Consider the following 54,756-nt stretch of genomic DNA (forward strand, 5'->3'; position numbering starts at 1 on the left):
ATCTTCTTATCCCTTTGTGGATTATATTTTAAGGGTTTCCACGAACATCAAACAGTGTTTTGGCTCTACCTAATCTCAAAGGCAACTTTAACCTTTTTTTTTTTTGGAACAAATATATTTGTATATTTGACCCAAATAGACTCTCAGTGTTATCTCTTATAACTCAACTTCTTTCTTTTTTTTTTTTTTTTGGTTGGGGTGTAGGCTAGCTCTAGCCCGACAAGGACACATTTCATATTACTGGCACAAAATCGTGGACGTGTCGGGGAGAAGTGGTCAAGTTTTCAAATAGTAAAAATGGTATTGTTCTAAATGAGGTTTGGTTACGAGTAAATATATAATTAATCGTGTTCGAATCAGTGTAATATTAAATTAAAGTTTAATTTAAAATTTAATTTAAATTTGATCAAATTTTATTTTTTATTTAAATTTTACTTAAAATAAAAATAAAATTATTTAAATTAATTTGATTAATATGTAAAAATAAATTTAATTTTTATATTTGATAAAAATTTAATTATTTATGTTTAAATTCGAATTCAAATTTAAAATATTTTATTAATTAAAATATTAAAATATAAAATTTTAATTAAATTTATAAACTATTCATGTTGAATATAAAATACTTAAATTCGATTCAATTAATAAATCAAATTAATTAAATTTGAATTCAATTTGAGTTTTATTAAATCGAACTCAATTAATTTAAGAGTATTAGTCGATCGAGGATCAATGTCACCTGTTTCAATATTGCAACCATCTAGAAGAAAAACAGTTTCAACCAAAGCTAACAGGAAGCGACCATCTATATAAGCTCACAAGGAAATAATGTCAGAAAAATTTGGATCCTAAATGCATTGTCTCCAACATTAAACTTCATTCGTAGTTTCAACTTCTGCGAGATACATTGACAAACAAAAATCAAACATGAAATGCATCAAGATATAATTATTAAGGGAAACGCAATTCCACTTCTACAAAGAGGAAAGAGCAACCACCGAATGACTGCTCAAGTACTTGCTTTCATCCATATTAATGCGAATTCGCTGTCCAATCATGATTAACCTGAGCATAATCGTTACTATTTCCCGTACAGTTATACGGATGAGCTATAAAAGAATACTAAACAGCTTTGCGAGCATCTTATTCTGCTCTGGATTGGCCAGCTCGAGAAGACAAGATGATGCCGACGATAAGGCCATAAAGAGCCAAAGCTTCAGCAAATATAAGGATAAGGATCATTCCAACAAAAAGTTTTGGCTGCTGTGCATTAGCTCTGCAAAACAAAATCACTCAAACATTAATTGACCCAAATTAATTGAGAGAACATGTTTGATTTCATGAAGAAACATTAAAAAATTTTCCCACGATAGCAGTAGATAAACAAGATATACGACAGATGGAGAAATCTGAAGGGCATATCAAACTAAGTAAATGAATTGCTATTATCAGTAATTTTCTTATGATTAAGACACTCAGTCTCACAAACTATAGCTTTGATTAGATTTCAAAGTCGAGGAAATTTCCTGACACCATTATTTACCTAAAACAATACTAAAATACCTTAATTCCTAAAACCCGTGACTGCATCATTTAAGAGGCTAAGAGCGCTGTCTAGAGATGCAGACAACATAGATTTTAAAAACCAACTCAAACCATATATGGAGAGGGAATAAAGCAACCATGAAAAGCATAAATCAAAATCTTCACACCAACAACATTTGATGTTAAATTAAGTTAATCAACAACATGGGGATAAAAGCACTACACCTGACACCAGCATCACCGACAATTCCGATTGCCATTCCAGCAGAAAGCCCAGCAAGGCCACAAGCAAGACCGGATGAAAGATGGGCATAACCATCGAAAAGGTAATACGATTTGGCCTTAGGATTGATCCCAGTGCTAATAATAACAGCAATAATCAATCCATAAATACCCAAAACACCAGCCATAACAACTGGAACAATAGATTTCATCACCAACTCAGGCCTCATCACACCCATCGACGCCACACCCACACCGCTCTTTGCTGTCCCATATGCAGCTCCCATACCTATATTCCCAAATTTTATATAAATATAGATATTTCAATTTTAAACCATTCCGAGTTTGATTTGAATGCAAAATTCTTATCAGATCCACGTCTAATTCCGTCATTTAATTCTAATAAAAACAAAACTTTTAAGCTATAATATTTACTGAGCTGAATAAAGGTAATAACTTATTTCAATCTTATTCATATCCCAAATTCAAAGATCCATATGAAATACTACTAAATTTATACAAAATTTACAATAAAAATTAAAATTTCATGATTTTTTTTTTCAATCGGTTCGCTAAATATGATAAAAGCTATTATTATTAGTGATCCAAGAATTTTGTATCAGAAAATAAAAAAAAAATTAAAACAGATCTAATATAAACTAATTAAGAGAGATCTAATGTTAAAACTAAAAAAAAAATTATGGATTCGTTACAGGAGAAGACGAGAGCAGCAGCGGCGCCGAGGAAGCCGAAGAACGGTGCCGTTTCATCTCCGCTGAAAGTAGAAGACATATGGATTTAGTGGATCTTAGAAGCGACGTCGTTTAGATCTGAGGAAAAACGAATCGACAACTGTTTTGTCTCGATAGTTTTTGATCTCTTTGTCGCTGGGTTTTTGTTGCCGCGGTGCAAGAAAGGAGGAGCGGAAGAAAATCAGCCACCAAATCTTTGTAGTCCAAAACGGGCATGGTCAATCTGTTTTTTTTTTTTTTTTTGTGTGCAGATAATGGGTTCTGTGGCCCAATTTAGCCCATTGGGCCTCTTTCGTATTTTTATTTGTAGATTCCTAATATCCAAAAATTTTTCTGGGTTCAACACTTTTGTTTTAACTGATACTCAATATGGAATTGAAAATGTACAAAAAAAAAAAAAAAAAATGCAAATTTAAAGCATATGAATCCATATATTTGTAGTTTAGGAATTCCAAAAAAAATATTTAAAATAGGTGTCAAAAGGAAAACAAGGATATAAGTCATATTTGGTACATAAAATTATAATAAAATAAAATTATAAATAATATTTGATTAAATAATATCATTTAATCTTATTATTAATGTGTGTAAGAATTAAAATAAAATAATTTATTTATTAATCAAAATTATTTTTTAAATTTTATATAATTTAAATTATTAATATAATTTTTAAGAGTATAATAAGACAATTAAATTTAATTTCATGGATTAAAATTAATTATCTTAATTTTGAAAAGATTAAATTATCTTATACTAAGAATATGATTAATTTTTTTTATAATTTTATTTTTTTAAATATAATAAAATAAAATATATAAATATTATTTTTTAAAAATATATAGATTTTAATTATGTTGTCTTTCTCTTTTATTGTACGAATGTTTGTCCTTCTTTAAAAAAAATAAATAACCGCACGTGTTAATTGAAATTGAAATTAGAATTAACACATGCATTTTGATTTTTGTAAATCAATGCTGTATATTATAGTCTATATCTAGATCTACATGATGGGATGCTTAATTATTTTTATTGATTTGGACCTACTTAATTAAATTTAAAATATTGTAGGCCATTACCTTAAAAAGGAAAATAGTGTAGTTCTAATTATATTAGTTTTAAGATGCCGTAATTATTATAAAATGAAATTTGACAAAGTGTATATAACAGAGGTAGCATAATGAATTTGAATCCGAAAATCTGTAAAAAAAAAAAAAAAATTCAAATTACAATTTGCTTGAATTTGAGTTGATAAAAATAAAGATTCAAATATGAAGAAATAGAAAATTAAAAAGATAAAATTTGATCAATTCAAAATTCATGATAACTTAAATTTAATATTAAAAAATATAAAATTCAATTACCAATTTTGTTATAATTTAAATTTGAATTTGATCCGAATTTAAAACAAATTAATAAAAAATATTTGAACTAAAAAAAGATCGTTACTTGAAAAGAACTCAAATTAATAAAAAAGAATATGAAATAATTTTAATCAAAAAAATATTTTAAAAATAAAAAATAAAAAAATTTAAATTTGAAATAATTATGCTCAAATTTGCTATTTGTCATAATTAACGTATATAATATATATACAAATTCTTATATTATGATTTTTGATCATAAAATTTTTAAATTCAATTGTATATCGTTATTGATGGTTTTTCGTAACAAATTTAATGAAAAAATAATGAAATAATGATATTTAACCTAATTCATAGTCTAAAAAAAAACCCAACTTTTGAAATAATTAATCATGGAACTTTTTTTTTTTTTAAGAAATTTTAATCCAGGAACTTAAATACATCATCATTAACTCCTGTATTTTATTTGTGGAGTAAAGCCTCCATTAATACTATGAAATAAATAATAATGTTAATAACATAATTAATAAATAATTAATTTAATTGATTGAATCGTTTTTTTTAATAAAAAGATTTTAGATTCGAATTTTATCGATAATTATTTATAAAATTATCTCGAATATACTACTTGTAATCATTTATCTTAAATTATCGAATATGACAAATCTTATCTTTTACGATAGAATGAGTAATATATTTATTTCGAATTTTTTTTTTAAAATAAAAAATTAATAACATATTTATTTCTATTAAACTAAATAAATTAAATTTTGTGGGCCAGCAACCGTCTTATATAGATTCCCAAATCAGACGGCTCTGATCATCTCAGGAAATCCACTGTAATTTGTGTGGCTAGGATTTTCGTCATCGGATCAAAACAATCAGAAAAAGCACAAATAGAACGGCCAGGAGTAGGCGGCCCATCAAAAAGAGTAAAAAGAAAAATCTCCTTGCACTTTCATTGTTTCAATCCGAAGTCCATAGCTAGTCTGCAAATCAACAAAGTAGCAGAGTTGAGTGGGAAACTGTCTTTCTTTTTTCTTTTTTTTTTGGTACATAGCAAAGAGAAAATGGCAATAACACTGAACGATGGATTCAAGATGCCAATAGTTGGTCTGGGTGTTTGGCGTATGGAAGGAAAAGACATTAGAGATCTCATCATCAACTCCATCAAGATTGGTTATCGCCATTTTGATTGTGCTGGTACTCTGGGTTTTTCTTTCTTTATATATATATATATATCCGAATCCATCTTGCGTTTTTTTTTTTTATTCTTTCTATTTTAGTTGAACTGTGGATATTATTCTTGACTGGAGTTATTTAGTTCAAGTGTTGGAACAAAAATTGGTCACAATAATTATGGAATGATAACTGTTAATAATATTTATGGGAAATAAAATGGTTTTGTGCTAAGCCGTTTCTCTGTTTGAGTTAGACTAGGAATTGGGAATTCATTCTTGATTGAAGTGCTTGCTTGAGGTTTTATGATACTATTATACAAAATTTAAACTTTATGAAAAGTATGGTGTCCACAGTACTTTAGTTACACAGATTTATTTAGGGGAAATTGGAAGACGGTTGGATATGTGAAAATTTAGTCTTTGCTACAGGACAAACATTCGTTGATGGTTTTTTCATGTATTGTTGATGGCATATATGTCTTTGTGATAATTCTATGCTGTTTTGCAGCTGACTACGGGAATGAAGCAGAAGTTGGGGAGGCACTATCAGAAGCATTCAGAATTGGGCTTGTTAAGAGAGAGGACCTCTTTATTACCACTAAGGCTAGTCCAATGGAAATTTTGACTTTTTTTTTTCTTATACTTTAGTACCATGTAGTTTGTATCTCACCCAGTTTGATTGCAGCTTTGGAATACTGATCATGGCCATGTTCTTGAGGCCTGTAAAGACAGTCTTAAGAAGCTTCAGTTGGATTATCTGGATTTGTATCTAATTCACTTCCCTGTTGCCATAAAGCACACTGGTAATTCCTGACTGCCTTCTTATTGTTTAGTATATGTTTTACTTGCATTGGGTACTTTCTTCACCATAAAATTTCAGGTTTAACTTCTTTAACCTTGAGGATTAAGAAGATGAACTTGATACAAAAGCATCATATGTTATGCTTGGATTACCATCTACTACACTTCAGTTACTTGGTGGTATAAACTGTGTCACTGAATGCATCCACCGGTTAATATTTCTGGAGAACTAGTTTGAATTAGGGGATGATGAATTCCTTTTAAAGAATCTGTTGGCTCTATTAGTCCATTCCACTATTTGGATAATAATGCAAACTACCATGCCATGGATGGTGGGATGCCTAAAATGCGACTAGTTTGAAGCAACTAGGAAGCTACTCACACTCCAATTTTGGCTGTGTTCTATATGTCTGCAGGAATCGGTGAAACTGGCAGTCCTGTGGATGAGGATGGAGTCCTGGACATAGACACATCTATATCATTGGAGACTACCTGGCATGCTATGGAAGATCTGGTTTCCAAGGGTTTAGTTCGGAGCATTGGGATCAGGTGCCAACTTTGTCTTGACTATTGAGTATCCTCCCTAAATCTTTTAAATTTGGAATTACATCTGATAGAAAAATTGCTTGCAGCAACTATGACATCTTTTTAACAAGAGATTGCCTAGCTTACTCCAAAGTGAAGCCTGCTGTGAATCAGATTGAGACCCATCCCTACTTCCAACGGGATTGTCTTGTCAAATTTTGTCAGAAACATGGAATCTGTGTTACAGCCCATACTCCCTTAGGAGGTGCTACAGCTAATACAGAATGGTTTGGTACAGTGTCATGTTTGGATGATCCAATCCTTAAAGTATGCAATTCTTCCTCATGTAGATTAATTTTCAGTTGTCATCACTACTAGACACTTCCATTAATTTTATTTTTAATGTATGCACTTTGGTCTCAGGGGCTAGCTGAGAAGTACAAGAAAACTGTGGCTCAGATTGTTCTCCGGTGGGGAATCCAGCGGAACGTGGTTGTCATCCCAAAGACATCCAAATTTGAGAGATTGCAGGAGAATTTCCAAGTTTTCGACTTTGAGCTAGCCAAAGAAGACATGGACCTAATTAAAACTGTTGACAGGAAATATCGGACCAATCAACCTGCCAGGTTTTGGGGCATAGATCTGTACGCTTAGAGCATGGCAGATATTCTGTTTGTGGGAACTTTCCTTGTGTTTCATGAAGAATAAGAATGAAAAATCCATTTGTCTACAATAATTAGTACTTGTAAACATTCAAAGATGAATGGGATAATGGCAAATCGATTTCTTGTGTAATTTTCAAATTTGCAAAGATACCATTTATGTGTTTCAGCTGCTGCAAACCTCAGATTTGCCACCTGCCACCACCAGACAGGCAGATCTCCTCCTCCACTAGCAACCACCAATCCAACATACATGACCTTCATCATTAGTTAGAAGCAGTCAAAACCTTGTAGGAGGGATAGATGGAGAAAGAGAGATGTTACAATCTCAGCCAAAGTGTGGTGATGAAACAATTTCAAACCAACCACCAGTAGGAATTACGCACTCATCAACTTGTTCAGCATGTGCCCCAAGTGAGCCCCCAAGAAGATTCAACATGTCAGCTAATGGTAAGGTAAGAGAAGCAGAGGAGCTTCACAATAACCATGGAATTATATAATGTATGAACATTATATATTATTCAAGTTAAATACAATAATTTAATTTAGGAATAATAATTTGTTAATTTGGACATTAAAAATTTTTTAGCCCACACGGCCAAAACGCATGCGTTTAGTCCCTACTCCTGAGACAAGAGAAAGCTAGAACGCCGTCGTTTCAGCCGAAAGCCAAATAATTATTTCCATTTTCAAACCCTTCACACAGTCATTTAATGTTGTCTCTGGCTAATAGCTATCGAACCCCTCTCTTGTTTTTTTCCTTTTTGAGAACGAAATTTCAGGCATCTTCGAATCATTTCTCCATTTAAAAGAAAAAAAAAGAGTAAGTTTTATTTTTTTGTTCAAGATCTCCCAATTTCTCTGTATATCGAGCATTTTTATTAGGACTATGTTTAGTTCCTTTTTTTTTCTCTATTATTATTAAAAAAAAAAAAACTTTGATTGTGGCAAAAAAAACCCTGACTTTACTGCAAATTCGAACTCAGGTGCCTGTGTTAAACCTGAGTTCGAAATAGGAATTTGCAATGTTCTTGGACGCGAATGGAATTATTCCACAAGAATTGTTTGGGATTTTTAAAAGATTTTCGGGTTGTGTGCCTGTGTTTTTATTTTATTATTTTGGAATTCAGATTTGTGCTAACAGAGATACCTCTGAAACTTGAAACGATTAGCAATTGAAAAATGTAAACTTGGGTTCATTTTCGTATTGTTGGTGTCAGGGTTTGCACTCCCCTATCCTTGACCCGTTGCCTGTTTTTGCAATCGCAACTTTCATGAAGCTCATGGGATTTTTTGATGCTTCCCTTATTTGTGAACTGACTGACATAAGTGTTAGTAAGTAGTTGAACATTGCCTGACCGCATTCATGTAGCTTCAGGCTTGCCATTTTTTGCAGCCTTGTTGTGGGTTCTTTGGCTGCCCTGCATGCATTCATTGTTTCATGATGAAGATTCTGTTGTTCTATGACTTTTTCTTTACATGTTTAATATTATTTGTAACTCTAAATATGTTTTAATGAGAGTCTCCTGGGCTTGAGTGTTTAATCATGATCTTTTCACAAATTACTATTCTGGAAAGATTATTGTTGTTGTGTTTTCGATTTATAAGTTTAAGCAGTCTTTTCCGAATATGCATGCCCTTTCCACTGATTATCAATTATACTTGTAAGGAGTTGCTCTTTTTATTGAAGACTGATGCTTTTTACAATTTAAACTTCTGCCTGAGCACCTACTCTCGCTGTGGGTTTTTGCCTTTTTTTCAAAGTATTTGGAGAAGCGGTGCTAATTTAACTACAGATATTTTTAATATTATCTAAAATTGCTTGGTATTGACTTTGATATATTGCATATAGTTATTGATCAGAAAATCTATTCTGAGTTCAATGATAAGCTTGTCCTCTTGTCAGGGAGATACCTGATTTCACTGGATATTGGTGATAAGATAGATATGACAAAAGGGTTAATATCATGAATGATCTCTAAACTATAATGAAATATTCAACGTGGTGTCTTAACTATAAATTTGTTTACTAAAGTGGTACTCACCCCTAACTTGGCTAGCTTCAAATGATGATATGTGGCAGACAAACAATCCTTGAAGTACCATGTTAGTTAAAAGATTCGTAGTTTAGATAGCACATTAGAGATTTTTAAAGATCAGGTATCACATTGAACACTTAACTATAGTTTAGGGTTCATTCATGACATTAACCCATGACAAAAAGATGAAATCTATGATTTCTTTTTCTTTTTTTGTTGTCGGGTGATTGTGACATGTTTAGCTTCTCTTTAACAGTTAAAAAACTTATATTTTCTTTGTGATTTTTGTTATTTTCTGTCTATTTGTTGCAGCTGTTTAACTTTTCTTCTTATAATTACATGCTTTCAAAATGGAAGAGTGGATTGTTTGTTTTACTCTCAATTTTCTAAAGCAATGTGGTTGCAATTTTTTTGTGATCTAGTCTTTTACTTACTAAGATTTAGAGGGGAATTCTGTTTACTTCATTGCTAGTTTCTTTGTAAAGCACTTGAAATTGAACTTTGGGTTTTTCCTTGTTTAAACAGATAGCATGTGCTACATGCCTGAAACTCATTTACTTTTGTGTTTGCATTAAAGTTCAAGGAGAGGATTGGCTTGTGAAAAGTTTTTAACTCAATTCAGTCAGAGTTGATATTAAGATGGATGGTGCTGGGCAACAAGAAAATGGGAGATATAAGCTGGATTACTACAAGGGGGCACACCCTCCGGTAAGAAGAAAGCAAACACTTCCCCACTGGACCATGTTGCTTTAGTCTTTATTTTATTGTTCGATACTTGTGAATTGTGATGATTCATCTAAGTAGGATGCAAATGATACATGCAGTGGAGCATGATGCCACAACATCACATGAAGGAACAAAATAACGCCTTGGTCATGAATAAGAAAATCATGTCCATACTTGCTGAGCGGGATGCTGCAATTCGAGAACGGAACATTGCCGTTTCTGAAAAGAAGGAAGCCCTGGCTGCACGAGATGAGGCCCTCCAGCAGCGGGATAAGGCACTTGCTGAGCGGGATAGTGCTTTAAGGGAGAGAGATAATGCTTTGGCTGTGCTAAAGTATAGGGAAAATGCCATGAACTTCCCTATTGGTAGTGGTATTCAGCGTGGAGGAAAACGCATGCACCCCACATACCATTCAACTGATGTGGGTGAAACTCACAATGGTGAAATGCACATTACTGATGCCCTCCCAGTATCTACCATTGCTTCTGAAGAAGGCAAGTCTCATCCTGTAAAGCAGACAAAGGAGAATAAAGGCATTTCATCAAAGTCACCACGAAAGACGAAGAAAGTGGCTGAGGATTTGAATAGGCAAGCTGGTACTAAGGTAAAGAAGTGTAAATCTGAGTGGAATTGTCAGGATATTGGGTTGAACATGGTAAACTTCGATGGAACCACAATGCCTGTGCCAGTTTGCTCCTGTACAGGAGTTCCCCGACAGTGCTACAAGTGGGGAAACGGTGGGTGGCAGTCGTCTTGTTGCACCACAACCATGTCATCATACCCATTGCCTCAGATGCCAAACAAGCGCCATGCTAGAGTAGGTGGCCGGAAGATGAGTGGTAGTGTCTTCACAAAGTTGCTTAGTCGGCTGGCTGCTGAAGGCCAAGATCTTTCAATGCCACTGGATCTCAAGAGCTACTGGGCTAGACATGGGACAAACCGCTACATCACCATCAAGTAGCTTGGGAACTAACTTGGGCATGGAGTATGTTTCTGCCTTGGAGCCTCTCACTCTGGTGCAGTCTACCACAAAGATTCGATGGGACTAGGATTCAATTGCATGAAAATGGATGGAGCATTTTGATGGGCGGATGTTTCCTTTGCTCCATTGATGTAGGTTTTTTAATTCCTAAAATGTTAATTCTCCTATTTTAACGGAGTCAAAATGGCCAGAACAAAAGTGGTTCTTTTATTTTCAGTCAAACTCGTGTTCCATTGGTAATCGTTACAATCCAAATGGTCTTCAGCCATCCCAGAAAAAAGATTATGTCATGGATGCAAACAGGTGCGTCTACACCTTTGTCATAATTCTATGCAACATGGGTTGAACGAATTAACCATTGCAAAATGCTTAGATTACGAACACATCAATGAGATTGCCACGCGTTATAATAAATCAACTGTGAATTCTCGTTGGGTTGAATTGATAGCACCGGTACATGTGGAATGCTTGACATGTCAATTGAAATTAAAGTGAAATCAGGGGTTGAAAAACCAGTAAAAATTACGGTTTCGATGGTCAAGCGGCATTGAGTTCGGCTCAGAAGCATCAGATTTGACAAGTAATGACTGCAACAATATCATCGAAACTTATCATGTTTGTGCTCAAGTTTGTTGGCCCAAATATAATTCCAAGACTTATCAGAAACGAACGATAGGATTAGGAGCTTCAACAAGCTGCTCCTCAGACAAAACAATCGATGTGGCTAAACCAATATTAGCCTTTTCTTTCATCTGCCAAACTCAAGAATCTTCACCCTCTTCATCAGCAGCAGCACCGCTACCTTCTCTTTAGTCATTGCAATGATAGTTCAATGGGTCTTGTATGGCCAATGCCCCCGGCTTTCCGTTGGATGGTCTACAGTGCTTCGGCCATAACCTCGCTGCCAATCCTCAAATGAATCACCTTTATGCTCTTTTTCATATGTTTCCATACATCATTAAAAATCATAAAAATGTGAAGATTCACATATAACTTGCAAGATATTATTTGTTTTTATCCAAAATATTTATAGTTTTATTTTACAAAATACGTATCATAAATTTGAGTTTAAATCTCAATTTATATATTATAATAAATTTTCATAACTTTTCATTTAAAATTGGAGTGTTACAAATTTATCTCATTAAAATTTGATGTTTTCGTTAAATCCAACATAAAATATACAGATGCATCTAATTATATCAAATATTAGGTAAATCTAACACAAAATATATATAAATCACATAATTACATTAAATATTGAAATTATAAAAATAATTCTTACTATGTAACGTTTAACTTTCATAAAATTTTAAAAATATTCTTACAACATGACACTTAACTCTCATTCGATTGAATTATCACACAGCAAACACAGACTTATCCATTTGATGGCCTTTGCCATTGATTCCGAAAGACTTAGCAATTTGCATTCATGTTAGCATCAACAAGTGAATTATGAAAGTGGGGCAACGCCTCAACCAATTGCTCGTGCGGACATTGACAGTAGCACATGGCAGGCACATGGCAGTATAATTTTGATCCAAAATTGCTGGCAGTCTCAAAAGTCTTATGTGTTCCATCAATCGTGGGGATTTTTGGCAGATATTGGATGTGTTTTTTTTTGGGGTCACTGTCTTATTATTTTCCCTAAACACGACATTCACTTATTTAGAATATATACTTGTAATTTCCAACATGTTTAGAGAGTTTGATCAAATGCAGAATGGAGTTTGGAATGTTGGTAATGGAAGTATATATATAATCCTGTTTATTAGCAACCAAGTGCTGGAAAAAGATAAAGAGAATTTACTTAATTAGATACGCACAAATATACCACAAAGTTGCTAATCAAAGTGTTATCGGGAGATCAAAGCTGACCCACCATTTGTTAAAAAAGTGCAAATCTCCCAAAGATTTGTTCCTTCCAACACGACAAGTCTGAATTGACGGATGGTGGGGGAGTTGATAATAATAATAATAATAATAATATTTTTAATATTTGAATTTTTAAAAAATAAATGTATAATTTATATTTAAATTTTCAAATGATGTATAATTTATATATTGAAAATTTAAATTATATATTATATTAATTTAAAATTTACTTATGTTAATTGTTTTAATTTATATATATATGTAATGTTTAATTAATATTATCAAATTATATGTTTATTATATATATTATTAATATTTTTAATATAAGTTAAAAATATATATATTTTTTACTTAAATCATAAATTTTTTTTAAATGAATTAATAATTTTTTATCACATGATATTCACATGAAAATTTTTATAAAACATTTAACATTTTTATTTAATAAAAAATATATGTATAATAAAATTATATTGATTATATACCATATAAATGAATTAAATTAATAATATTATAATTTAAATTAAAATGATACATTATTATTTAAAATTTTATAATATAAATTATATATTTTATTTTTTAAAATACTAATATATACATTTACTCAAAAATTAATTGCAATAATAATAATAATAATAATAATAATAACATCATTCTTTGATATTTTCCAAATGCAAGATAAATAAGGAAACAAGTTCATTGGATTAATAGTAAGAGATTGAATTTCTATGCTTAAAATTTATTTTTTTATTTTTTAAAGAAAATGGTAAATTAAAATAAATATAAATATTAAATTTTAAATTTTAAATTTTAAATTTATTAAATATTATATAATTTATTGAATATTGAGATTTAAAAATAATTATATAATTTAATTTAATTAAATCTTAAATTTAATTTAATTTCCGAAATTTTAATTGTAACGCATTTACTTGACTACACTACCAAACGATAGGAGCATGTTAGTGAATTATTAAAAATTTCCAAAATAGTTTCAACCTTTGTGAAAAAAACGGTGCAAACTGATCACGACAGCTTCGTTTGGGCAAAAAAAAAAAAAATTCTCTAAGCTAGCGAATATTTCCAAGCTAAGACGACATCGTTTACGGCATGACGCGTGGCCTTCCAGGCCACGTGAATGACAAAACGGCCTCTCCCTATCACATTATGAATGGGGTTTGCCAAATTTTAAAGTGGGCCGTAATTTCACTTTAGTCGTTGATTATGATTCACAATTTCATTAATTGGACTAGATAGGCTTACCCACGGCATTTTCTCTTGACGCGCCTAAAACATGCCACGTGTTTGAAAGGCCATAACACGTGTCAATATCATCGTCCCCTCCATAATCCGGTCGAACATTAAGATGCCATCAACGTTATGGCTCGTGCCACGTGGAAACCTGACTCATCAACGCCGTAAATGTCACTAATTTAATATATGGTTAGTAAAATTTTATAAATAAGTTTAATGGATTTATCATTTATTTAAATTTAAATTTTTGCATTTGATATTATCAAAAATTAAATATGATTAATAAAATAAAAAATAATATTTTATAAATAAATCAGACATAATAAATTAAAATATAATTAGCACATTGATATATAAACTCTTATAAATTTGATTATGAAATATAAAAATACATAGAAATTTGATTGGACCCCAAAATTTTTGGCACATGTGAAGTTGTTTCCTATTTAATAGAAGTCATTTCAGACTTTAGTTTTGAAAATTAAATCAGGGAAAATTTTATCAAACTATAGTAGCATGGTACTTTTATAAAATTCATAGACAAAATTAAGATTTTAATAAATATATTTAATAATTCATATTTGAAGATGTCATTATCATGTTCATTTATTTTTTGGTGATACCTGCATTACCCTCAATCTAAATTATTATTAGATTTCTATAACAATGACAATAATAAAAATTATTTGATGCAACGATTTTTAATTATTAATTATTAATATATGATATCATATTTAAAAGATACAATTTATAATTTAAAATTTAATTTAGTTAATTTATGTAATTATTTTTAACAAATAATATTTAATAAATTTTAATTTTATATTCTCCAATTATGATTTTTTTATATATAAAAAAATTAGATGCCAAGACGGTTAGAAATAATTAAAGAATTGGTTAATAATGTACCAAAAGATTTTTTTTTTTTTGGTATTTCTAAAAAAATTAAAACCAAGTTCTTAAATCTATTAACTTTTGGCTAGGGACAATGTTTTACTTATAGTAGGATTTATACTATTTAGTGATTCCATTACTTTTTAGACTATACCACTTCATTTAGTAGGACAGGGAATTATATTTTTCTTTGGTTTGGTGAGAAACAGTTAAGAGAATGGTCATGATAATTAATAAGTAACAATGAGCACATTTTCAATCACAACCCTAAAAGAAAACCTAATTAAACTACTGAATAATGTTGTTAATTTTAACCCAAAATTAAGTAATTAGTAATTAGTAAATTAATTATAGAGAAAATAAATACATGAATTATTGTTAGAGTAACATAAAAAATTCTAAACCCATGTTGGTAATTCATGGGATCACATGAAAACATTGTTTGGAAATTGTCATTTTCCCTCACAAGAATCCATTTTGAAAGGGGAGATTTCTTTCCAAATCTCAGGGTTTTCCAACATTGAAAGTAGGGGTGTAATCGAGTCGAGTCGAGCTAAATAGTGAAAAATTTAAGTTCGAGCTCGACTCACAATTCGGGTTCGATACTCGGCTCGAGTTCGATCGAGTTTTATTTTTTAACTTCGAACTCGATTCGTGATCGAATTCGAGTTACTCGAGCTCGCTCGATTAAGCTCGATTAATATGTAAAAATAAACTCGATTCATATACTCGACAAGAGTTTAATTATTCATACTCGAACTTGAATTCGGACTCGAAATATTTTATTAATTAAAATAATAAAAATATATTTAAATATAACAGCTCGATTAAGCTCGCGAGTTACTCGAGTCGGATATAAAAATACTTAAATTCGATTCGATCGATAAGTCGAGCTATTCGAACTAAAACTCGACTCGATAATAATCGAACTGAATTCAAATTTTTTTCGAATCGAACCCGAATAATTTACGAGTATTAATATATTATTTGTGAAAGCAACAAAAGAAAAAGTTTTCAAGAGGAACTTCAATATGGCAAGCAAAATATTTGGTCGGTTGGTTGATTAGATTTCCTGTATTGGAAAACAAGTTCTTCGCAGCATTGAACATTGTTTTTGTGGGTTTGGTAATACGGTGACCCAACATGAAGCGATTTTGAGATTTTTTTTTTTCCTTTGATTTTCTTCTAAATTGGAAATGAGTTGTTTTGTTTGAATGGACAGAAAATTCATTTTTAATATATTGAAAGAGAAGTGTTAATTTGTTAAACCATTTGTAATTTTCAATTTTTTGACAAAAAAAAATTTATACATAGAAAAAGGATTAATTTAATAATATAAAATTAAAAAATTTTTACATATTTTTTAGCCATTAACTTTAATATATCTAAAAAATAAAATAAATAAAATATTTTTTTAATTTTTATTTATCTCTAATTCTTTAACTTTATTAAAATAATATATTTTTAATTTTACATTATATAAAATTTATCTATAAAAATATATTAAATTCAAAATTTATCGATGATTGTCGGTTAAACTCATTTTAAATATATGACTTATAATTATCTCTAAATTTATCATTAAAGAAAAAAGAAAACATGTCTGCTGGTAACTTAGAATTATGATCAATGAGATGACATATTTAAACATGGAGATGAGGATTGCTAGAAAAGGAAGATAGGGGTCCATTTTCTTCCTTCTTTATGTCATTCATTCACAAGGGCAAAGGCCAAAGGGCGAAAGAAGGTGAAAATTTGGTAGTAGCTTGTAACTTTTTCTCATATAATTTATTATCTTCTGATGGTGGGGGCTCAGCATTTAATTATTACTGATCAAATGTTGTGAGTCAACAAATGAAAAGAAAAAGGAAAAGCTTGCCCACTCAGTGGGAATTCTTCAATTATCACAAGGTAATTCACGTTCACAACATGAGATAAGAAACAAATTGACAAATTTCTATTACCCATGCGTACTAGCCTTACCAACTCTATGTACGAGAGATATAGTATTTTTATCTTTATATAAAGTTTATACTATTTTACATGTAATATTATTTTTTTATTTTATATTTAATTTTTTAATACGATTTCTCAAATATATAAAAATCACTCGTATAAATTAAATATTCAATGATAATGATGACAAATATAAAGCTTTTTTTTTGGTTGATAATAATTATTTTATTAAATCAAATTATATAATTACATTGGTAAATGTGCATACCATTGGTGAAATAAAAATACTTATCGATTTAATATTTAAATGTAAAGCATTTAAATTTAAATATTTATGATTTTTTATTGGTAGATGATTTATAAATTTAAAAAAAAATTTTAAAAAAATGATTCGTAAATTTTTTTATAGATTGTCGATTTATAATATCTTTAAAATGTGGTAATCTCCCTTCTTTAAAATTTTTTTGAAAAAAAAAAAAACTGCATTTCTTGAAGTTAAATACAATATTCAAGATACAAGAAATCTCTAGTCCATAATTAGCAAAGCAAAATGGATAAATTAATTTTCTAGTTGGTGTCAATTACAAGACAAATCAAAGAACTAATCAAGTTTATATTGGTTCAATTAATAAGCCTAATTAAGCAGGAAGATAAGCTGCCATGCCCAACATTGAAAAAGTCTCAATTACCAAGTTTGTGGAAAACAAAATTCAACACAAAATTTAATTTTATGCATGAAAATAATTCAAGAATATAGCAAATCAAAAAAGTTCATGAAAATCAATTTGCATAATGTAAAAATTTTTGTTAACGTTCAAGCCCTCACAAGAAATAAATGCAAAAAAAAAAAGAAAATGATGCTAATTTGGCAATATATTAAGATCATATTCACCATTCAATTGATTTGGTCTCATAGAAAAATCAAATAATACAAGAGATTAACAAAACATTGAAACAATGAAATTAATAAAAATTAACAATAATACACTTTTTAATAGTATTTTAAAGGTATTTGTTACGATTATCTCTTTTTTTTTATTATTGATTTAAGAGACGGTATAACCCTTACGAAAAAAAAAAAAACGAAAAGATATTAACTCGAAATCAAAATTTTTATGTCTTTGTAAACTTTCATTAACTATTAAATCAAAATATAAAAGATTTATGATTTTTTTTTAAGGCTCGAGTTTAGCTGTCAATCGTTTTTTTTTTAAATGATTTGTATATTTAATATAAGTTTTTTTTTAAAATTTATTATTTATCTTGATTTTAAAATGAAAAAACTTCTCACCCTAAACTTTTTTATGTAAAAAAAAAAACCTTTCTTATCATTGGTTAAAAATAAAAATAATTATATTTACGGTTATTAATTTTAATTTATATTTTTGTAAATGGTAGTAATATCTTAATGAATATTAATAGTGAAATTATGATTATGGTTAAATTATGTTAAAATCTCATAATAAATTTTTTAAAAAATAACTATGTGAAAATCAAAATTTATTTATAAAGTCATTTAAAAAAAATGACATTTTATAAGTTTAAGTTTAAATTTTAAGGCTTAAAAAATTTTTATTATTAAATTATGATAAAAAAATTAATAATAATGTGTATAATTAATAATTGATAAATTTGTAGAATTACAATCATCTGTACCAAAAAGAAAATTTAATAGTAGAACTATATAATTAATTATGGATAAGATTAGTAGGTAGGTTTCTAGCATCCAAAAATGTTACTATTAAATACTTTTGTTGGGAGAAATTTGATTGCTAAAATGAGCTGCGGAGACAAAGCAAAGGTGTGAAATTGTCAAATGAGGTCGGAATCAAATTGAAATGACAAAGCCAAACCCAAATTCAAATGAAATTTAATTACACGCGTAGATTACGTGCATGTCATGAAATCCGTGTCCCCTCCAACGAACCCCACCAAAGAAAGAAACCCAAGGAAAGGAGAGAGAGAAAACATCCTTTTCTTTTGTCAAAGTTTCTAGAGTGAGAAACCCAAACCAAAAACCTTTTTTTTTTTAAGTTTATATTAATTGATTTTTCCACAGAGAAACACGGAGAGAAGAGAGAGAAAGCGCCTGCCGCTATATTCGGCGGAGATTTTAGTGGTGGTGCCACCCTGCTAACTTGCACCTCGTCTGCCACTTCATTTGCTAAATTACGCGGGACGGCCATTTTTTTCCTTGCTTTGACCTTATATTTACAAGGTACTTTAGAACACTACTAATATACTTTTGGTCACTTATTCTTCTAAATAATCTTAATGGGTTGCTTTACTTCTCTTCCTTTACTATTAAGTTGTTCTAAATTCTGCTGATTCTACTTTGCTTTTTTTTTTTGTTTCTACTGTCAAATTTTGTCCATCTCTCATTTTGCAGATTCTGGTGGACTTGATTTTATTGTATTGTTGCTGTTTTTGGTTTGGAGTGAAATGGGTTAAGCTTGAATTGGCTAAAGTTTGACTCTTTTTGAGCTTTTTGGTCTCAAAGGTGTTGTTTGTAAGAAAAGAAGTAAAAAAATGGGTGATAGTGAAGAAGGTAACACTGGTGTGATGCAAAGGATTCAATCTTCATTTGGAACATCACCATCTTCAATTCCTAAGCAACCAATGAGCCATCTTGAAATACCTCAGTTGAATCCTAATCAAATCAGGGCTGCTAGACATTTCTCTCATTTTGGCCAAAGCTTTAATGGTGGTGATGCTAGTAATAAAAGAGTTGGTATCCCTCCTTCATACCCTAACCAGATCCCGCCCATTTCGCCTTATTCACAGATTCCAGTGTCCCGCTCGATGAACCAGCAAATGGGTTCTCAGAGTTTTATTCAGGGACCTGCTCATTCGCGGTCTTTGTCTCAGCCTTCTTCCTTCTTTTCACTTGATTCATTGCCACCCTTAAGCCCTTCCCCATTTCGTGATTCTTCGTCTGTGGCGGTTTCAGACCAAATTTGTACTGATGTGTCTATGGACGAAAGGGATGCAGCTTCGCATTCTTTGTTGCCACCCTCACCTTTTTCTAGGGGGAATTCTCCACGGGTTGGAGAGAGTTTGCCCCCTCGAAAATCACATAGGAGGTCGAGTAGTGATATTCCATTTGGATTTAATACAATAATGCAATCTTCGCCACCTCTTATTCCCTTAAAGGGTGCAGGTGGTTTGGAACCATCCGTGTCTGTTAAGGAAAATTCGGGTGTGCCTAAGCCAGCTCAGTTGGTGAAAAAGGAAACGAGTTGGGTGAGAGGTGCTGATGGCAATGCGGAAGGAATGGGTGAGAGGAAATCGGAGGGGGAAGCTGTGGATGATTTGTTTTCAGCTTATATGAATTTGGATAATATTGATGCTTTGAATTCTTCGGGCACTGATGATAAGAACAATGGTAACGAGAAGCATGAAGATTTGGATAGCAGAGCAAGTGGAACAAAGACCAATGGAGGTGATAGCAGCGATAATGAAGCGGAAAGCAGTGTGAATGAAAGTGGGAACAGTGCACCACAGGGTGGAATGAATTCAACTGAGAAAAGGGAAGGGATCAAAAGGAGTGCAGGAGGAGACATTGCTCTAGCCGGTAGACATTATAGAAGTGTTTCCATGGATAGTTTTATGGGGAAGTTGAACTTTGGTGATGAGTCTCCAAAATTACCACCTTCGCCTGGAACTCGCCCTGGACAACTCTCACCTAGCAATTCAATTGATGGGAATTCAGCTGCCTTTAGTTTGGAGTTTGGAAATGGTGAGTTCAGTGCGGCTGAACTGAAGAAAATTATGGCAAATGAGAAGCTTGCTGAGATTGCAATGACTGACCCAAAGCGTGCAAAGAGGTATCCTTGTGTTCAAGTCTACCATTTACTATTAATAATAACCTTTTGATCTGCTAAAGCATTCCACTTAACTTATTGGTTGGTCCTTTAAGGATATTGGCAAATCGTCAATCAGCTGCCCGTTCCAAAGAGCGGAAGATGCGGTATATTTCAGAATTGGAGCACAAGGTTCAGACTCTCCAGACTGAAGCTACCACATTGTCTGCTCAGCTAACACTTTTACAGGTGGAGGATTTAATGCACAGAATGTTGTAGCAATATTTCCTACTTTCCTGTTTCTCATTTCTCATATTCAACTTTAAATTGATGTAGAGAGATTCTGTTGGGCTTACAAATCAGAACAATGAGTTGAAGTTTTGTCTTCAAGCCATGGAGCAACAAGCACAACTACGTGATGGTATAATCTGATTTTTTCATTTTCTTAAAGTTTAGCCTTTTTCTTTTGACAGAAGAAGTGTTTAGATTTTTGAGTTGCATGGAATGTGGTTATGGATGATTGATTAGAGGTTTATGGCAATTTAGCTATTTGATTAGCATGCTTTAGACAAGGATCTTCAAATCATAGTGTTAAAAAAAATTCACTTGCATGCTCTCAGTTGTTCATGCTACAAAATTTGACTCTTGAATTAAAACCATTTCAGGGAAAGAAAAGGCCTCATGCTTCATACTTCTTACTATCACATTTACCTATTTCGGTAATACTGCAAATATGCAACTTTTACTTTTACCGAACTCTTGAGAAAGAAAGATTCATAATTTTATGTGTGCAATGTTGCGAGCCTTTTAGGTGTCAATAAATACGCATGGTTTGTACTTATAACTTGTTAGGTGTCAAGATATTCTTGTATAGGAAACAAACGGTATGTATTTTTACCGATTATAGTTACTTCATTGCTTTTCTTTTCTGGGTACAATTTAGTCCATTGCATTTCTTTGTCCTTACTATCATCCTTATATTAGGTGTCTTTGAGGAAAGAAGTTTCAAAGATGGGAAGTGAGGTGCCAAAATATTTTATACATTAATTTTAAATGGTTAATGCTTGCAAGAAATTTCAGAAGGTGCTATTCGGAAAGTTGTGGCCATTTGTAAAAGTGCAGTTCTCACCTATAAATGCTAGGATTTTCGCTTCATGTTGAAGGTGCAACGAGGATACAGTCGTTTTTTTATTTAAATTATGAATTTATAGTGTAATGGCCATAGCTGGATTGATTAGGCAAAGCATCCTGAAACAGTTATTGTATCTGTTTGCATGGCTCTAGTAAGATGGTGGAAATATCATTAATACTTCTCTAATAAAGTCACATGTCTGTGCCTGCTATTAACAAAGTCTCATACATTGTAAAAGATTAAACTTGTTGAACTTTAAGCTAGCTTGTCTCAGAAGTGGAGGTAGTGGTGGGCATATATGTCCTCCTATTTCATCCATTTTGATAACCTATTTGAATTTGTTGTATCATGTTGTGCATCCTACAACTGCATTGCGTGAAATTTAATGCTTCAATAACTTGTCCCTTAATTGTGTTGCATTTGGACAGCTCTAAACGAAGCATTAACTGCGGAGGTTCGGCGATTAAAGCTCGCTACTCAAGAGCAAGGTGGTGATTCTGACCCCTCTAAGGGCATAGTTTCCCAGCAGGTTTCTGTTAACCACCAGATGTTCCAGCTACACCAGCAGCATTCTTCCCAGGCTAACATTCCTCATCAGTTCCAGCAGCGGCCACCACCACAGCCCCAACAGCAGAATGGGAACACAACTGGAAAAACAGAGTCGAATCAGTAGCTTGTGACTTTCGCAAGAGTTGAAACATCACGATGCTATTTCACCATGATATTATTCCCTAATTTCTTCGCGTGCATTCATTCATTAGTTTTCAAATCTCCATCTTCAACGAGTTTCATGGTTGTGGTAATTACAGTTCAACCTAGCATGGGATATGCATCTCCAACTTAAACACGCTTCATGGAACCTTGCTTCGGATCTCCATCTCGGATCATGGAATGAAGTAACATACAGCTTAAATAATCATAAATCGTTTATAGTAATCTTTTATTTATTCATGGTAGACGATAATATTGGAATGTAAACATTAAGTTGACATGATTTGTTGCATTGCATTAACATTAGAAGAGTTGAACTTAACACTTCAGTCTTTTGTTTCGTTTAAAGAGTTGGGTATTTCGTTTCAACTGTTTGCCAATTGGCTTGGCTTGCACGGTTTGTTTAAAGATGTTGGGGGGATCATAAATTTGAAGCCACCTTGAAAAGTTTGTCTTAGAGACATCTATTAAATGATTCATTATGGAATCTGCTTGTATTGTGGTTAGGAAACTCCATAAATGGAACTTGCTTTTGTTTATTATTTTTTATTTTTGTGCTAAAAAGTTTAGGATCTCGAAGACCAAGGGTAAACCGCTAATCTAATTGGGATTTACAGATCTATTAGATTTTTACTTCTAAATTTTCGGACTTACAAATTGTTAGTCTCGGATATTTTGGATTTATAGATTCCCAATAGGGATTTGAGCCAGGGTGTAGGCATCACTCTGTTTGGCTGGCCGTCGTTATTTGGTTTTGTATTTTTTGTATATTGTATTTTGTTAAACTAAATAAATACGTCAGGATGGCCGAGTGGTCTAAGGCGCCAGACTCAAGTTCTGGTCCTCGGTAGAGGGCGTGGGTTCAAATCCCACTTCTGACAACTTCTTATTTTTGCGGTCTCTGTTGCAAAACGACGTCATTTACATTCTTCCTTCGCATATTGAAAGAAACGGCACTCCGTTCACGTCGTTTGGTTGCCTCCTTGAACAAAAATCCCACGTAACAAAAGCATTAAACCCTAACCAGTAACCACCATCCAGTACCCACCCCTTATTATCGGAGGGGAACAAGACTCGCTCACCCACTCGGCCACTCACTGCAGGAGACAGACAGTTTACCGAGTGAACTGGAGGGCGTGGGTTCAAATCCCACTTCTGACAATTTTTTTTTTTTGTGGTCTCTGTTGCAAAACGACGTCATTTACATTCTTTCTTCCCATATTGAAAGAAACGGCACTCCGTTCACGTCGTTTGGTTGCCTCCTTGAACAAAAATCCCACATAACAAAAGCATTAAACCCTAACCAGTAACCACCATCCAGTACCCGTCCCTTATTACTCGGAGTTGAACAAAACTCGCTCACCCACTCGGCCACTCACTGCAGGAGACAGACAGTTTACCGAGTGAACTCGCCAGCGATGGACGAGTCACCCAAAGATATCTGTGTGGTTACAAATTCGGAGAAGGAGGGGCTTCCACCTTCTCACCCACCTTCGAACACAAATGGAGCTGCTCAGCAAAAACCAGAAGACCTGGTGGCCCGAGCCATTGCCCCAGTAAAGCGAGAGTTTCTCCGGCCTCCACCGTCCTCCAGAACCACCCAAAACGACGCCGCCTCCGACACCAACGTCAAGCAATCTCAGTCCAACGTAGTCAAAGAAAAGAAATCAAAACGACAACTCAAACGAGAGCGTCGTCAGGTCCCTAATTTCTAATTGCTTGCTTGATTGATTGACCAAAGTTTTTTTTTTTTTTTGCTTTTTGTTGTTGTTGTTGCTGCATGTGTGATCGTTAGAGATCGTTTTTTTGTGCCTTTAGGAACAAAAATCTGCTCTGAATCTGTGTCCAGAGATAGCGAAGACTGGAGATGTTAATACTTGTCCTTATAAAGATAAATGTCGTTTTAGCCATGACATACAAGCCTTTATGGCTCAGGTATTTTAATACCCATTTCCTCAATTTAGAATTTTATCAAATTTGGCTAATTGGGTTTTTTTCCCTTTTGGAGATTTAATAAGTAGTTTTGTTCTGTTGAATGTAGAAACCGGCTGATTTGGAGGGTGAATGCCCATTTATAACTGCGGATGCACCTTGCCCTTATGGTTTGGCATGTAGGTTTGCTGGCACGCATAAGGATGGTGCTTCTGCTGCTACTGCTAATGTGTTGAAGAAAAGCTCTGAGGTCAATGGACTAAGCAAAGATGTTCAGAAACTTTTGTGGAAAAACAAAATGTGCTTCACTAAAGCGGACAGTGTAATCAAATCTCTTGGACTCATGGTATGATGAACCGAAAATTATTAGTGTTTTTAGTATTTCCTCATCTTTATCTGTTTCTAAATCAATGCATTTAATTGAAGATCTTTATTTCTGCCTTTTTTTTTTCATTCCATCATGTTGTATCATCATGATGATTTATTGCTATAATGAATGAAATAATTCAGGGGCCCAACTTGAAAACAAAGAAGTTGGATGATAAGGAGGAAGACGAAGTTGTTTTAAATGGTTCTCAAGCTGCTGATGAAACTGAGTGCAAAAAAGTGGCTGATGATTCAGTTGACTGTTCTGATTGTCCTCCAACATATGCAGCACCAGATAATGTTGAGGAGGCATGTGCAACCGATGAGCTTAGACCCTCAAAGAAAGCAAAATCGGTAGTTGATGAAATGTGCACTGATGAAGTGGAGAATGGTAGTCTTCTTGTGAATTTTTTTTTCTATTGTTTCCACTCATTAATGAAGTTTATGACTAAGATATGTAATTTGACAGGTGCAACTGTTTTGGAGAAGGATATTGAAAAAAATTCTACAGAAACTGAATCCGTTCATACGGTTGATGATGTATTTGCAGAACCTGATATAAGCCTCAAGATTCACCCCCGTGAAAAGAAGCTTATTGATTTTAGAGAAAAAATGTATCTTGCTCCACTAACCACTGTCGGGAATCTTCCTTTTCGTAGGGTTTGCAAAATATTGGGAGCTGATGTGACATGCGGTGAAATGGCTATGTGCACCAATCTTTTGCAGGTATGTATGCCATTGCTGCCTTGTGATTTTTGCATCAGGTGGCTAGTTTTATATTTCAATAGTTGTTGGAATAATATGCTGTGATTTGCAGGTTCAGTAAACCCGGTGAAACCAATATGCATAATATTCTTTCATTGCAAGGCATCCCAAATAAGAAATTAGTGATGTGTCTTGCATTAATTAGCTTGCTTTTAGAATATACATATTGATTGGGAACTAATATTTGATAGTTAAACTTCATTTTTGGTGGTTCTTCTGGTGGCCTTTTCTCATTTTATTTTTTATTATAATAATGTATTCTATGTGTCATATGTGAGCTTCTCTGTGACACTTCTTCTGTGGCAACAGGGTCAAGCTTCAGAATGGGCTCTGCTGAGGCGACATTCATCTGAGGATTTGTTTGGTGTCCAGATATGCGGGGCACATCCAGACACTGTAGCACGTACTGTTGAACTTATAGATAAGGAGTGTACAGTGGACTTCATTGACATCAATATGGGGTGCCCAATTGATATTGTCGTTAATAAGGGCGCTGGATCTTCCCTACTCATGAAACCATTACGTATGAAAGGCATCATTAAAGCAGCTTCTGGCACTGTAGATAAACCTATAACTGTTAAGGTACTTGGTGACATTTAGATTTTAAGTTCATTTATACGCATGCCTACCTCACTATACATGTGGGCTCGGTTGTTCCTATTTTGTTATTTGTCTCAACTTTTTTTCAACCTTTTCTTGCCAAGCTTGCTCCTCTTTCCCTCTTCTTCGCATGCACATGTTATTAATTATCAAGCATTTTCAAGATATGTAATTGTAGTTTTGTTACACCAGGTGCGAACAGGTTATTTTGAAGGGAAAAATCGCATTGATTCATTAATTGCAGATATTGGCAGTTGGGGTGCTACTGCAGTGACAATACATGGTCGATCACGTCAACAACGCTATAGTAAACTTGCAGATTGGGATTATATATACCAGTGTGGCCGGAAGGCCCCTAGTGCACTGCAAGTTTTGGGGAATGGGGATATTTTCTCATATTTAGATTGGAACAATCACATATCTGACTGCCCTGAGCTCTCTACATGTATGATTGCTCGAGGGGCACTAATAAAGGTACTTTATTTAGATTTTAACATGTTTTTTGATCCACTGGATAGGGATAGGGTATGGTGGGGTTCAACCTCCCTCCTTAGATATCTTCCTAAGCTTTCTTAGGCTCTTAGCCACTAACCCAAGAAGCTGAAGACCAATTTTAACATGTTGAATCTTGTTGACATCTAGCTGACAGCATTCCGTTTATGAAATGTGCTTTAGGGAATTTTAGCCTGTTATAACAGCTAATGTGCATTGCAGCCTTGGTTATGTACTGAAATCAACGAACAGAGGCACTGGGATATCAGTTCTGGGGAGCGGTTTAATATTCTGAAGGATTATGTGCGCTTTGGCCTAGAACATTGGGGATCTGACAAAAAAGGTACGCATATTACTTCAATAGGCATACAATATTCAGAATGATTTATATAATATAATTTGGTTTAAATTCTCTTATATTAGCTTAGTGAAGAGTTAATGACAACATTATGTTGGTAGTATGGTATGAGAAACATTTTTTTTCTATTTTCTATCTGCTGTGATTGAGTTGATAAATAGAAACATTATTCTATTTTAGCCTAAACATTAACCCTATGCGTAATTAGTGTCAAACTACCCTGTTCAAGTTTTAGCTTCTGAAAAAACATTTATGATATCTTTTCTATCAAGGTTAGAAATGCCAAATCGATTTGTAAATTACAACCATTATTAGTACTATTTATACGTGCTAGTTATGAACATATACTTTGTTTCTGAACAACCACTTAAATTTCTCTGGAATTTGACTGAATTTGCAGGAGTGGAAACAACTAGGCATTTCTTGTTGGAATGGCTTAGCTACACATGTAGGTATATACCTGTTGGTCTTTTAGATGTCATACCACAACAGCTGAACTGGCGTCCTCCCTCCTACTATGGACGTGATGACCTTGAGACACTAATGGCCTCTGATTCTGCAGCTGATTGGGTACGCCATTGCTTCTTACTATCTTGAATAACATCTCACTATAATGATGCTACATGTAATCCTTATTATTTGCTTCTTCACTTGTGCAGATCCGAATATCTGAAATGCTGCTTGGCAAGGTTCCTGATGGCTTCTCATTTGCACCAAAGCACAAATCCAATGCTTATGATCGAGCAGAAAATGGCTAATTTTATGCCGTTTCGCATTCCTGCATATTTTATGAATTCAATACTATCATGGTGCGCAAATTATGCTTTTCATTTCTGTGGCTCGTTCAATTGCAGAAGTGTAGCCATTGCCGGTTGCAGAAATTATTAAGTTGTTTGACAATTTCTTCAAGCTCACAATGAAGTTGGTAGTGTAAGTAAGCACAAACTCGCATTTCATACGTGCTTATAGCTATCTTCTATTATTTAAGGAAATTTATTCATCTTACCCTAAAATTTGTACTGGTTAACTTTTATAACTTTAAAATAATGTAATTGTAATTTTATAACTTTAAAATTTATAGCTATGCTTCAAATCAGACGTTTATGATTGATGACTTTAGTTTCTGAGTCAAAAGTTTTATCATGGGAAGATATTCTGGAACATGTGTTAATGAGAATAAAGAAACCAAAACATGATGTGGCCATTTGTGAGTGAAAGGATATCAACTCTTTCTTGTTTTCCTTGGTGATCATCTTCTCGAGGATTTCTTATTGAAAGAATGCTTGATAATTATACTTCACGTCAGCTATATACTGCCACAAATGAGCACTAGTCCAGTTCTAATGGATAGAGTGGAATCGCCCTGCCAGGTGGCTAGAGATTGCTGTTAGCACCAAACTTCCCAATCCCCTGAACCTTCCCCTTCCTGCGCCGTCATGCCAACCGATAAATATGTGTGCACCGGACGAAACCAATAGGTTCCTGAACTTTTCCCCTGCTTGGAGCTTGCGTCTTTTACCTATCATTGCCAACCCCACCCATCCACGCAACTTCATTGTTACTTTTGAAGGTCATTTTCCTCCTACTCCCCAACTCTCCCCCAGGGAACAAAAACCTTTGGTTAGCATCAAAGTCAGAGTTACCAGATGATAAGGCTGGACGCTTTTTTTTTTTTTGGGGGGGGGGGGGGGTGGGGTGGGGGTTAGGGTTGGAGGCCAGCACCTTTTTCCATGGCGTGATTCCAAACGTATATTGCTATAAGTACTAACATCGAATGTTACCTCTTACGAGTGAGTAAATGAAAGCCATTCTTTCTTTGAGCTCAATGTGTTCCGACAAATCTCAACCATAACCTATCCCTCTCTGGGCCATTAGCATTATTTTGCTGACGGAATAAGTAACTTGCCACTGAGATAAAGTATTACTCCATAACCATTTACCTGCAAATTAGTTCATCTGCAATTCTGCATGGTATACCAGAAACATATGAAGCAAATTTTACTGCAGAGTATCCAGTATGTCCACTTCACTCACATTGCAAGCTAAGATGGTCATCATAAAATTCCTTGGTATTACCCTATTCCAATTTCCAACTCAGACCAAGGTCACGGTCCTTGCAAATTGATTAGAGCACAATGACAAAACCAATGACATGACAAAGATGAAAGAGCTTATCTAAATGAGAAAAAAACTCATTAGCCATCCAATTAAATTCTCTCTTCTAAAATCAGAAACATCTACTGGGGCAGATTTTACAGTCCCCACAAACTCTGTTAAAACAAAACCATTGAAAATGAGACGAAATCATATCAGTAATTGACCAAATTAACATATACATACACATACACATACACGTCCACCCTAACTAACCTTAACAGTACAAAATCTGAATTTCTTCAATGTAGCAGAAACCTCGCAACGAGTGGACTCTTGCACCATGCCATATTAAGGATGGGATATTCATTGAGATCCCAATTAATACTGCATGTCTTCCTCTTTCAGAATAAACTACGTGATCGACACAAGGTTATCACAGCAATAGAATGAAACTTGACTCAGATAAACATTGTTATAAAGGCAAATGCAAACAGCTTCACTCTACAGTCTACAGGCCAACTCCATAACCAACAATTGAAAACAGTAATAAAGTTCTTAACAGTCTACGCTACTAAAAGCTCAGCCTGTTGATATAATTTAAGAGAAAGCAACAAGTTATTTACTTACTCTTCTTAAATCCTGTCACAAACAAGAGTACTGTATATGGTTCAGGATTCTTGAGAACAAACTAATACAATTGATTCAACCATCATTAAATTCTGTGAAAAGAAACCAGATAAGACAACCACAAATCTCTCCCATCTTTCCATTTAAAAAACAATAAATATGCTTAGGATGCATAAATTTGAGTTTGTTATCTTAAGACACAGCATGGCCAACGTTTTCAAATAAAACACCTAATCTGACCTCAGATTCTCTATAGTTTGCACAGCTGACAAATGCATAAATTCATTGAGTCTTTTGATTGATAATGCCAAGAATTAACCATTCAAAGAGGATGGGATACCAAAGAACAAATGTTATTCAGATTTCAGACTATTTGCATGGTGCATGAAGCAACAACACAGGAAACATTAATGCCCAAGGCTCCAGAAACCATAAATCTAAGTTCCTACCAAGAGCATCAGAAACAAAACCCCATAGATTGGGGCGTTAAAGGAAAATGAGAATTTTGTGACGACTATAGAATGCCACAATCAAGATTCAGAACAGTCCTCCATTCCATCAGAAATTATGGTCTGTACATCTATACTTTCAATAAAAACAGAAGCTCATTGCTCAAAGTACAATAAGAAAGAAAATTTCAGAGGATCAATCATCTTCATTAATGTCTCTAGACAACATTACACCTTTGGCGAGACTCATCTCCAATACTTGGTCAGATAATATGGATTATTATCTTGTACATGGCACTGGAGTTCAAAATGTTCACAAAGGATTATCACATGCTCGTTTAACCATATACTTGACCTTTTTTATTCATAATTAAATAGATAATTTGTAAATAATCAAAATTGCTTGTAGAAATTTCAGATTCTACTGCATATGTAAAATATAATAATCCAAACAATATACACTAAAAAAGGAAGCAGGAAAGGAAACAAACTGTCAATAAGGGAGCTCCGATACAATAAAATCACTGTATGATATAACATCAATCAAAAGTTCATCTAATTGCCCATTTGCTTTAAGCAAAGAAAACAAAACCATACATTAATGAGATTAATTTGCAGAAAAAAACTATGGGACAAAATTGTATGAGCTCTATATTGTAAAACTCTAGATTGTTCAAGGAAGAAAATATAGACTGTGTTCGGATCACTCAAGATATCTATCACTCACCACAGCTAAATCTTGCTCTGTTGATACAGGGGATCAATTTCTTTCTCACTGTTGAAATTTCTTGGACCTTTAACCCAACCTCCATCAATGGAATCAATAGGTCCATTTAACCCATCATCCAAGAAATCACCAACCCGTTTAACTTTAACTTCCCTTGGCATAACTGGGTACTTCCCAGAGAAGCAAGCAAAACAAAAATTTGGAGAATCTCCACCCAACATCTTCTTCAGGCTATCAAATGGCAGAAACGCAAGTGAATCACATCCAATAAACTCTCTAATCTCCTCCACAGTCATTCTATTAGATATCAATTCCTCAGAGCTTGGTGTGTCCACTCCATAATAACAAGAACCAATAATTGGTGGGCTGGCAATCCTCATGTGAACCTCCTTAGCCCCTGCCTCTTTAATCATCCTAACAATTTTTGAAGATGTGGTTCCTCTCACAATTGAGTCATCCACGACCACAACCCTCTTACCTTCCAATACACCGCGAACTGGCGAAAGCTTAAGCTTCACGCCAAAGTCCCTAATCTTCTGTGAAGGCTCAATGAAAGTTCTTCCAACATAGTGAGACCTGATCAGCCCTTGCTGAAATGGAACCCCTGCTTTGGCAGCATAACCAAGAGCAGCGACCACCCCGGAATCCGGCACAGCAATCACAACATCACAGTCAACAGGAGCCTCAGAAGCAAGTACTTCCCCAAAAATATATCGTGACTCATAAACAGACCTTCCAAAAACAACAGAATTAGGCAGAGAAAAATAGATATGCTCAAAAACACATTGTTTTGGTTCAGGGTGGCGCATCAAGCAAAGTGATTGAATCCCGTCCTTTTTATCCACCACCAAAACTTCACCAGGATACACCTCTCTCTCATATGTTGCCTCAATCAAATCAAGAGCACAAGTCTCAGAGGCAAACACTACAGCACCATTACTCCTCCTCCCCATTACCAAAGGCCTAAACCCGTAGGGGTCACGAACCGCAACAAGCTTATCCTCAGTCGCAAACACCATTGAATAAGCCCCTTCAAGCTTCTCACAGGCATCTACAATCCTCAAAAAGAAAGGCCTAGCCTTTGAAATAGCAATCAAATGAAGCACAACTTCAGTATCAGAACTAGTATTAAAAATTGATCCATTATCTTCAAGCATGGCTCTCAAAGTTCTATAGTTTACCAAGTTTCCATTGTGTGCAACCCCAACAGAACCAAACCTGTACCCAGCAACAAAAGGCTGCACATTTTTTAACATAGAAGAACCAGCAGTTGAGTATCTAACATGTCCAATAGCCATCTCGCCAGGCAATTGATCAAGCTTAGACTCATTAAACACATCAGAGACTAAACCAACCCCAGTAACTGATTGAAGAACATTGTTTTTCACTGCTACAATACCAGCACCTTCTTGTCCACGATGCTGAAGCGCGTGGAGGGCCAGATAGCAGAGACGTGAGGCTTCAGGGTCACCAAAGATACCCACAACACCACACTCTTCACGAGGCTTATCGTCACCATCACTAAAAGAAGAGATAAAATCGTCTTCTGGGTCACTTTTGTTTGTCGAAAAGAAGTCAGAGATGGGGTTTTTAGAGGAGATGGTAAACTGAGGCTTTTGGGTATGAAAAACATGTTTGCAAGGGAAAGAAGAGGGTTTTGGCAGGGTTTTTGGAAAGAGAGAAGATGGGTTTTTTTGAGGCGGGTTCAGAGGAAAGGAAGCGTTTTTGGAGATGGATTTTGAGAGAGTTGATGAAGAGGACAAAGGAGAGAGATTGGCGGTGGCTGCCATGGATGGTTTCTGTTCAGTTTCAAGAACTGCGCTGGACGAGAAGGGAGAAAGATATTTCACGAAGATGATTTTATATGTAGACTCTCTCTCTCTCTCTTTCTAGGTTTTTGGACTTCGAGAATCTACGGGGCTTTGATTTGTTACCAAATAGGAGCGAGGTGGCTTTGTCAGCATGAAATTCTCATTCAGCTGAGTTACTTTTGCGAATTTTGTTTGTGGCTGTTGACACTTAAATAGCCTTTGTGCTGACTCGAAACTCTGCCATTATGGGAAAAAATTTTGCATACAAATTATGGGATTTTTTTTTTTTTTATAAATTATAACTATTATTTATTATATTTTTCATAGACGGAATATTAAATTAATATATTAACATTTTCAGTTTTTTTTAAACAATCTTTTTATCTATTATTTTTTATAAAAGTCTAATTATTGAATTTTTACATTTCATCTCAAATATATAATAATATAATAATTTTAAACTCATAATTTAATTTAATTAATTTATATAATTATTGTTAAAAAATAATATTTATTAAATTGTGATTTGAAATTTAACACTTGTAACCCATTCCTTATCCCTAGATTGTGATATAAAATATATAATATAATAATTTTGATTTTTTAAAATATTTAATTAAATTTTTTTTAATAAATTTAAATTTTTAAAAAATTAAAAAAATAAATCAAACTAAAGTTAATTTTGCATATTTTGAAAAATATAGAATTTACTTCTAATAAATTTAAATATTTCTTCAAAAGTTTTGATTATCATTGAAATATGACATTGAAATATTTCTACTAATAGATTTATAGTTTCTTCAAAAAAAATTTTTAAAAATTTTAATTGGACCCCATAGTCGTTAAAATTTAAAACTTTGAATCTCATAACCATTTGAATATAAAATTTTTCTTTTAAAATTTGATTTTGGGATAAGAGATTTGAATTTAATTTTTTGAGAAAAATACAATATACATATATCTATCATTTAAGTTAAATATTCGAAGTGATTAAAATTTTATAACTTCTAACATTTAAGTATTAGATTTTTTCTTGATACAAACAAAAATTGAAGCTTAAAAGTTAGAAAAATTTATAAATATTAAAAATTAAATTTCAATCTTAGAAAAATTTGTCACATAAATAAATCATTTAAATTAAACTTAAGATTTTGTTAGGCTTTTAAGTTCGAATTTAATTTTAATTTTTTATTGAAAATTAATAATAGATTATTTTCTTGTTTAAATAAATAATAAAAAAAAACTTTGATTTTCCTTAAAAAGGAAAAAAATGTTATTATTGCAATTATTGGATTGTCCCTTTAGGCTTTGGGTTAGGTACCCTATTAGTCAACCTAAAAAGAAAGCCTGACATCTAAAGAAAACAAATCGATTCTTGTGTCTTTGAAAGCGACTGTGGGATTCCCAATGGCCGAAGACTAATGGCTAAAAAATGTACGGACTTAAGGACTAGAGCGGACATACCACATCTCCCTATATTTAATATAATTTAGGTTTTTTTATTTAATGTTTTCCTTTTTAAATTATTTGTTTTGGTAGTTATATCTTATTTTAAGATAATTGAGATTTGGATTCTCTATTTGTTTCTAAACTTCTTCATATCATAAAAAATATATTCCTTTCATTTTTTTTAATATTTCTTTTTTAAGATGTCTCAAAATTATGTTTTATTTTTTTAAAAAATCTAAAATATTTACTTTTTATATTTTTTTATACTTTTTGATATTAAAAATAATGAAAATTTAATTTTATAAAAAAATAAAAATTAATATTAAATATATTAAAATCAAAACATTTTTTTAAAACTCCATAAAAGATGATACATAACAAATATTTTAAGATGGAAAGAATAACAAAAGTGCACATTTCAATTGAAGGAGCTGATCCATAATACATTTGAATTATTTTTAGGAGGTATCACATTCGAAATCATTAAAAAGAAAAATATGAATTTGGGGAAAATTATAATTAGAGTTATATATATAAATGAATAGAATATTTTGGGTCATGATAGTATTCGATTTTTATTTATTTATGTTTATTTAAAAAATTTAATAAATGATCACGAATAATATTTTAAGATTAATTAATTAAATGAATAGATTACGTGTATAATTAAATTTATTTATATTTGATTTATTTGTTAAAACTAATAGAATTTTTTATTAATAGTTTATAAACATGTTCAGTTTTCTGTTTGTTTATATTTATTTATTAAATATATATATATATATATATGGGAAAATTATGATACGGATTGGAGGTTTAAAAAAATTGAAGATGTTAGGGCCAGAAAGCCCATGAACGAGGTCGGTTAAACATTAAAAAGGCCCATTTTCCATTTCGGGCCACGATAAGAACCTAAACGTCGCCGTTTTCGAGATAAGCTCCACAAACGTAAAAATAGGCAGTTGCGCAGTCAGTTAAACCCCAGCGAAAAAATTGATTGTCAGGGTCCAATAAATTTTCTAGGGCATAAGAAGCTTACTTTTCCTCCGCCGGCACAGACTGTTTCTTTCTGAATCTCCGTCGCCCAAATCCCCGAAACAGAAACAAAACAAAGCAAAGCGATGCCGCCGCCTCCTGGACCTTACTCTGGCACCAGCACTCTTGCCCTCGTAATTTTTTTTTTAATTTGCTTGTCAGATCAAATGCAGAAAACAAAAAAAGAAAAATAAATTAATAAATATATATATGTAGATAATAGATCTAATTTTCCATCTTCCCAGAAAATCATCTAAAATCAGCTTCTTATTTGATAAATTATTATTTATGTAATAGGTAGCTCGTGCATCTGCTTTCTCTTTTGGTCTCGTTTATGGGAGCATGAAGCTGAAGTACCTCAAGGTATTTCCATTTTTTTTTTCAATTTTTTCTGTTTTTCTTTATTATAATTTAAGAATTTATTTGGAATTCATATCATGTTATTGCAATTGGATAGAAACTGTTAATTTTGATCTGTTTTTTCATGGGGGAAAAGGGTGCTGGTCATTTTATCTGCTGCTATGAGGCATTGTTGTAATGTTTTTGTTTTTGTTTTTCAAGTTTGTTATTAGAATGATAATCTAATGTATTGCTGTGATCAGATTGTTGGGACTTGGGATCAGTTATTGGGAACAATTGGCATCTAATGCTTCTGATATAAGTGTGTTTGACCGTTTTGTTTTACATTCTAATGTATTTTCATTGATAAATAATGACATAAGTGGGTGTTTTGGCTTGTTCTACATATCCATGCAGTCATGCTGAAAAGGGTATGAGAGAAACTTGCAGGTTTTGCTAAAATCTGTAAAATTGTGGGTTAGACTTGAACTGCTAATTTGCCCACATCAAACTGTGTTTCATAATTATGGCTTTCTATTTTTTCTTTCTAAGATATTTTGAGAAGAATTTTGTGCCTTTGTTTGAAGAGATGAGTCAAAACAAACATAAATAACAAATGCTTACTTCTTTTACTTTATTATCTCTACCCTCAGGCAAAGGCAAAGTCTCAAAAGAAAGCTGAAGCCAAGGCTCACCACTGAAGCAGAGAGGTTTTGTTCATGGTTGGTTGCATGTGTGAGTTGAGTTTCTGAGTAGGAATAATGCATATAGATGGAACTGTACCAGTATTTCATTCTGACCTGCAATTGTTATGGACCATGACTACCTCTCCCTGAAATTTTTTGAGATTTATCAAGTTGGCCCTTCTAGTATTTTCTTTCAGTTGGCAATGGATGCTTTGTTTCTATTCTAGGGTTTAACACTGGGCAAGCTGTTGCATTATATGCTTCCCACTTCAAAGTAATAATTTGGCTCCCAAAATCTTGTGCTTTGTGTTATAAATTTTAGTCTTCCCGCAGCATTACTTATTTGATTAGTGCCACCAACCGGATTTGCACCCACAATTAACAAATTCCTGTTAGTCCATTGGCCTAAATCTTGTCTCTAGCTATTATTCTTGTACCATGTAAAGCTAGTTTCAAAAGAATACCTGGCTCCTGATCGAAAAGTAGGCAAAGAAGTGCTTCCGTTAACAAAACTACAACTCCAAGCCTATGATAAAGCAATTAAGCAAGGCATGAAAGAAATGATCCTTGAGCAAAAACATATTTAAATAATAAGTAAATTTGTAACTTGTCAGTTTTGTGCGCTCGACATCCAGAATTGTCCGATCTAGACTAGCATTTAGTGTTAATAAATTGATCACTACACAAGAGCTTAAATGTGAAACAAGGCAAAATTTTGGATAGATTCATGTAGAATGACTTTGGATGAATAGATGCTTCAGATTATGGCAGTGGCATCAATTGAGAAGACTTGCTGCAACACAAACAAATGTTTCAAACAAATACTGTTTCATAAACCTACGGTAAAGTAGTTATGCAAAATGGAAAATATGCCTAGGCTATGTGTTGTTGAATGGTAACTATTGTACAATCTCATTGTATATGGGGATGTTTAGAGATAAGTCTGATCATCTTATTATCTTCCCTAAGCCATCAAGAAACCTGTATAAGAAACCCAATATATTCAAGCAAGAAATCAGCCTCAAACAGCATTGAGCAAAACTAAATCCACAACAAGAAGCAAACCTATAAAGATGCAACAACAACAACTTCATCCTCTCATCAGGAAATGCTCTGAGTAAATGACAAGGCAACTACTTTACATAAATGATATCTTCATCAGGGTCATCACCCTCCCAGTCATTGTCATCTTGAGGTGAATCAGATGATTCAAATTCTTCTTCATCTTCATCTGCTGCAGTCTTTTTCTCAGCCTTTATTTTATCTAATATAGCAATTACCTGAAACAGTTTACCAAATCAGTATCAGCTGAGGGTATAAATGTGCTGATGCAATTAGCCACACTTTGCCGCAATAAACTAGTAGAATCACCATCACCAAAAACAATAGATTGCAAGCACTTACCCTGCTTGCCCTCTCCAGCGATTCATCTTCAATAAAGCGTATCTCTGGCGTAAGCCGCAACTTGATACGCTTCCCCAGCTCACTTCTAACATATTTAGCTTTTGACTTCAATCCGGCAAGTGCAACATCCTTCCCCCTCTCATCACCAAAAACAGATACATATACTTTAACAACCTACTATCATGGACAAAAGAGCATGAATTATTCAGTGACAAATTTTTTTAAATAAATTCAAACAGCAGTACATTGCAATGTTGTATATAAAATTGATGTGTCAGAAGTTGGAGATTTCTCTGTCTTCAGTTTGGACATAATGAATCCCTAGCCTTTCCTATGTCTTTCCATTATTCCAATCATAATCAGCCATACCAAATTCAAGCAAAGCATAATTACTTATAACCCAATTTTGTTATTACCATTACTTTCAACCGCAAGTCCTCTAATTCAACCATACACAAATTTAGAAAATTAAAAAGAAATACCATTCCCTAGAACAAAAACATTACGCATTACATTCTTAAAAATCTTCCCCTTCTCAAATTTAGCAACCAAAAAGGATTAATTTTCAGCACTTAACACAACCAATAAATTAAAAAAAAAAAAAACAAAATTTTTTACTTCAGCTTACATTTTCATCACAGTTTGTCAAATCACAAGCTGTTACAAGAAGAACCCATAGCAGAATTCCCAGTAAAGAAGTATTTTTTTTTTAAATACAAACAAAAGGGTACCTGTAAATCAGCTGAAACTTTAACATCACTTATGGTAGTAAGGGAAGAGAGGTAGCGGTCAGCTCCCAAGGAGGCTTCGGGCAAGACAGCGTATTGCAACACTTTGTCAGTTAAGAGCATGTCGGAAAGCTCTCTCCTTATCTGTTTCGCAACCATTTGAACTCTCCTAGGATTGGCCATGCACTTTATGGTTGCGCCTGTTGTGAGGTTGGGGCGTAGGCGAAAATGGGCCGTCGGTTTTGGGGTGGGGAAAGAACATGGTCTGAGACAGACAGCTGTGATCGGGAGGTGGTGGAGGAGGAGTACGTGGGGCATTGCTACTGGGAATTGGTTGGGGTCTTTCTTCCGGTTCTTGAGGGTGTAAGAGATTTGGGGAAGAAAAAAAAATCGAAGAGGACAAAAGGAATATCCTTTTCAATAAATTGAGGGGTATTTTGGTCAATTCGAAACAAATTATAGTTTTTATTTTCATAATGCAAGATGATAAAATAAAATGTCCTAAAATATCAAAAGTGAAATTGGTAACCTACTTTTGCATAATACATTGATATATTATTACACTAATTATGAGTTAGCTTTGGAAATAAATAAATTTTAGAATATACTAAATATATTTGTTAGTTTATGTAATTTTGACATTGATGATATAAAGAATGAATGGAGGTTGTATTTGAGAATGTGTCAAATTTTTTATGAAAGGATAATTAAGGAATGTCGGAAATAATATTTCGAAACAAATTTCAGCACTCAAATCAATTGAGTATATGAGAAAAAAAATTAAAAAAAAAATGATAAGAGAAAGCAAAAAGAATATAAAGTAGAAAATGTTGTATGTCTAAGTTGATTTTTTTTTATATGCTTCATTAATAATGATATGATTAACCAGACAATTATATATAAATTAAATGATGTGATGATCAAAATATTACTGACATAAACATTAAGTTATAAGTAGGAATGTAAGCGAACATAATTTTTAACGAATCGTTCATAAATATGTTTAATTTATGTTTATTTATATTTATTTATTAAGTTTAACAATATTGAATACTATTTGTACGTTCGTTTATTAAACAAACCAAATATAAATAACTCTTTATTCGTTTATTTATGTTCATGAATAAATCTATTTACAATTTATTTAAAATTTATTCATTTATTATTTGTTTGCTGTTTGTTTATAATAATACTAATAAAATTATATTTTTATATTTTACCATATTATATTTTAAGATTCATTTATGTTTATTTATGATTTGTTTAGTTATGATTTATTTATTGTTTATGAATGTATTCATTTATATATGTTCGTAAATATATTCGTTTAATATTCATAAATAAATTCATTTAAATTAATTAAACGAATACGAACAACCTATTATTTAAATGAATAAACATGAATAAATAAAATAATCCTTTTAACGAATACGATTAAACACAAATACATTTAAAAATAAACGAACAAACATAAATATATGTTCATTTATTTATGTTTGATTCGTTTATATTTCTAGTTATAAAATTACTCTTGATAGTAATTTTAGTAGCAATTAGCACCTTTTTAATAAAATTTAGAGGTCAATAGTTTTATCATAGAATGATAACAAATTTGAGAGAAATTGAGGGATTGTTTTTCTAATTTTTACTCTAAAATGTTATCAAATTTCCTTTCTTTGAATGCTTTAAAGGTAATAATTTTACCTGACATTTTTATAAACAAAACCATCCAACTAAACCAACAAAGGGTGCCGTTGAACAAATAAAAGTGAAGAATTTTGAAATTTCATTGAGAAAAAAAGGGAAATCCCGTGGAAACCTTGATCACGTAAACGACGGGTATTTGTTTTCTTGGATCCTGTGACTGAAATGCCCATGAATTGCAAGCGTCATTTCTCCAAAACACCCTTGCAGCTCAAAAACGTCAAAGCTTACGCCTTTTCGTAAGAGCTTCCCCTGGTAACCGAAGCTGGTGTATTGGAGATGAGTTGATCTGGTGACCCTGCAAGCCAAATCTTTATATGTAACATATAAAATACGCCATTTTCATCCAAATTCTCGATCTAAATTCAGCCATGGAGGAGCCAGAAAATACCATGGTTGAAGTAAGAGAAGAGCTCATGGTTTCTCCAAAAGGCCAAAACCAAAACCCTTGTTTAAGAACAGCCCATTTTCTCAAACCCATTTTCAGTCCCCTTGAAAACCCACTTCCCAAGCTTCCTTCCCAACGTCTTTCCTCTCTGGAACAACCTTCTTTTGAGGCCAAAAATCTACCTTTGAGTATCAGTTTTCATGGGTGGAGATGCAGGGCAAAGAATTGGTCCACATGGATTGACAAGATGGCTGATTTACATGAATCGACTTGGAAGAAAGCTGGTATCTATGAAGCCATCATGAATTCAGCTTACCAGATCAAGAGAAACAATGATTTGGTTCTTGGTTTAGCTGAGAAATGGTGTTGTGAGACCAAAAGTTTCATTTTTTCTTGGGGTGAAGCTAGTGTTACACTTGAAGATGTCATGATCCTGGGGGGCTTCTCTGTTCTGGGTTCCCCTGTTTTTACCCCTCTCGAAACTGAAGAATTGAAGGAAGTAGAAGAGAGTTTAAAGAGTGCAAGAATTCAAATTGTTAGAAGCAAAGCTAAAAAGGCTTGCCCTCGTTTGTGGATGCTAAAATTCATGGACACTGGCAGTGAATTTGAGCATGAAGCATTTCTTGCCTTTTGGCTTTCGAGGTATGTTTTTACCAATGCACATGAAACAATTAGGGAACATGTCTTCTCTATTGCAATTCATTTAGCCAGAGGGACAAGACTTGCTTTAGCACCTGCTGTACTTGCTAGTATTTATAGAGATTTGTGTTTGTTGAAAGATGAAATTACTGCTTCAACTAAATTGGAGAAAGAAGAGGTGTTTAGGCTTACCATTTGGTCACCATTTCAGTTAGTTCAGGTTTGGGCCTGGGAGAGATTTGTAGAGCTAAGGCCAGAACCAAATTTGATAGAAAAGGGTCAGCCAAGGCTGATTCAATGGCATGATGTTAGTTGCAAGGTTGAGAATGTGAGGTTTGCTCTAGAGTCAGCTGGTGGAAGTTTTGAATGGCGTCCTTATGCTATGCAGATTGAGAACTGGAAACAACCTAAGTTTTATAGAGAGAATGAAGTTTGTATATCGATCACTGCACATCTTGACAAAGAATTAGAGTCCTTTGCTCGATGCTTGAAGGCCAGTGAGCTAGCGGGACTTGATTGTGTAGAACAGTACCTTCCACATCGGGTTGCAATGCAATTTGGAATAGATCAGGATATTCCATGTTGTGTTCATCGATCAAATGAGACTCCTGAAATTGCCTGGCTCAATTACTGTGAATCACTAACTGGTGTGAAATTATACATTCCATCTCGGCTCTATAAAGCTGGTGTTACTGTCCAATACTTGAAGTGGTGGAAGCAGTCAGTGTTGGAGAGCAAAGGCACCGCTAAGGGTTTGAAGAAATCAGCAAAGAACCGAAAAGGAGAGAAACAAAGAAAAAGTTCCTCTGGTTGTCCTAGCTTTCATAAAAAAATAGAGAGCTTCCGTGGGAAGATAGAAGCTAATGATCCTTCTGTTTCTCCTAATTGCTCTATGAATAGCTCAAAGAAACAAGGAGATAGTGTCAATGGAACTAATAATGTTGGTGATTCCCTTTCTTGTTTCCCTCTTAAGAAATCAAAATGTGTATCCCAAATTTTGGAAGAAAAGCAGGTGGGCAACAATGAACCTACTTCTTTTGGTTCTTGTAGGAACTCAAAGAAATCAGCCAAGAATCTGAAAGGAAACAAGAAAGGTAAGGAAGAATCTTCTCCAAGTCTTCCTTTAGGAAGCTCAAAAGAATCAGCACAAACTTTGAAAAGAAAGGAGAAAGATGGCAATGAGTCTGCTTCTCCTTGTTTCAGTCAAAAACTTTTGAAAACATCTGCAGAGAGTTCTAAAGGAATGAAGGAAGATACTTATGTGTCTGCCGCTTCAAGATTCTCTGTTAGAAGCTCTGAAAAATCAGCAAAGTTTATGAAAGACAAGGAGGAAGGCAGCAGCGATTCTGCCTCTCAGGCTTTACCTTCAGTAAATACGAAGAAAACACCACGGTCTGTAAAAAGAAAGAAGGGAAGCAGTTCCTGTCTACCTATTGGTTTCACGCCCAACTTTGTTGGGAAGGAAGCAGAAAATTCTCCTGAGGATAATAACCTAACAATTGCAGAAATGATGAGATCTTGCAAGAAGCGTAGCAAAATTGGAACTAAAGATTGTGATGAGGATGGAAACCCATCTGGCCATTCTCAAAGTCTTTCATCAACAATTGCAGATGATGAGGTTATTAAATATTTGAAGCCATTAGCGATACTGGCAGAAAAGGTTATGCAGGATGAATCTGTGCTGAGAGGAGTGGGGGGAACTTTTGAGAGTGCCTACAAGGATCAGAGAGAAATACAGATGAGGCAGGAGGAAGTTGTGATGGGAGAATCAGAAAGATCACTGAGAGGTGCAAAGGAGGGCAACCCAGAACGTCCAATTCACAAAATGCTAAGCATCAATGGTGTTGAAGGAGAGTGTACTTGCTATGCTGTTAACATACCTGGATTAACACTTGAAGCTCGGATTAGCAGGCTTGAGAAACTGGCTGAGGAGCTAAAAGAAATGAGATCTGCTTGCAAGTAGTCAGTCTAACCATTAGCATCAATATGTACTTTAGCCAATTTTCCTCTTTCTTTTTCTTTCTTTTTTTTTTTATTTACCGTTAGAATAAATGCATAAGATTTTATTTGGTCGGTTTGATTCAGTGGAAACAAATACAGTAACAGAACTTGCTAAGCTTTGATTTAGCTGTACATTATATGTAAAAACTTATCTTTATTAATTGGGATAAATTATGACTGCTATGACATGCTGATGATCTGAACCTAGTCATAACGATGCATGTCACTTGAATTCCAGAGGTATTTTAAAACTTATTTCACTGTGACACTCTGACTCATCTTCTTTATCATGTCACTCAAAAAGGCAATTTCTCTCTGATTGAAACATTGTCAAATCTTTTTGTATATGACATGTTGCAGTACCTGATGACAAAAGCTTTTTCTAGGAGATTTGAAGATTTAGTCAGTACTTGATCTCCATCCTGTCCTTCACTGAAAATTTCTGTTCAAAAAACATTTGCCATCGTTGTTTAACCATCTTAGCAGGCTACAGATCCTTCAAGTTGGTATTACTTGCCCGTTGAATTTTGATTGGGACAAGGGATCGATTAACCAGAATTTTTTTCACTATCCAATTCTCAATACTATAACTGTATGATACCAATATAGTAGTCGTCATGTTTGGACTTCGAAGTGTATTGACCCATTATGTCAACCCATAAATCAACAAATCTTGGTCCAAAGACAAAGGTCACAAAAGATCTAGAACCTGAGAACTGCAGGACCAGGCTGCCATCCAGTAGGCCATGAGACTCGAGCATTCTGAGTTTTCTCTCGCCCCTCACTCTAGCAATCTTTGTCTCTACATATGAACTTCCGCATAAAACCCATTGAAGCTGTCTTTGCTAAGATTGTGCTTGACACAAGAACAAACCAAAAAGAAGGGAAGCTTTCAATTTTCAAAGAAGTTTACTTTCAACCAAACATAATCACTAAACTGCAGATTTTATGCCTTGCGATGACAGTTAGCATGCCTTCTTATATTTCTGTTTGTGTTGAGCTCTGAAACAAGGGCCAAAACCCTGAAATTACAAAAGGAAGGAGTGGTTAAGGGTTAAAGCAGATGGTGCTGTTGCATTTATATTCCAATGCTCAAGTAGAGATCGAAATAAAAGAAAATAAAAATAGATAAAAGTAAGAAAGTATGAGTAGAATAAGAATCGTAAGATAATCTTTGAGTGTCTCTATTTATAAGTAAAAAGTGAAAGATTTGTGAGATATAACATTGACGTGATTCAATTGATATGATATTAAACATGTAGATCAACTTGACATATCAGGTCAGTTCAAAAAATTAAAATACCTTTTATTGTTGTCGACAATCTCTGATAAAGAGAATGACTAAAATATCTTTTGGACCTAAAAATACCCGTAACAATTTCCTTCTATCAGATTATAAGCAATTAAACACTAATAAATCTTCTTATCAGTATTCAGTACTTTAAAGATCCGGGGTCCTGATTTCATAATTGTTTACGTTTTATTGAATGATCGGTCCTGAAAACTAAAGACTATTGCTTCGACGAATTGAAGTAGTTGGTATGATAATTTATATGGAACTATTTTCTCTACAAAGTAATGCCAACTCATTGCTTTAAAGAGGCATAAAGAAGGTTAAAAACAACAACTTTTACAGATAAATTAATTGAATGCTGGTTACTCTAAACAAGAGGACTCTTCCAAAAGAAATGGGGTGGGGTAATTAGTTGGTATCAATAATTTCATGAAGTTAGGCTTGTATTATTGGAGCAGCCGATATCAATAGCCATTCATTTGAGTAGGCTTTTGAGCAGCATATATATTCCCTAAATCTTTCATTATTTGTTGCTTTAATCAGGATTACTGTGTTACAGGAAAGAAACTGGGGAGACAAGAGATCATGGGAGAGTAGAAAATAAAACATGAAACAGCAAAACATGCATATGTTTATACATTGTTTGTGTCCTTTTCATCTTTAGTTTTTTTTTTTAGTTGGTTGAGCACTTATGAGAAATGATAAAAATTTAGAGGGCATTGTGCAACGTTGTTGCCTATAATTCATAATTCATGATTACAATCTTGAATTGAAAGTTAGAAAGATTTGTTCATGTTCTTAGTCCAGAAAAACCTTTTTTTTTATCCGAAAAAATTTAGGAGCAGGGGTGATTACCTCATCTTTAAGATTAAAATAAACGTCCAACTTAAAATAGAATTTACGAATTCTTTAGATATTTGTTTGCGGATTTTCAGATTTACAGATCGTTTGCCCAGGAAAGACTATGAGGGAACTTGGGCCTGGGTGCTTATGCACCAAATCTTTACTCCTTTTCACTTTTACCGACCCTATTTAGCTCTAGTCCAGAACAGCTACCTGTTAGATTATGTGATTTGAGAAGAAATGGAGAAAACCAAAACCAGAATTTAAATATAAGAAAACATATACTTTAACATAAATAAATTAATCAATTATATTTGTAATGAAAAATAATTAGCTTGCATGTACTTGCTTATTGTGCCTTGTTTGGAACTGAAATGGATTTATATATAATACTTGCTATGGACAAAGAGGAGATTGTGGAGGCAAGGCAAAGCTAGTCAAGGAGTTTTTGTAAGATTTTGAGTTGATATAGAGTTTTGCATTTCCAAGACAAACAGAATCTAATCATATCATATCAATATAATTGCAAAAAAAACAAAGAAAGAAGAATAATAAGTCAGTCGTCTAAACCAAAATTAAGAGAGTAAATAATACATTAGTATTCATAAATTATTCGGATTCGATTCGAAGAAAATTTGAATTCGGTTCGATTATTATCGAGTCGAGCTCGAGTTCGAGTAGCTCAACTTATCGATCGAGCTAAATTTGAGTATTTTTATATCCGGTTCGAATAATTGGCGAGCTTAATCGAGCTTTTATATTTAAATATATTTTTATTATTTTAATTAATAAAATATTTTGAGTCTGAATTCGAATATAAATAATTGAATTTTTGTCGAGTATACGAATTGAGTAAGCTCGAGTAGCTCGAATTCGATCACGAATTAAACTCGAGTTTGAAAAATAAAACTCGATCGAATTTAAATCGAATATTGAACTTCGAATTGTGAATCGAGCTCAAGCTCGAACGTTTTACTGTATCGACTCGACTTGATTACACCCATAACTAAAACATAATTGCCTTTCCAATCTTTCTTTTTGGTATATTTGTTGAATCAATTTTCTTTTGTGATATAGCACCCAAATTATGGTGAATAAGCAAGTCAAATAAAAATTCAATTCGAATCCGAAACTTAATTCGAATAAATATCTCATATTTTTTAATAAATTGATTTTTATAAAATTAGAATTCAATTTTTAATATTTTTATTTTTATTTTTTAAGCTTCAATCTTCATTTGTACAAAAAAAAAAAATTCAATTTTTTATTTTTTTTTTGTCAAATAAAAAGTGAAAATCTATTACGATGCATTAAATAATTATTTATTATAAATAATAAAAGATGTTCTTACCTTAACAGAGAAGTTAATTAGCTAACAACTATTATGAAGCAGTTGTTGCTTAAAACCTAATAAATTACTTACAGCAAGATGATGGTGCATGTGCCCAATTATACAGTGGATTCTTTGATTAAAGTTTAAGAACTTCTATTTTTATTTTCCTTTCCAACATTTGAAGAAGGAAAAAGGAAAGTAAAACGCCTATTTCTAAAACAAAATCTTTCAAAATGCACAGTTATCAAGAAACTAAGAAGTTAACAATAAAATTAGTTAAAAAAAAAAAAAAGAAGTTAACTATAAACTTGAAAATGGAAATTAAATGCTAAATAAAATTTTAATGAATTAAAGAATTGATTAAAGCCAATTAAAGTCTCATGACCTCACCATAGGTCGCATGGCCCAACTGAAACAGCAGACACAATCTCGTAATTATCTCTAACTCCAAGGGCAATTGCTTTAGTCATTGACCTTATAATACCTCCCTCGTGAAAAGAAATTCTCACATCACGATCAGCTCGTTCACACTGGTTCACTTTTTCTCTTTGTCGGAAAATACTCTCTTTTCCGACTAACTCTTTTTCTGTCACTTTCTTGGGAAAAAAAATGTCGCAGGGGATGGGAAAGTGCCAGAAAATTCGTCATATTGTCCGAATCCGACAAATGCTGAAGCAGTGGCGAAGGAAGGCCCGCATGACTGCCAGCAGCATGAACAACAACAATAACGGACACGGGCCGTCAGATGTTCCTGCTGGACACGTGGCGGTCTGTGTGGGCACCAGTCTCAGGAGATTTATCGTACCCGCGACGTACCTTAACCACCCGATCTTCAGAAAACTCCTCGTACAAACCGAAGAAGAGTACGGTTTCAATAACGTAGGACCGTTAGCCATCCCATGCGACGAGTCATTCTTCGAAGATATCCTCCGAGTCGTGTCCCAATCTAACTCGTCATCAAACTCGGGCCGTTTCTCTACTTACGAGGATCTTCAGCGATGCTGCCACGTCGGCATGAATAATAAACTCGGGTTTTTCAGGGAATCTCGACCGTTGCTTAATGAGTTTGCCGATAAATCTGTCTACTAACGGCTAAACCAAGCCAGCAAAAAAAGGATTAATACTCCTGGGTCGACTCAACTGAGTCACACGAGTTGAAAGGGCTAACAGCTATATTTGAGTTTGAGTTTGCTAGGTATTAATTATTATGTTAATTTGAGTGATTAGTGGGTTAATTAGGTGATGGCGAAGAGGAGTTGTTTTTACCGACTCATCCCGAGTGGTGGTGAGTGAGGAAAGTTAAAGCATAATTTATTATTATCTTTTGTAAATTCAGTGGCTTTGATTGACTGACTAATTCTAGGAATTATATATATATGGTATGTCAAATTTTGTAATTTATTGGATATTATTATTACTTAATTTGTATTCTTTTCAAAGATATGTAATTTTATATTGCAATATAATAAAGGAAGAATAAATGTTGTTAAAAATTATGAAAAATTAATTTTATAAAAAAAATTAAAATTTAATATTAAATATATTAAAATCAACTTTTTTTTTTAATGCTGTAAAAATTAGTACTAAATAGGAAGTAAAAATCGTAGTTTTGTCATGTCAGGGATTAATTTTTAATCTTATAGGTGGAACTTTATGGTACCACTTTTTAAGCGTGGGAAGGAATTTAATAGTACTACTTTTACTTTATAATCATGGCACGAATGCTTTTGCCAATATTTCATGATGTTGGTTGGCTTTATCATCCACCATGCCCCAAAAGGCTCTCCTTTTTTTTTTTTTTATGTTTTTTTAATGTAATGATGGGTCTATCTTTTTTTTTTTTTTTAAGTTGAAGAATTGTTAATCGACCAAAAGCTAAAATATTAAAATAATAAAGACTGTCAAGCATAGGGAAATAGCTTGATTTTACATGTAAAATCTGTGCATTTATTAATCTTTATTTTGATTAAGGAACTTTTATATTCTTATAAACCATAAATCATATGCATTTTTTTATCAAATAACTTATTGATTTGATTTTGTTACCAATAATCATTTTTATAAATAATTTATAGATTTATCAATTAGTGATTGATTCAATTGGTTAAGACTCGTCTTTTTGAATGAAAAATTATTAAATTCGAGTATTATCGGTAATCGTTTATTGAGATAATTTTATATACACGATATGCAATCATCTATCTTAGATTATCAAATATTATACGTTTTATCTTAATTTGAAGAATTGAGTAATCTATTTACTCTTAAATTTTTTTTTACAAAATTTTTTTTTTATAGATTTAATGTAAATTTTCATTGAAATTTATAATAGACTTTAATCTTAAAATGAGATAACCTTTTATTCATCAATCAAATTTAACTTAAAAATCGACTTAATTGAACTCATAAATTTTGGAATGCACTAAGCTTTGAAATAAAAATGAAATAAAAAGGAAAATATTCATCAATTATTCAATCAAGGTTTTTTAGTAGTATTATTTTGATTTGCTGGTGAGGCGAGAAGCAAATCATTGATGCATAAGAGCCCATATAGCTGATCGGAGTTCTTGAAATTGTGTCAAGCCCAAACTGAATTATTATTATAATAATACTAAAGCTTTTTGTTACCCAATATAAACTATGATATATTTGCTAATTCGTGTACTTAACCATAAAAAAACCGTTTGTTATTTGGGGCACATTCATGAGTTTTTGGAAAAAAAAAATTAGGATATTATTTTTGCAACTAAAAATAAATATTATGGGTATTAAATAATGTATGTTAAATTTATTAATTTAAAATATGATACGGTGATATGATATAAATATAATATAAATAAAAAATATGAATATGATATGATTTAAAATTTTAATATAATTATTTATAAATTTAATAAAATAAAAAAATATATTATATATTTTAATATAAACACGAATTATGATACGTAATTTTCGTATAAAATATATATGATACGAATATATGAATTTTAATATTTTACATGAATATTAAAATTGAGTTAATAAAACTTCTAACAATGACTTAAACGAATAACTAATTTGATCTGTTAATTAAGATTTTGGGATAGGCTATCCTATTCCAAAACTAATGGAGTTATACATGGATTATAATTAAAATTCACGAACCTGAATAAAATTTACCAGTAACTATATATTTCAACTTTCAAGCAATACAATGAGATTATCCTTTATGATATTGCCTGTATGGTAATGTCATGCATGCATGATGCCCACTTCATGAATGATCTATGTACACATACATATTGATATATACATTAAAATTTTGAAAACATATTATCTATTATTGATATAATAAATTAATTTACTATAATTTAAAATAATATAAATTTTAGACTAATGAATTATATATTTATATAATTATTTATTGCGATTAGTCGATTTGAAGATTATAATAAAAAAATTATAAAGGAAACTTATTTTACTGTTAACAATACATGGGATCCAAAACTCAAATCACGTGCATCTCATCCGCATCTTTTGTAACGCTGACATAACCAGCGGAGGACAAGGAGATAAATAACAGCCTACTTAGATTAACAGCAGACATTTTTAACTTTAGTTTTTTTTTTTTTTCATAGGTGACGGCAGGTGGTTTTATCAAATGCTCCAAGAGAAAAGCGATTTTTGTGCGACGAATGACACGTGCCACGCAGTACAGATTCGTACATAACAATGTTTTTGAATAAGACAATTTCGTCCCTACCCTTTCGGATTCACTCGTTAAAGGTCCTCTGATTTTATGTTTGCGACAATTTCTTTTTAAACAATTTTCTATTTATGTAGCAAAAATAATGAAAAATGTTAAAATATCTTTGATTCTTCTGTACGGATATATCACCATATGATAAAAAAAATATTTATTTAAAATCAAAACTTAAATTTATATTTATATAGGAAATTAATTGCTCATAAATTAAATGGAGATGGTTAAATTTGTAGAGTCAAGGTCTACGTCAATTACTCCTTTCGTCTCAATAAAAAATGTTAGATATTAATTTTTTTATTTTTAAAATTTAACCTATTATCATTTATATTTATTAAAAATAAAAATATAAAAAAATTTTTAAATTAAAAAAAGTTTTTAAATATGTGTTTTTGTAAAATTTAATTAATTAAATTATTTAAGATAATAATAGTCAAAATTAAAAAATTTTTTTAAAAAAGTTAACTTTGACAAGGAGTGTAATTCTTGAAGACCTGGCTGGGTTTGGCTGAACAGTTTTTATATGGTATAAAATGAACTTTCCTGATCCCCTTCGGCCTTGAGCTCTGCATGACTCGTAAAAAAAGAAAGGAAAAGAAAATCACATGAGCTATGAACTGTAAAATATCAGCAACCCTAATATAAATAAAATGCAGATCATATAGGGAGATAATGAAAATGACGTAACAAAAGGCAGAAACCAAGGCCAACTTGATGATAAAGAAAAAGAAGTTTATTTCTCCTTTCGTTTGGTAACATGATGTATGCATGCATTCGCAGATTTTTTTTTTTTAATTGCGGAATTGTGTGAAAAAAAGAAGAGAAAAACATGTAAAATAAAGATGTAATTGATCGAGTTTGAGTTAATATAGTATTAAATTCGATTTTGAGTTTGACTTAAAATTTGATACTCAAAACTATATTAAAACTCAATTGAGTTTTATTTTTTTAATTCAAATTAGATTTGAGATAAAAATCGAGCTGTTCGAGTTAGTTTTATTAAGCTTGATTAATAGGTAAAAATAAACTTAATTATTATATTCGACAAAAGCTCGATTATTTGTACTTGAATTCTAATTAGAGTTCGAAATATTTTATTAATTAAAGTAATTAAAATATATTAAACTATAAAAATTTGATTAAGCTCACGAGTTACTCGAATCAAATATAAAAATACTAAAACTTGACTCGATCGATAAGTTGAATTATTTAAGCTCAAACTCGACTCGATAATTATCAAATCGAATTCAAATTTTATTCAAATCGAATTCGAATAGTTCATGCAAATATATATATTTTGGTAAAAAAAATTCGAGATAAATAAATTGTTCAGTTCAATTCTTTAAGTTAAATAAAATGTGTCATATCTGATAATCAACTAAACAAATGACTGTAAGTTATACATTTGATATAATTTTAAAAAGTGACCACCAACAAAACTCGTATTAAACCCAAAATTTATTTGCGGAAGAAAATGATTTGTCAAAGAAAATGAATCTTAAGATAAGCTAATTACTTATTGATGATGCATAAATTATATTGAAAAAGAGATAACGCCCCACAATTGGTCTGACAATGCCTACTGATAGGATGTCTTCTGAGCCCAACATGCCTTCCCCCACAATCGCACTCTGAGCCAGTGGTTCTCCTTACAAGGGAAAGACAACGGCGTATAATTTGAAAACAACAACATTAACAATGACGAAAACAAAAACAAAAAGCATCAAACATTGTTGCATGGAATATTAATCTCTTTTTTAATGCATAAAAAAGGACGTCCTAACAATCTTTTTCTTTTTCTTTTCTTTCTTTTAATGACGACCCTTTTTGTTTAAGGTACGTAACAGCTATTATTCCGTTAAAGTCAGAATTTGATTCCAAACCCACAAAAGGACATACTTGCCGTGACATTGTGGATGATATCATTTTTGTATGTATCTAGAAAATTTTATTTTATAAATAAAAATTTAACTCGATTAGTTCGTATAATTGTCTTTGACATTATTCAGGATTGATTCATATATATGTCCATAAAAAATGATGAGTGGTTTCTTTGTTGGCTATGAGTATGATATAAAAGGGTGACAGATCTAAATGGGATTCGTAAATCTTAATACTCAGTTTACAGATAAAGCTAACCCGAGATCGATATCTCTTGAAGATTTGGATCCATCCTTTATCCTGAGCATCGCACATTATGTTGACAGAGGGCCATTGCATATGTATTATATGTATATATGGTCCGACTGAATTCAACATATTCTCTGCTGGGGTGGCAAATTAATCGGCTGTATAAATGCAATAGTAACAACAAGTCCCACCCATGAACATCCATCTCCAAGGACATTAATGTTAATAATGCAAGAGAGTAGATGTAAAAATGTTAGCAAATTGGAATCATAGTTAAAGAATAAGGTTCATTCACATCTTAATTACTCGGTTTCTTCAAAATATATTTGTTCAGATCTGTCAGGCTAAGTTTCTAGCTAGATGAGCTTGTTATAATTTGCAGGTGACCCGGAAGTTTAATACTAGCATGCAATGTTCATCAAATTGTGTCAAATGTTCCCAGATATATTTGTGCAAGACAAATCAACATATGTCATTCATGTTCTTCCCTTTTACTGTGGATGCTTGCTTGAAAGTGATATATGAAATATTGAGGCAACACAAAACCCGAGCTGGTACAAGTATTTGATAGTACTATGGGGCATATTTAATCATTAATAATACCAAATTTGTTTGCTGAACTACCTTCACTGTCCTTATCACTGTCTTCAATACCCCTTAATCTGTTCAGCAGAATTTGGTCGTTGGTACTTGGTATTCATGAATATACCCTGCAGGTCAAGGTCAGCATATTTGCTTTCGCCGATTATATATAAGAACATGCAATGTTGGAGTTGGAAAGAATACCTCATGTCACATGAAAATGATAGAATAAAGTATGGAGAGAATTTAATTAGTTGACCGTCGTGTGATCTGTTGATGGAAATTTTGAACTTATAATTTCAATGATTAAAATTCATCTCCTAACAAGCTCAAATATGTTGAAAAAAGCTTGGTTGGTTGAGGGTAAAGATTTAGATAAATATAATAAATGGGAGTTAAAAGAAAAGAAAAGGGAGAATTCCCAATTTTTTAGAATGTATTCGTTCATAGTTCTGAAGAGAGTTTAATGGAGGGTATTGTGTAACATTGAACTGACAAAGGCTCCTTCCATGAATATACATAGAACGTGGGGTGGGACATTGGAGACAACTGTAGAAGAAACATGCAGCCAACTGGAGACTTTGTATCTCTGCATATTTAAATTTCCAACTCATTTTGTGTAATTGATGTGAAAGACATGACCTCTTTTTCATTAATCAACCTATTGCGACATGTGAATTCTGTCCCCATCTTAATCAAAGGGGGTCTGTAGTAATTCTTTATTGTAAACTTATCAACTTAAACCAATACCATATTTTTCAATTCAATAAAGCATTTGAAAGAGGAATTTCAGAAGTAGTACTATTCTTTTTTTGGTACCTGTTCATTAGAAAATAAGGAGGGTAAAAGAGTGGTTGATCTTTAATCTACAGTTTGATGCATGGGGACCAAAGCAAAGGAGGCTAAAGCATGAAGAGACACAATAGCTTTGTTTGTTTATGTGTTGGGGTAGGCAAGTACTCTCTGCAGATCTAATCACATGGCTTGTGGACTTTAAGAATCCACAGGTACCTGAGCCGCTGAGCCAGATGTCTGTTTATTTTTTATCAAGCAAAATATACTTTCAGGTGGGTTAAGTAAGTACACTCAACTTTTGGAACTTCCATTATGTTTTTCCATTTTATAGTTCAAGTTCAACTTTGATTATTATAAAAATCAATGGAGTCAGTCAAGTTTGGGTAATTTTTTTTCTCTAAAATAATAATATAAATCTGAAACAAGAATAATTTGTAAGATTCTTTAATTTTTTTATTTGTATATTTTCAATCAGGACAAGTATGACCAATGAGAGAGAGAGAGGAGAGGGAGAGGGGCATGGCCAAGGCATGAAAAAACACCAAAGCAATAATGGTGGATGTGAAAGATATTTTTGCTGAGGAGGAAATTCTCATCAAATGGATTTTGTTTTAGCAGAAGATTATATATTCTTATGACTGAGGAATTTGCAGAAGCAGGTATATTGAAGAGCATGTGGATGTCAGGGTGGGCATTTTGTGGCTAGCAGGAAAAGAAGGAAACTGTTGCATTAAAAGAAAAGAGAGAGGACTAACTACCAGAGGCAGCCTTTTCTTCCTAACTGGTCCATGCATGGAAAAGCAGACACCATCAGGAATCACATAAAAATAAATGGCTCAATGGTTTGATCATTATGGTCCCTAGCTTATGCCACCAAACTATAATATATAGTACTCTTTTTATTCTGAGAATGGGTTTTTGCGCATGTGAGAGGTGATCTATGCAGATTACAATGCATGCATTCCCTGGTTTTCCCTTATCTCCCAAACACTGCCAAAGTGGTGGGAGAGAGAGA

At 32.8% G+C, this 54,756-nt stretch overlaps 9 protein-coding genes, 1 non-coding gene and 1 pseudogene across 18 annotated transcripts; 8 read left to right on the forward strand and 3 right to left on the reverse strand.

The window, feature by feature from the left end:
- Nucleotides 1-775: 775 nt before the first annotated feature.
- On the reverse strand, nucleotides 776-2,744 carry LOC111297328 (V-type proton ATPase 16 kDa proteolipid subunit). Its single transcript, XM_022892047.2, has 3 exons — nucleotides 2,481-2,744; nucleotides 1,771-2,056; nucleotides 776-1,276 (listed from the first exon to the last, which is right to left on the reverse strand). Exons 1-3 carry the CDS (start codon nucleotides 2,557-2,559, stop codon nucleotides 1,144-1,146), a joined length of 498 nt encoding a protein of 165 aa, XP_022747782.1. The 5' UTR covers nucleotides 2,560-2,744; the 3' UTR covers nucleotides 776-1,143.
- Nucleotides 2,745-4,832: 2,088 nt separating this feature from the next.
- Nucleotides 4,833-7,182, forward strand: LOC111297349 (NADP-dependent D-sorbitol-6-phosphate dehydrogenase-like). The gene is made up of 6 exons (XM_022892079.2): nucleotides 4,833-5,083; nucleotides 5,570-5,664; nucleotides 5,747-5,864; nucleotides 6,279-6,411; nucleotides 6,495-6,714; nucleotides 6,811-7,182. Exons 1-6 carry the CDS (start codon nucleotides 4,951-4,953, stop codon nucleotides 7,039-7,041), a joined length of 930 nt encoding a protein of 309 aa, XP_022747814.2. The 5' UTR covers nucleotides 4,833-4,950; the 3' UTR covers nucleotides 7,042-7,182.
- A 227-nt stretch (nucleotides 7,183-7,409) lies between these two features.
- On the forward strand, nucleotides 7,410-11,037 carry LOC111297337 (protein BASIC PENTACYSTEINE4-like). 4 transcript variants are annotated; one of them, XM_089745572.1, is made up of 3 exons: nucleotides 7,410-7,504; nucleotides 9,614-9,796; nucleotides 9,913-11,037. In XM_089745572.1, the coding sequence occupies exons 2-3, from the start codon at nucleotides 9,728-9,730 to the stop codon at nucleotides 10,774-10,776; spliced, it is 933 nt and encodes a 310-aa protein (XP_089601698.1). In that variant the 5' UTR covers nucleotides 7,410-7,504; nucleotides 9,614-9,727; the 3' UTR covers nucleotides 10,777-11,037. The 4 variants fall into 4 exon arrangements, with proteins under 4 accessions (XP_089601698.1, XP_022747791.2, XP_022747801.2 ...); XM_022892056.2 differs by lacking the exon at nucleotides 7,410-7,504 and adding an exon at nucleotides 7,754-7,872; XM_022892066.2 differs by lacking the exon at nucleotides 7,410-7,504 and adding an exon at nucleotides 7,770-7,872 and having other exon boundaries at nucleotides 9,666-9,796.
- Nucleotides 11,038-18,553: 7,516 nt separating this feature from the next.
- On the forward strand, nucleotides 18,554-22,974 carry LOC111297362 (bZIP transcription factor 29-like). Its single transcript, XM_022892114.2, has 5 exons — nucleotides 18,554-18,997; nucleotides 19,169-20,606; nucleotides 20,699-20,831; nucleotides 20,919-21,003; nucleotides 22,143-22,974. The coding sequence occupies exons 2-5, from the start codon at nucleotides 19,309-19,311 to the stop codon at nucleotides 22,385-22,387; spliced, it is 1,761 nt and encodes a 586-aa protein (XP_022747849.1). The 5' UTR covers nucleotides 18,554-18,997; nucleotides 19,169-19,308; the 3' UTR covers nucleotides 22,388-22,974.
- Nucleotides 22,975-23,222: 248 nt separating this feature from the next.
- On the forward strand, nucleotides 23,223-23,306 carry TRNAL-CAA (transfer RNA leucine (anticodon CAA)). Its single transcript has one exon. It is a non-coding gene; the product is annotated as a tRNA-Leu (tRNA).
- Nucleotides 23,307-23,465: 159 nt separating this feature from the next.
- Nucleotides 23,466-28,057, forward strand: LOC111297356 (tRNA-dihydrouridine(47) synthase [NAD(P)(+)]-like). 3 transcript variants are annotated; one of them, XM_022892093.2, is made up of 10 exons: nucleotides 23,466-24,125; nucleotides 24,244-24,360; nucleotides 24,467-24,703; nucleotides 24,868-25,114; nucleotides 25,193-25,449; nucleotides 25,798-26,070; nucleotides 26,281-26,562; nucleotides 26,803-26,923; nucleotides 27,339-27,508; nucleotides 27,598-28,057. In XM_022892093.2, exons 1-10 carry the CDS (start codon nucleotides 23,844-23,846, stop codon nucleotides 27,694-27,696), a joined length of 2,085 nt encoding a protein of 694 aa, XP_022747828.1. In that variant the 5' UTR covers nucleotides 23,466-23,843; the 3' UTR covers nucleotides 27,697-28,057. The 3 variants fall into 3 exon arrangements, with proteins under 3 accessions (XP_022747828.1, XP_022747839.1, XP_089601700.1); XM_089745574.1 differs by having other exon boundaries at nucleotides 23,710-24,125; nucleotides 24,868-25,449; XM_022892104.2 differs by lacking the exons at nucleotides 27,339-27,508; nucleotides 27,598-28,057 and having other exon boundaries at nucleotides 23,708-24,125; nucleotides 26,764-26,901.
- Nucleotides 28,058-30,581: 2,524 nt separating this feature from the next.
- On the reverse strand, nucleotides 30,582-32,826 carry LOC111297371 (amidophosphoribosyltransferase, chloroplastic pseudogene; annotated as a pseudogene). Its single transcript, XR_016328782.1, has one exon. The product of XR_016328782.1 is annotated as an amidophosphoribosyltransferase, chloroplastic pseudogene (transcript).
- Nucleotides 32,827-35,086: 2,260 nt separating this feature from the next.
- Nucleotides 35,087-36,453, forward strand: LOC111297408 (uncharacterized). Its single transcript, XM_022892155.2, has 3 exons — nucleotides 35,087-35,267; nucleotides 35,431-35,496; nucleotides 36,126-36,453. The coding sequence occupies exons 1-3, from the start codon at nucleotides 35,220-35,222 to the stop codon at nucleotides 36,171-36,173; spliced, it is 162 nt and encodes a 53-aa protein (XP_022747890.2). The 5' UTR covers nucleotides 35,087-35,219; the 3' UTR covers nucleotides 36,174-36,453.
- Nucleotides 36,454-36,725: 272 nt separating this feature from the next.
- LOC111297383 (ribosome-binding factor A family protein) lies at nucleotides 36,726-38,682 on the reverse strand. Of its 3 annotated transcripts, none has more exons than XR_016328784.1 (4): nucleotides 38,294-38,682; nucleotides 37,563-37,736; nucleotides 37,224-37,438; nucleotides 36,726-36,951 (listed from the first exon to the last, which is right to left on the reverse strand). XR_016328784.1 is itself a non-coding variant. In XM_022892153.2 (3 exons), exons 1-3 carry the CDS (start codon nucleotides 38,606-38,608, stop codon nucleotides 37,292-37,294), a joined length of 636 nt encoding a protein of 211 aa, XP_022747888.2. In that variant the 5' UTR covers nucleotides 38,609-38,682; the 3' UTR covers nucleotides 36,953-37,291. The 3 variants fall into 3 exon arrangements, 1 of the variants encoding a protein (XP_022747888.2); XR_016328783.1 differs by lacking the exon at nucleotides 36,726-36,951 and adding an exon at nucleotides 36,953-37,139; XM_022892153.2 differs by lacking the exon at nucleotides 36,726-36,951 and having other exon boundaries at nucleotides 36,953-37,438.
- Nucleotides 38,683-40,090: 1,408 nt separating this feature from the next.
- Nucleotides 40,091-43,210, forward strand: LOC111297419 (uncharacterized). The gene has a single exon (XM_022892161.2). It carries the CDS (start codon nucleotides 40,366-40,368, stop codon nucleotides 42,982-42,984), a length of 2,619 nt encoding a protein of 872 aa, XP_022747896.2. The 5' UTR covers nucleotides 40,091-40,365; the 3' UTR covers nucleotides 42,985-43,210.
- Nucleotides 43,211-46,985: 3,775 nt separating this feature from the next.
- On the forward strand, nucleotides 46,986-47,912 carry LOC111297452 (protein SMALL AUXIN UP-REGULATED RNA 8-like). The gene has a single exon (XM_022892177.2). It carries the CDS (start codon nucleotides 47,102-47,104, stop codon nucleotides 47,579-47,581), a length of 480 nt encoding a protein of 159 aa, XP_022747912.2. The 5' UTR covers nucleotides 46,986-47,101; the 3' UTR covers nucleotides 47,582-47,912.
- Nucleotides 47,913-54,756: the final 6,844 nt, after the last annotated feature.

Source organism: Durio zibethinus, chromosome 16, assembly GCF_047325235.1.
Source record: "Durio zibethinus cultivar Kanyao isolate XHJ-2024 chromosome 16, ASM4732523v1, whole genome shotgun sequence".
NCBI lineage: Eukaryota > Viridiplantae > Streptophyta > Magnoliopsida > Malvales > Malvaceae > Durio > Durio zibethinus.

What these genes read in the sequence shown, in the direction of transcription:
- LOC111297349 (XM_022892079.2), top strand. Translation starts at nt 4,951, where the DNA reads ATGGCAATAACACTGAACGATGGATTCAAGATGCCAATAGTTGGTCTG. An exon ending in TGTTGCCATAAAGCACACTG is followed by an intron (nt 5,865 to 6,278) that starts GTAATTCCTGAC and finishes ATATGTCTGCAG; the next exon opens with GAATCGGTGAAACTGGCAGT. An exon ending in TGGATGATCCAATCCTTAAA is followed by an intron (nt 6,715 to 6,810) that starts GTATGCAATTCT and finishes CTTTGGTCTCAG; the next exon opens with GGGCTAGCTGAGAAGTACAA.
- LOC111297383 (XM_022892153.2), bottom strand. Translation starts at nt 38,608, where the DNA reads ATGCCCCACGTACTCCTCCTCCACCACCTCCCGATCACAGCTGTCTGT. An exon ending in AAGTTTCAGCTGATTTACAG is followed by an intron (nt 37,737 to 38,293) that starts GTACCCTTTTGT and finishes CCATGATAGTAG; the next exon opens with GTTGTTAAAGTATATGTATC. An exon ending in CGCTGGAGAGGGCAAGCAGG is followed by an intron (nt 37,439 to 37,562) that starts GTAAGTGCTTGC and finishes AAACTGTTTCAG; the next exon opens with GTAATTGCTATATTAGATAA.
- LOC111297408 (XM_022892155.2), top strand. Translation starts at nt 35,220, where the DNA reads ATGCCGCCGCCTCCTGGACCTTACTCTGGCACCAGCACTCTTGCCCTC. An exon ending in GCACCAGCACTCTTGCCCTC is followed by an intron (nt 35,268 to 35,430) that starts GTAATTTTTTTT and finishes TTTATGTAATAG; the next exon opens with GTAGCTCGTGCATCTGCTTT. An exon ending in TGAAGCTGAAGTACCTCAAG is followed by an intron (nt 35,497 to 36,125) that starts GTATTTCCATTT and finishes CTCTACCCTCAG; the next exon opens with GCAAAGGCAAAGTCTCAAAA.
- LOC111297452 (XM_022892177.2), top strand. Translation starts at nt 47,102, where the DNA reads ATGTCGCAGGGGATGGGAAAGTGCCAGAAAATTCGTCATATTGTCCGA.
- LOC111297419 (XM_022892161.2), top strand. Translation starts at nt 40,366, where the DNA reads ATGGAGGAGCCAGAAAATACCATGGTTGAAGTAAGAGAAGAGCTCATG.
- LOC111297356 (XM_089745574.1), top strand. Translation starts at nt 23,844, where the DNA reads ATGGACGAGTCACCCAAAGATATCTGTGTGGTTACAAATTCGGAGAAG. An exon ending in TCAAACGAGAGCGTCGTCAG is followed by an intron (nt 24,126 to 24,243) that starts GTCCCTAATTTC and finishes TTGTGCCTTTAG; the next exon opens with GAACAAAAATCTGCTCTGAA. An exon ending in CTGATTCTGCAGCTGATTGG is followed by an intron (nt 27,509 to 27,597) that starts GTACGCCATTGC and finishes TCACTTGTGCAG; the next exon opens with ATCCGAATATCTGAAATGCT.
- LOC111297328 (XM_022892047.2), bottom strand. Translation starts at nt 2,559, where the DNA reads ATGTCTTCTACTTTCAGCGGAGATGAAACGGCACCGTTCTTCGGCTTC. An exon ending in TGCTGCTCTCGTCTTCTCCT is followed by an intron (nt 2,057 to 2,480) that starts GTAACGAATCCA and finishes TTGGGAATATAG; the next exon opens with GTATGGGAGCTGCATATGGG. An exon ending in GTCGGTGATGCTGGTGTCAG is followed by an intron (nt 1,277 to 1,770) that starts GTGTAGTGCTTT and finishes TTTGTTTTGCAG; the next exon opens with AGCTAATGCACAGCAGCCAA.
- LOC111297362 (XM_022892114.2), top strand. Translation starts at nt 19,309, where the DNA reads ATGGGTGATAGTGAAGAAGGTAACACTGGTGTGATGCAAAGGATTCAA. An exon ending in CTCAGCTAACACTTTTACAG is followed by an intron (nt 20,832 to 20,918) that starts GTGGAGGATTTA and finishes AAATTGATGTAG; the next exon opens with AGAGATTCTGTTGGGCTTAC. An exon ending in ACAAGCACAACTACGTGATG is followed by an intron (nt 21,004 to 22,142) that starts GTATAATCTGAT and finishes GCATTTGGACAG; the next exon opens with CTCTAAACGAAGCATTAACT.
- LOC111297337 (XM_089745572.1), top strand. Translation starts at nt 9,728, where the DNA reads ATGGATGGTGCTGGGCAACAAGAAAATGGGAGATATAAGCTGGATTAC. An exon ending in ACAAGGGGGCACACCCTCCG is followed by an intron (nt 9,797 to 9,912) that starts GTAAGAAGAAAG and finishes TGATACATGCAG; the next exon opens with TGGAGCATGATGCCACAACA.